This window comes from Adiantum capillus-veneris, chromosome 12 (assembly GCF_014529385.1).
Source record: "Adiantum capillus-veneris isolate H3 chromosome 12, ASM1452938v2, whole genome shotgun sequence".
NCBI lineage: Eukaryota > Viridiplantae > Streptophyta > Polypodiopsida > Polypodiales > Pteridaceae > Adiantum > Adiantum capillus-veneris.
Window position 1 is genome coordinate 26,123,423 of NC_140942.1, and position 72,089 is coordinate 26,195,511.

At 43.5% G+C, this 72,089-nt stretch overlaps 2 protein-coding genes and 1 pseudogene across 2 annotated transcripts; all 3 read right to left on the minus strand.

The window, feature by feature from the left end:
- Window positions 1-18,827: 18,827 nt before the first annotated feature.
- LOC147445476 (uncharacterized) lies at window positions 18,828-21,669 on the minus strand. The gene is made up of 3 exons (XM_086526043.1): window positions 21,184-21,669; window positions 20,302-20,381; window positions 18,828-19,596 (listed from the first exon to the last, which is right to left on the minus strand). The coding sequence occupies exons 1-3, from the start codon at window positions 21,667-21,669 to the stop codon at window positions 19,569-19,571; spliced, it is 594 nt and encodes a 197-aa protein (XP_086382169.1). The 3' UTR covers window positions 18,828-19,568.
- Window positions 21,670-33,549: 11,880 nt separating this feature from the next.
- Window positions 33,550-37,508, minus strand: LOC147445477 (uncharacterized). Its single transcript, XM_086524990.1, has 4 exons — window positions 36,815-37,508; window positions 36,182-36,337; window positions 35,320-35,985; window positions 33,550-34,898 (listed from the first exon to the last, which is right to left on the minus strand). The coding sequence occupies exons 1-4, from the start codon at window positions 37,193-37,195 to the stop codon at window positions 33,840-33,842; spliced, it is 2,262 nt and encodes a 753-aa protein (XP_086381116.1). The 5' UTR covers window positions 37,196-37,508; the 3' UTR covers window positions 33,550-33,839.
- Window positions 37,509-64,971: 27,463 nt separating this feature from the next.
- Window positions 64,972-65,321, minus strand: LOC147445478 (putative NADH dehydrogenase [ubiquinone] 1 alpha subcomplex subunit 5, mitochondrial pseudogene; annotated as a pseudogene).
- Window positions 65,322-72,089: the final 6,768 nt, after the last annotated feature.

Below are 72,089 nucleotides of genomic sequence, written 5' to 3' on the forward strand. Positions count from 1 at the left end.
ATTGTACATCATAGATCAAGTAGGGTTTATTGTAGTAATGATTTCTCACTTCATAAGATTTGTTGATAGCACTACAGTAGAGTCTCTCAATCAATAGGCAGAGGTAACTTTATGTTCTACGTCATAGACAATTTAGGGTTTATATAGTGATGAGTTTTCAACTCATACACTTTAGTGCAATCACTATAGTATAATCACTCAACCAGTAGGCTATGGATACTGAGTTGGGAAGCACCTTATTTTGTTGTTTTGACTCTACTCTATATCATTGAGATTAAAAACTCAAACCGTTCAATGCATAGTATGGCACATGGAAAGGTTGCGGGGCTATGGAGGATGCCATTGAGTGAAAGCCATGGCATGATGGGTGCAGAAAGGAAGAAGGAATGAGCAAGGAGAAGCAACGTGTTGTATTATATTGTAAAAAACCTTCACAATGTATATAAAGAGAGTAAACTTGCCATGCAATCTTCACTAAATTGGTGGTCTATAGTTGCATGCATTAAGGGCACGGGTGCCAATGGGCTTGGAAACCCAACAGCAACTGCATGACCAACTTCAAGATGGTCAAATTCGAAGTCCTTGCAAAGACAACTCGCAAACTCTCTTGGGTCGCTTTCAAGGCTGCAAAACTCATTGACTTGGGTCCTAATGGATTGGATTATGAGAGGTATGAATGTCATTGGCAAATTCAAGTCTTTCACAGTTTGCCTCGCAAAGGCAGTAATCTCCACATCGGACTGATTAGCGTTCCAAGTGAAAGTGTCCTTAAAGTGTTGCCCTTTGACCTCCACGTCGATCGCTCAGAATGAGGTTCAGACATTCAAAATTCAATGTTGGACTTGAGGGCACTAGCTCTGTGAGCACCCCATTTCATGTCAAACTTCATCTCTCTCTCTCTCTAAAACTCGCAATCTACAATTCTCATGGGCTGCTCTATATTGTAATTGATGAGATAACTCGCAATGTACAATTCTCATGGGTTGCTCTATATTCAATATCAATTTTCATAGAGAGAGAGAGAGAGAGAGAGTAACATTTAATGGCCTAATAACTTGTGTGTAGCGGAAATGAGCATGAACATAGTGGGCATTTCATTAGAATAGATTCCTAATGAGAATTACAAGAGTGCTTGGGTGGAGAGAGCAACAAAAAGCATAACACCTAGTTAGATAGCATCGACAATACTTTCAAAAGAGAGAGAAGTTAAGCTAATGACAACAGTTGAGGACCAGATTTGCATGGAGCCGGTCCCCCCTCCAAAAGGCTTTGTATTATGGTTTCTCCCATCAAGAGAGACATTGTACAATACAATTCTTTGTGTTCCTTCAAGACTAGCTAGTGCAATGAAGATGAAAGCTTCATGCACTAAGCAAAACACTTAGCAAACACAACTTGAATTATCCCCGTTCTCAGACCCAAGACCTCACACACCTTCGAAGATGGTGAGAGCTAGCAGGGTATGAGAGTAGATTGAGAGGAAGAAGGAGTATCTTACGAGAAATATGTACATCTCCTCACATAATCACTCATATTAGCATAGCTTTAGCTTAGTAATTAGGTTGGTAGAGGAGATGAGCATGCATTGAAGCTTGGCTCTTGGTTGGATTTGCATCCATAAGCCAAGAGTGTGTCGATGTAGGCTTCTATCTCACAAGCTTGGAGTAGGTGATGAGCCCTCCATTAGAGCTTGGGAAGAGATAGTCTTCTCTTTCTTCACACATGAGATTGTGTGAGTGTGTGTGTGATAATGCCTTGCAAAAATCAGCCCCCTCTCTCTCTTGGGCGAGCCCTCTTGCTATTTGCTCTTGCTGAGCCCTCATTGGCTCTCCCCAAGTCAAGCCAATGACTATTAAGCAGCATAAGTGATAGCCTTCCAACATGTGTCCCCCTTTCCCCTTTTGTGAGAGCTTGAGGTAATTAAATAATTAAACTAAACTCTCATTGGACCCCTTTGCCTCCTGGCCAATAGGAATCAGGCAAGCCATTGGGCTCCTGAATGCTCATTGGACCCCTTGTGAGACTGCCCAATAGTCTTCTAGGAGACTTAATTCTCATTGTTTTATTTTATTTAATGTTTTTAAATTAATTAAACTAGATTTACTCTAGCTTAGTTCTCATTGGTCCACTTCAAGGGTCATCCAATAGAAACTGGGCACACCTTGTGGGAATCTGGCCTAGGGAGCTGACATGTGTCCCTCATTCCCTTTGTGTAAAGGGGCTTGTGTGTGTGTGTGTGTGGCTTTCTCTCTCATCCCCTAGAATAAGGGCTCGCCCCCTCCCATGTAGGGATATGTGTTGACTTTGGAGAGCACACAAAGCATCCCATTCTCCCTAAGCTTTAACCCTTTGGACACAACCTTTGAATTTTGGAACCTTAGCATTTTGCAGATGGCTCTTTTGCAGATGGCGCCCCCTTTGGATCCCTATTTTCCCTCCTTTGGATCCCTACTGTGGCCGGTCTGCTAGCTTAACCAATATTCTAGCCTTTTCTCCCCTGGCACTTCCCCACATTAAATGATCACTTTAATATGAGAAAATCATTTAGGAGAATTAGATATTGATTATTATGAGAGAGAGAGAGAGAGAGAGAGAGAGAGAGAGACCTATGTTTAGAAGCTGCCTGTACACAATTGTTCATGAGGATGCAAAGGTTGGCCTTGAGATGTGCGAAAGTCAATACTGAGGCCACCATGTTCAGAAGCGGCTTCGACAAGAGTGGCATGCCTTCTCGAGGGTGAGATCCTTTAATATAGTGCATGTGCAAGGCTTTCAAGGCATTGTGCAAGCTTTTGAAGGCATCGATGTGTTGTTTATTTATGTTTCATGTGGTGGCTTGTGGGTTCATAGACATCAAAAAGGGCCTTTGGCTCACCAAGTAAAAAAGGTTTTTAAGCATGCCCTTCGAGCCGAGTCGTGCCAAGGGGTAGTAGGGGCAGCACAGAGAGAGAGAGAGAGAGAGAGAGAGAGAGAGAGAGAGAGAGAGAGAGAGAGAGAGAGAGAGAGAGAGAGAGAGAGAGAGAGAGAGAGAGAGAGAGGGAGGTGGTCGCACTCCTTGGGAGAGAAGGCAAGGTTGCATGATATTTGCTAAAAACTCTTCAACGTGATTTGCGCTTCAGCTCCACGATTTAAGCTGCATTGGTTCTCAGCTGTGAAATAGCATATTCCTTCAAAAAACCAAGGGGATAGTGGACTGATAGGACAGCTACGAGAAGGTAGGAAGATGGCTATTTTTGGGGTATTCCATGGTGGCCCAACCTCGTCACTATATGGCACGGCTCCAGCTAGGGGTGATCTATGGTGGGAAAGAGAAGCGGAAATTGCAATGCAATCTCAGCCATCCATCGACTCGATGAACTCAGGGTGAACTCGGAGAAAAAATGGAACCCCGAGTTCACTCCTAGTTTACCTGCTAGTTCACCCCTACTTCACCCGCCTCACGGACTGTCGATCGAAACCCGAGATGTCTCGGTTGCCACACGAATGCCCTACCACCACGCTAGCGCACGTCGCTGCCCATGTTGGCATGACACATGATCACACCCTTAGTTCACCCTCAGTTCACCCACCCCTAGTTCACTGCATGATCCAATGACTGAGATTAAAGCCGCCTCGCCCCCCCAAATTTCCACCCTAGATCCCCTCTGAGCCAGAGCCGTGCCATATAGGGTAAAGACATGCCCCTTTAATGAGACATACACACCCCCAGCCATCAAACAAGTGTGTGTGTGTGTGTAGATGGACAAGACATGCATCCGTGGCATCAGTTGATTCGTGAGAATCTGAGTTCAACACCCATCTTCAACTGTCCATCTTTGAGGTAAAATAGGTCTCAAATCACTTTTTGCATCGAAATTCGTGAGTTCGTGTCACAAAACCTGCACACTGCAACGCAAGGCCTCTCGTTGATTTTCCCAAGAAGAGGACGCTTTTGTGCACCTTATACATTTCAAGCTTTGTATATTTTTATTGAATTCGTCCATGGGAATATGCATGATTGAGAATAAACCACCTGCAAGTTTTGTCGAACAAGAATAGTGTAGTGGTAAGGCTTTGTCTGTTTATTAAAATCGAGATATAAAAATAAAACGTAAATGAATTTTACCTTGGGGTGGGAATGGTACGGTAGGTAGGTAAAGTATGCTGGTAGTGTTTGTATATACTGTATTAACAAATGGAAGAAATGTGTATACTTACTTTGTACCACTACATTCTGATACTTCGGGAGCCCATTGAACTTCTTCTCGGCCATTTCCTTGCCACATCAAGTGCTCCATTGCTATCTGTCGTTGGTAACCTTGACATCTGCGGTTTTAGGTTTTTTTTTTCCACATTGAGTGTGCATTTCAACCCAGTGGAGCCACTGGTAGCCCACGTTGAGTTGGATTCAAAGGTGTATTAAATTAATCTTGATGGTGTTTTATTACAAAGAATTACCGTGGCAACAGTCTTCATTTGAGTTGGTAGAGTGGCATTGAGTCTTTGTATTGTGTGTACATTACACGGCATTGATATATTTTTTTGTTGGCCTACCCTCTACAAAAATGCTGAGAAGTACATTTCATAATGTGTCACCTGATAGAAAGCGAAATACAACGATCAGTAAGTTTCTGGATTGTCATGTTCTTTTCTTATTCTTACTCGACTTTGCAAAAACTGTGCAAAGGGTCTTTTTTTTTAACTTTTCGACAACGCCTTCAAGCTGCAACAAAAAATTATCTCAAACGGTAGGCACTTTTTTTGACACGGAGAATGACCCTTGGTAAGGACAATGTCCATCAATTTTAAACTTTGTAGAGTGTTACCTTTGAGATTACTCTGTCTTTTGTTCATGGAAACCTTGCCCCCCCTTTGGATCCCTATTTTCCCTCCTTTGGATCCCTACTGTGGCCGATCTGCTAGCTTCACCAATATTCTAGCCTTTTCTCCCCTGGCACTTCCCCACATTAAATGAACAGTTTAATATGAGAAAATCATTTAGGAGAACTAGATATTGATTATTATGACATTAACTCTCTCTTGAAATCGTAGTCGTCCTCGACTATGGTGTAGAGAAGATAAAGCATATTCATGAGTCCTTTTCTTAGCGGGTAGAGGATCCCTATGTTACCCTACGACATCATTCCACAATGGATGACTAGTCCATTTGGCGCTTGAGAGCCTGAGGCTGCCGCAAGCATGTCTGCACATTAGTCCTATCAGTCTTCCATAATAGAGTGACAAGCTCTACTTGGTGTTTGGGAGACGTCGTCTCCGCAAACATGATCTAAGCATGCATACTACTTCATTTTTGTGCACAATAAAGAAAAAGAAAGTCTTATAAGACAAAAACTTTGTTCATTTTTAACATTTTGTATATTTGCTTACTCATTGGGAAGCATTGTAGTAAGCATTGACAAGGTTTAGGTTATCCTTTAATTGTATGCCTTGCATCCATCTAGCATCTTCAAAAGGATAATTCTTAAAATTAATAAGATATCATCCGATAGTCTTACCGCCTCTTAGCACCTTGTCTTCATGTCGGAGAATGGACTCGGGCTGCAGCACCTCCTCTTGGTCCTCGATCTCTGGCGGGTCTTCAATAGTTGGTTCTTGAGGTGGCTCTCCTTTGTAAGGCTTTAATAGGCTCACATGGAAAGCATTGTGTATGAGCCAATGATTGGGCAACTTGAGTTGATAGGCCATCTCATTGATTGGCCTAAGAATCTGAAAGGGACCATAGTACCTTTTTGCTAGTTTAGCAAAGTACTTTTGGTGGCCCGTAGAATTCTTGCCCGTCGTGTGCCTTGATCGAGCCTTGGGAAACTTTAACAAGACCCAATCGTTTTCTTTAAAGGCTTGGGCTCTTCTGTGCTTGTCAGCAGCAGCCTTTTGCCTTTGCTGTGAGATAGAGATAGCATCCTTAATCTTTTGAAAAGATTCTTGTAGGTCTCAGCTATACTCATCTGTAGCGAAGATCTTCCCATGTACCTTAAGTAGCAAGGGACTTTTTGATCTTCCCTCAATTACCTCAAAAGGTGCTTTTCCCGTGGAAGTATGTACATTGTTATTGTAAGCATACTCCACTAAGGGTAAGTACTTCTCCCATTGGGATCTTTGATCTACTTCCGTTACATAGGCTTTTAGTAGATCGAGAATGGTTAGGTTAGCTATTTCACTTTGGCCATCCGTTTGTGGATGATAGGCCGAAGAGAAGTTTAGCCTTGTCCCTAAATTCTCAAAGAGACCCTTCCAGAAATTACTGGTCATTCTAGGATCTCTATCCAACACTATGGACATTGGCAAGCCATGGTACTTGAAAATTTGTGAAATGAAGAGGGTTGCCATTTGATGGGCTTTGATAGTCTTTTTGACAGGTATAAAATGAGCTTGTTTACTGAACCTGTCTACTATCGTCCATATTCCCGTATTCCCATGGATAGACTTAGGCAATCCAAAGATAAAATCCATGGATATGCTCTCCCATGGTGAATTAGGGATTGGCAAGGGTTGAAGCAATCCAAGTTGCTTCCCTCTATCAAATTTTGTCTTTTGGCATACCACACATTTGGAAACATAATCTTGTATGTTCACTTTCATGGTAGGCCAATAGAAATATGTTTCAATTCCCTTTAAGGTAGACTGAATCCCTCTATGCCCCGCATTAGGTGGAACATGAGATTCATACATTACTTTCTCACGTAGTGAGTTAGTAACGCATAGTCTATTGCCATAGAGAAGATAACCATCTTGTAAGGTAAATGGTTCTTCTTTCTTCCCTAATGCAAGGGCTGAAATCACATCTCTAAAATCGGGATCAATAGCGTACTCATCTATCATTGAAGATAGATCATTGTGAGTTGCTATGGAAACCGCATTCACTCTCGGCCGTCTTGAGAGTGCATCAGCTACTTGATTATGCTTGCCAGCAATGTGAGCAATATGAAAATGAAATTGCGAAAGGAAATTTGCCCACCTCATTTGTTTGTCGGAGAGCTTGGTCTGCATCATTAAGTACTTAAGACTTTGGTGATCCGTTCGCAGAATGAAAGGAGTCCCCAATAAATAGTGCTTCCATGAGTCTAAGGCATGTAGAACTGCAAGGAGTTCCTTTTCATATATGCCTAGAGCTTGCTCAACAGGGTCGAGCCTTCGACTCTCATAGCCTACGGCGTGCCCTTCTTGGAGAAAAACAGCTCCAAGGCAATCACCACATTGGACCTCAAATGGTTTTGAGAGATCCGGTAGTGTAAGCACAGGTTGAGAGATAAGCTTTTCGAAACCATTGTTCTCCTTAGCAGACCATGTATACCTAACGCTTTTTTTTGTTAGGTCATGTAATGGTCCCGCAATTTGTGAGAACTTTTCTATGAATCGTCTATAGTATGCACACATACCTATAAAGCTTCTTAGTTCATGAATATTCCTTGGTTTAGGCCATCCTTTTATTACCTCTAACTTAGATGGATCCATTTGGATGCCATCTTGAGAGATAATATGACCTAAATACTGAATCTCTTGCAAGAAAAATTCACTTTTCTTTCGATTAACATAAAGTTTATTCTCTCTTAAAACTTGAAATATTACCTGGAGGTGTTGCTTGTGTTCCTCCAATGAATTAGAGTAGATGATAATATCATCAAAGAACACTCCAGTGAAGGTTCGATGAGGCCTGAACAGCTTCTCCATGAAGCGGTTGAATATGGTTGGTGTATTGGTCAAGCCAAAAGGCATGACAATGTATTCGTAAAGACAAAATGTGGTACGAAATGCGGTCTTTACAATGTCTTGATCAACTATCCTTATTTGATGATAGCCACTTTTTAGGTCAATCCTACTGAAGTAGGTCGATCCTTGTAGCTTATCAAATAGGTCTTCTACCCGTGGAACGGGAAACCTATTCTTGATAGTGATCCTATTTAGTGCTCTATAGTCGACACACATACGATATGTGCCATCTTTCTTTTGCATTAATAGCACAGGTGAGAAAAATGGAGATGAGCTTGGCCTAACCATACCCTTCTCAACTAACTCATGCACTTGCCGCATAATCTCCTCTTGTTGAGCTTGAAAAACTCTATAAGGAGGTTTGTTAGGTGGTGAACTTCCTGGAAGAAGTTCGATTGCATGGTCATCATTACCTCGTTTAGGAGGTAGCTCACAAGGGATGTCGTCAATAAAAACATCTTGAAACCCTTTGAGAAAATTGGATAACTCTAATTCCTTTTGGTTGCTTTTATTTTCTTTTGCTAAAGTATTAGGTTCATTTTGAGAGTCTTTAACAAAAATCATGTACACGAAAATAGAGCTCTTTATTGACTTGTTGAAAGCTGGTGTATGTACAATGGGGATAGTGTTACCCATTTCCTTAGCATCTATATACATGTCTTTTTCCCTAAACTTAAAGGAGATTCTCCTTTCAGGAAATTTAACATCGGCAGCCAGGCGGTCAAACCATGGTGCCCCTAGGATTACATCCTCATGCTTGAGAGGAGAGATAAAGAAGTCCTCTTTGTCCACATAGCCTTGGACATGAAGCCTCAATTTCCCGATTAAGGGAGTGACTGAAGCTTCTTGCCCCTTGAAGACACTGTCTGCGGGTAGGACATCTTCCATCTCGTAAGATTGTATGCCTAGCTTGGTGGACAACTCTATAGATATAAAATTGTGAGTAGAACCAGGGTGAAAGAGAATAAAAGCATCATCTTCTCTTACCTTTCCCCAAGCATGGCATAGAGGAGATCCTTTGTGGTGAGTTTGGTGAGTCTCCTCCTCTTGGATTTCAACCAAGGAAGCTCTAGGAGGATCTTGGCGGTTGTTCTTTTGGGGACAAGCGCGGTACACATGCCCTTGTTCGCCGCACTTGAAACACCGGTTATCCTTACGATAACGCTCAAGCTCTTCAGGAGAGAGTTTATTCTTGCCTTTGTAAACTCCCTTCTCTTTAGCTTTGTTGGAGTTGCCCTTAGGAGACTTTTGGACATTGTCCTTCCCCTTAGGCTCATTGGAACCCTTGTTTTCCTGGGGCTTATTATTTCTTTTAGCCCCCGTTTGGAAATTGATTCTAGAGGCCACCATAGTATGGTGTATTACCGCCGATATGGTACGTGGCCTTTGGGAGTTGACATACTCCGCCATTTCTTCGGTTAAGCCCGCACAAAATTGTTGCTTTTTCTCTCCAAAATCCAACTTTTTGAAGACAATTGCTTTGAGTTGTAGGTCCCAAAACTTGTCTACATATTTGTGGATGGATTCATTGGGGGAGAGCTTTAAGCTTCACCATTTGGTGAGTACTTTGTCTTTTGCATCGGTGGCCAAAAATTGCTTAATGGAAGCTCTTAAAGCTTTCCATGTTTGTGGAGCTTCACCGTTGGCTCGTAGGCTAGACCACCATTGTCTGGCGGACTTTTGAAAGTGCATAGCTACATGGCGTAGCTTAGAGGACTCCGTGAAGCCCTCATCTCCAAACGCCGCATCGAATTGCTGGATAAAGGCCAAGACTTTGTCCGTAGCACCAAAGGTGCCATCATAAGTAAGGAAAGAGATGCTCTTCCCTCCCTCTTTGAATTTCTTCAGCTTGGACGACCTCTTCCATGCGGCATAGGATTTCCTATGGCCTCTTCTTTTTTATGGTTCAAAGGTTGCACCATCACTTTCTTCAGAAGGTGAAGAATTTGAAGAAGGTGGAGAAGAGGGTGACCTCTTTCTCGCCTTTTTCTTGTCTTGATCTTTGTCGTCTTCACCATCACTTTCATAAGAGGAAGAGGATGAAGAAGATGGAGAAGAGGGTGTCCTCTTTCTAGCCTTTTTCTTCTCTTGCTTTTTATCATCCCTCTTTGAATTGTGGTGAGGAGAAGAATACGATGGTCTTCTCCGCTTTGGTGGTGATGGAGAGCGTTTAGCCCGCCGTCTTCGTGGATCCATCTCCGTCGAGGTGGCGGGAGACTCGCTTCTTTCTTGTTCCTTCGGTGGAGGCTCTTGAGTTCTCCTTTGGGAAGGAGATGCATCATCAAGAAGTAAATTCTTGAGCCCTTCATATGGATTCTCTTCTTCTTCCCGAATCGGAGAGAGACCTCTTTTGGTAGTCTCACAAGGAGGCTTCTTAGGTGTTTTCTCGTCATGGTGATGAGCTTGGAGAATCCTGTGAGCACGGAGCTGCCGTTGCACTTCCCTTTGGAGAGATGGATTGCCCATGGCTTGTTGAATCCTAGAAACAAGATAGTTAACAAGCATTGAAGCATCATTAGTAGCTTGCTCATGATCAAAATCAAAGTTATCAACATTAATTTCACTCTATTTACTATTGTCAGCCATTCTAACAACTTTTAGGTGTAAACTTTTTAGGTGTACTTTGGCACTTCAAGCCCTAGTTGCTACTCCTCTTTACCCCTTTAGAAAAAGCACTCAAGCTACTGTACCCGCGGCTCGAATACCATTAATTGCAAGGAATAGAAGAGAGGGTCTTTCGACACCAAAACAACACCGGCTCCTGTCAAGCTTCTAATAGCTCAATAGTGGTTAAGCCGTAGGCAAGCCCCGTAGGAGTCCACTATTAAGACCATAGCTCTCGACGGTGATGCCCCGTTAACTGCACAAAGGCAGGCGCACTGCAAGGCTGAAAAATCCCTATTCTATTTACTCACAGGCAATTAATAATACCAACCATTTGTAGTTAGCTTGAGGACCTCCCTTCTTGAGCAAGAAAAGAGAAACCTTGTGCTCTGATACCAATGTAACATTTAATGGCCTAATAACTTGTGTGTAGCGAAAATGAGCATGAACATAGTGGGCATTTCATTAGAATAGATTCCTAATGAGAATTACAAGAGTGCTTGCGTGGAGAGAGCAACAAAAATCATAACACCTAGTTAGATAGCATCAACAATACTTTCAAAAGAGAGAGAAATTAAGCTAATGGCAACAGTTGAGGACCGGATTTGCATGGAGCCGGTCCCCCCTCCAAAAGGCTTTGTATTATGGTTTCTCCCATCAAGAGAGACATTGTACAATACAATTCTTTGTGTTCCTTCAAGACTAGCTAGTGCAATGAAGATGAAAGCTTCATGCACTAAGCAAAACACTTAGCAAACACAACTTGAATTATCCCCGTTCTCAGACCCAAGACCTCACACACCTTCGAAGATGGTGAGAGCTAGCAGGGTATGAGAGTAGATTGAGAGGAAGAAGGAGTATCTTACGAGAAATATGTACATCTCCTCACATAATCACTCATATTAGCATAGCTTTAGCTTTGTAATTAGCTTTGTAATTAGCTTTGTAATTAGCTTAGCATGCATTGAAGCGTGGCTCTTGGTTGGATTTGCATCCACAAGCGAAGAGTGTGTCGATCTAGGCTTCTATCTCACAAGCTTGGAGTAGGTGATGAGCCCTCCATTAGAGCTTGGGAAGAGATAGTCTTCTCTTTCTTCACACATGAGATTGTGTGAGTGTGTGTGTGATAATGCCTTGCAAAAATCAGCCCCCTCTCTCTCTTGGGCGAGCCCTCTTGCTATTTGCTCTTGCTGAGCCCTCATTGGCTCTCCCCAAGTCAAGCCAATGACTATTAAGCAGCATAAGTGATAGCCTTCTAACATGTGTCCCCCTTTCCCCTTTTGTGAGAGCTTTAGGTAATTAAATAATTAAACTAAACTCTCATTGGACCCCTTTGCCTCCTGGCCAATAGGAATCAGGCAAGCCATTGGGCTCCTGAATGCTCATTGGACCCCTTGTGAGACTGCCCAATAGTCTTCTAGGAGACTTAATTCTCATTGTTTTATTTTATTAAATGTTTTAAAATTAATTAAACTAGATTTACTCTAGCTTAATTCTCATTGGTCCACTTCAAGGCTCATCCAATAGAAACTGGGCACACCTTGTGGGCATCTGGCCTAGGGAGCTGACATGTGTCCCTCATTCCCTTTGTGTAAAGGGAGCATGTGTGTGTGTGTGTGTGTGTGTGTGTGTGTGTGTGTGTGTGTGTGTGTGTGTGTGTGTGTGTGTGTGTGTGTGTGTGTGTGTGTGTGTGTGTGTGTGTGTGTGTGTGTGTGTGTGTGTGTGCCTTTCTCTCTCATCCCCTAGAAGAAGAGCTCGCCCCCTCCCATGTAGGGATATGTGTTGACTTTGGAGAGCACACAAAGCATCCAATTCTCCCTAAGCTTTAACCCTTTGGACACAACCTTTGAATTTTGGAACCTTAGCATTTTGGAAGTCTTAATGGGCTGAACCTTAGGGTCTTTTTAGCCCATTGTTTCACATGGCTCTTTTGCAGATGGCCCACTCTTTGGATCCCTATTTTCTCTCCTTTGGATCCCTACTATGGCCGGTCTGCTAGCTTAACCAATATTCTAGCCTTTTCTCCCTTGGCACTTCCCCACATTAAATGATCAGTTTAATATGAGAAAATCATTTAGGAGAATTAGATGTTGATTATTATGAGAGAGAGAGAGAGAGAGAGAGAGAGAGACCTATGTTTAGAAGCTGCATGTACACAATTGTTCATGAGGATGCAAAGGTTGGCCTTGAGATGTGCGAAAGTCAATACAGAGGCCACCATGTTCAGAAGCGGCTTCGACAAGAGTGGCATGCCTTCTCGAGGGCGCGATCCTTTAATATAGCGCACGTGCAAGGCTTTCAAGGCATTGTGCAAGCTTTTGAAGGCATCGATGTGTTGTTTATTTATGTTCCATGTGGTGGCTTGTGGGTTCATAGACATCAAAAAGGGCCTTTGGCTCACCAAGTAAAAAAGGTTTTTAAGCATGCCCTTAGAGCCAACTCGTGCCAAGGGGTAGTAGGGGCAGCACAGAGAGAGAGAGAGAGAGAGAGAGAGAGAGAGAGAGAGAGAGAGAGAGAGAGAGAGAGAGAGAGAGAGAGAGAGAGAGGTGGTGGCACTCCTTGGGAGAGAAGGCAAGGTTGCATGATATTTGCTAAAAAATCTTCAACGTGATTTGCTCTTCAGCTCCACGATTTAAGTTGCATTGGTTCTCAGCTGTGGAATAGCATATTCCTTCAAAAAATCAAGGGGATAGTGGACTGATAGGACAGCTACAAGAAGGTAGGAAGATGGCTATTTTTGGGGTATTCCATGGTGGCCCAACCTCGTCACTATATGGCATGGCTCCAGCTAGGGGCGATCTATGGTGGGAAAGAGAAGCGGAAATTGCAATGCAATCTCAGCCATCCATCGACTCGATGAACTAAGGGTGAACTCGGAGAAAAAATGGCACCCCGAGTTCACTCCTAGTTTACTTGCTAGTTCACCCCTAGTTCACCCGCCTCGCGGACTGTCGATCGAAACCCGAGATGTCTCGGTTGCCACACGAATGCCCTACCACCACGCTAGTGCACGTCGCTGCCCATGTTGGCATGACAAATGATCACACCCTTAGTTCACCCTCAGTTCACCCACCCCTAGTTCACTGCATGATCCAATGACTGAGATTAAAGCCGCCTCGCCCCCCCGAAATTTGCACCCTAGATCCCCTCTGAGCCAGAGCCGTGCCATATAGGGTAAAGACATGCCCCTTTAATGAGACATACACACCCCCAGCCATCAAACAAGTGTGTGTGTGTGTGTAGATGGACAAGACATGCATCCGTGGCATCAGTTGATTCGTGAGAATCTGAGTTCAACACCCATCTTCAACTGTCCATCTTTGAGGTCAAATAGGTCTCAAATCACTTTTTGCATCGAAATTCGTGAGTTCGTGTCACAAAACCTGCACACTGCAACGCAAGGCCTCTCGTTGATTTTCCCAAGAAGAGGACGCTTTTGTGCACCTTATACATTTCAAGCTTTGTATATTTTTATTGAATTCGTCCATGGGAATATGCATGATTGAGAATAAACCACCTGCAAGTTTTGTCGAACAAGAATAGTGTAGTGGTAAGGCTTTGTCTGTTTATTAAAATCGAGATATAAAAATAAAACGTAAATGAATTTTACCTTGGGGTGGGAATGGTACGGTAGGTAGGTAAAGTATGCTGGTAGTGTTTGTATATACTGTATTAACAAATGGAAGAAATGTGTATACTTACTTTGTACCACTACATTCTGATACTTCGGGAGCCCATTGAACTTCTTCTCGGCCATTTCCTTGCCACATCAAGTGCTCCATTGCTATCTGTCGTTGGTAACCTTGACATCTGCGGTTTTAGGTTTTTTTTTTCCACATTGAGTGTGCATTTCAACCCAGTGGAGCCACTGGTAGCCCACGTTGAGTTGGATTCAAAGGTGTATTAAATGAATCTTGATGGTGTTTTATTACAAAGAATTACCGTGGCAACAGTCTTCATTTGAGTTGGTAGAGTGGCATTGAGTCTTTGTATTGTGTGTACATTACACGGCATTGATATAGTTTTTTGTTGGCCTACCCTCTACAAAAATGCTGAGAAGTACATTTCATAATGTGTCACCTGATAGAAAGCGAAATACAACGATCAGGAAGTTTTTGGATTGTCATGTTCTTTTCTTATTCTTACTCGACTTTGCAAAAACTGTGCAGAGGGTCTTTTTTTTTAACTTTTCGACAACGCCTTCAAGCTGCAACAAAAAATTATCTCAAACGGTAGGCACTTTTTTTGACACGGAGAATGACCCTTGGTAAGGACAATGTCCATCAATTTTAAACTTTGTAGAGTGTTACCTTTGAGATTACTCTATCTTTTGTTCATGGAAACTTTGTCTATTACGTTCAGTATTCTATGGTGAATTTAAGTCGTGTATGTGTGGAGGATGAAATCGATTTTTTTGCAGTAGTTTCTAAGAAGGTGATTATTTAAGTAGTAATTACATACTTGCCTTGCAGATTTTGAAAAAAATCATAAGAACATTATTGTTGCTTGCATCATCTAGAACATTTAAGTCATGTTGTTCAGGAGGTTTATTTAATTTCTTCGGCATTATATATTTGTAAAATTAAATGGACTTATATTATCCTAAAATAAGATATGCTAGCAACTGTGATGTTGTTAGACAAGAATATAAGATGTGTAGTAAATTTTTTTACTTTGTTTAAACAAAGAACAAATATTATTTAAATTGAAGTAAACTTTGAGAAGTAATGTTTTGTTGTGTATATTATTGCAGATTTGTTGGACTAATATATGTTGGGCTTTATTATTTTTTTGCATTTTAATATTAATCTGATTTTTTGAATAGTTTTCTTTCTTGAAATTGGTATTTATTTTTTTCCCTCTCAGTCAATGTTAAGAAACGTATTTTTTTGTATTGATAAGAATACAACATCATGATCTGACCAATATATAGGGTAGTTGTTTGTTTCGAGTGTTTTTTGTGTTTTTTTAATCCATATGTGATCAAGTAAACTTATGCTATAGTTGTTGATCATTTGTTTATGATTTGTAATTTATTTTTTTTCATAAGTTGTTGTAAGTTCGTTTGTGATAAGATGGTTTGAGCATGTCGATATTAAAATCACCAAAAACAAATATTTGTATATTATGACGAGGTTCAAGTAAAATTGTCTCAAGAATATCAAGAAATGGCTGTATATTTGTATTTGGGAATCGATAAACTGCTATTACTTGTAAACTTTTTGTTTCACCAATTGTAAATTTTGCTTCAATGATGTCATACAATTAGATGTGTATATGCTTTTTGAAACGAGTGTTGTTCATGAATCATACATTATCGTTGTATTATGTGAAGTTCGAATTGAAATAAAGTTAAACTTTGTGTTCCAGTCTGACTAATCAAGGCTTGTTGTGTTCATTTCTTGGAAACGAATTATATTGCTTGATTGTAGTAAAGGATGTTTACATGTCATCATAGTACTTAGAAAATGATTTAGTATTTAGAGTTTTTATTATGATATTGTTTTCGTTCGAAATGTTCAATTATGGAATTATTGTATGCCACTTTGCTTTTATGGAAATTCTATGGTTTTCGTTTTCAACATCTTTATTTAAAATAAGATTTTCTTTACATAAGGAGTCCAATAAGTATAGGTTTTCCAATGTTCGAACACGTGATAAAGCTATGTAACTTAATCCATGCTTGTTATATTTTTTTTGGAGAAAATGCCGTTGTTTGTAACGAAAGTCCTTGAGAACGGAATACTATTCGAGCAAGCTTGTTGGACTGGAAATTGCATTCTATATATTTGTTTATTAGTACTTGTCCCTAATTGGAATTCTTTTGTTGTTGGAATTATAGGTGTCCATGTAGAATCTATAGTAGAGTCATATAATAATTTATATTTTGCATGTGTGTTCTTGCCTACTTCTTTATTGAAAAATTGAATCCACATGACATTTTTTTAATTGTAAGTTGTAATGATTCTGAAATACTTGTTAACATTGTTATTATGTTTTTGGGTTTCTTGTTATGTGAAGAATAATTGGGGTATATGGAGCTCGTAGAGGTTTTTTTCTAAAGCATAAACTATTCAAAATTTGGATATCAATTTCTGTTTGTTGATTAATTCTGATTTTGTTTAATATGTTTATGAAAGTTGTGTCATTTTGTCGCATAACTTGTGTTAGTTCGTATTGCATAAATTGAGTTTTCCATATATTTGGTACAAGTGGATGAAGATCTGAGAATATCTATTTATCTCTTACAGGAGGGAGCTGATATAAATCGCCAAAGCAAAATATATGTAATCCTCCAAATGGTAGGTGGTAAATATGTTTGATTGTTAGAGACCTTTGCAAACACTATGATGGCAATTATAATGGTTGGGGTTGTGGAGATCAATGAATAAGGTACTTGTTGAAAGCACGAGCACTCAAAGAAGGTAGAAATTGGTTCTCACATGATGCTCGAGTTGAGAACACCATCCTCTATGGACTTCATTGAGTGCAGATAGTGAACAAGGTGGCACTCTAGACACTTTAACATTGTGGTAGTGGGTTAAAAATATTTCAAGCCTACTTAGTTTTGATTACAATCCTTACACAATCCTTTTGATTTTAGAAGCAATATTCTAGGAGTAATACTTGGCTCAATCATGATAATGTTATTTATCAAGGAGTGTGTTCCTCCATTGGGCTACACAAGGTTTAAACTACATATGTTTTTCACCAGGCTGCTCATTCAATTGCATTTAAGGAATTCTACAAGTACTTTGGTATGATCCAATCGTATACATATATTCTATCCAAGTGAGTTGGATATATGAAGCGGGATAAGACATTACACTTGTAATTAAAATGTTAAAGCTGAAGCATTGTTTATAGTGCACTCAAAAACTGGAAACATGGTGGAGACATTAATGTTCCTTGGGTAAGAATTTTCACTCTTGTTTTCTAGGACAAAAATAGGGAGGGAGTAACATTAGGAGAAAGGTCCTACCCAAGAGAAGGTGGCAGTTAATTTAACACTAGTCTTGTAATGGGCCACAAATGTGGCTGGAACTATTAAAGTGACTCATGCCTAAATTCTAGTATCTTAAGCATAACTTTTGCATATGACATAAAAACTTCTTGAGCATCTTGTTAGGAGTGTCTAAGACTTTGAGAGTAGTAATTGAGTTATACTACTTAAAATTTAAAAAAATCCTTTTTAAAAAGGATCTTTTTGCATAAAATTATAATTTATTACTTAACTTGGGCAAGAATAAATATTGTCAATCTTTATATGAGATACATAGAAGTTTGATAAGCTCATTACATACCTATTGAGGGATTTTTCAAAGAAGTTTTGAGTCTATTAAATTTTTTTATTGGAGTACCATTGAGTCAATTTAATAAAATTATACGCATTTTACCAATCAATACTTAGAGATGGCCATGCAAAGACAACTTCAAACCTTTATTTATGCTTTAAACATTTTTTATCAATTCATACTATATGTTGGGCGTATTTCTCTAAGAGGCTTTTTTGTTTAGACATCTAAATAGTTGTAATTATTTTTTTACAAAAGTCTCTTAAAGCCACAAAACTGGCTATTTTTAATATGGGACTAGTGTTAAGGGATAAGCTAAGCCTCTATCTAGGATGGACGGGTGGTGCTCTAGCCTATGGGCTTAGGGTTGAGGGCTCAAGGGAGCTAAAAACGATCCAAAACAGAGAATTACAGTCTAAGTCAAGCCCAAGGATCACTTTATGCCACCAACAATGAAAGCAAGCTATGCATTGATTACCTCAATATCATGTCTTTACTCCACAACGGAGGTGGACACTTTACCCATGGATGGAGTCAACATGGTCAGAGACCTTTCAGATTTAGTCATTGACATGTAAGAAAATAAGACTTTTCAAGTGTAAGCTAGAAAACATAAGCATTTTCTAGAAGAGGCTTCTTCACTCTTTGTGAGATGCAATCATTGCTACCAAAATCATTTTCACAAAGTATGAGGGAGTTGCAAATTTTTCAAGTGTAGATAAGACATGGTGTTAGAAGATTGTCCAAAAAGCTCCATTGACTCAACCGATACAATGAGTTTTGAAAGTCTTGGAGGAAAATGAGGGTGGAAAGAAAAATGTTATTCTTCTTCACTACTTCTTGCTCTAGAAGACTAGCATTTTGAGAATGAGAAAGAGACAACATCAAATTGAAAGTACAAAGTTGAGCTTTACAAGAAGCAATGGAGAGAAGAGAAGCTCAAATATAGGAAGAATGCCATTTCTAGAGGGTATAAAATAAAACACGAACCAAATTGAAAACTTTCACTTTCGGACTTTTGATTGTAATGAAGAACTTTCAACTTGATCCCACAAAGATGGAGCCATTGAATTTGCTACATATTAGCCTAGCAATGAAATCCCTAGGAGCTGACAACTAAGACACAGAACATCCAAGAATGACCATGTACATGTCACAGTAGCAAATGTTCAAAAAATCAATGTGATAGAATTTGTTCTGTTATACGAAATAAATAAAAAATGAATGCAAACTTACCGAGCACCAATGGCACATGGATTTTGAAATTTTGATGTTGCTCGTGAAAATGCAAAGAATTGGTGGGCGATGTTTCGAAGTACATGGATGGCATGCCACGACCATGCTAAGACAGTGTAAAGAATCAGTATACAAGTAAAATGACCTTTTTCACTATTAAAGGTCCCCTTCATGGACTCCCTTCATCGCCTTTCATCAAACCATTTTCTTCTTTGGACTTTAGCATTTTCCTTCTCTTGGCCAGTAGGAATGTGATCACAATAACCTACAGAAAGCCAACAATGGATATGAAGGCAATGCCAAGAATCTCACCACGGTTGTACCTTCGCAACTGCAGAGAGTGAGAAAGCCGATTTTGGAGATCAGACTTGGACTTGGGGGGCTTCAACTTTGACTTGGAGTTATCCTTGTTGCCTTTTTTGCCTTCTGTGATAGGATGATGGAAGAATGATGAAAACGGCGATCTAGGAGAAGGGGATGGGGGAGGGGGGGCTACATTAGAGGGAGCGAAGGGAGGAGGAGGAGGCGGTGGAGGGGGAGGTGGTGGCGGTGGTGGAGGCGGCGGCGAATATAGAGGAGGTGGAGGTGGTGGTGGCAGCGGAGGTGGGGATGAATAGATATCATCACAATATACAAGCTTCAAATGCACAAAAAGGATGTAGGAATACAAGAACGATCTTGCCACCGATCCCCATCCATTTGCATATCCATATCTGCTACTCCCATTCATCTCTCAGGGTACCCAATGCAGCCCCTGCATGAGTATCATCAAATAGTCTAAAAGGTGAGCAAGTGCATATTGAAGAATGCTAAGAAGAGATCTACAGTCATTGTGTATCACATTACAGGCATTAATGTCTTTTAACTACTCCTACGTGTTAGATAGACAAGAACCCAAGCCGTACATGGGACAACATACATGGATGTCAAAATGCTAAGTGCCTGAATGTGATATAACGTAGTCGGTCGAGTCTATGAATCCCGCCAGAACAAGGATACACCAGCAAGCAACATGTACACATATGAACATGAAGTCATGTACTCCTACACTGACCTAAACTATTTAAAATTGCTCTGAACTAAAAGCACTTCTAAAACACCCAATTTTGACAATTCACAGTGGACCAACTAGAGGCCCTTGGGGCACATAGATTTGCAAAAAAGTAGCCACCTGCTAGCTCTTCATGAGCTTACTCTAAAATATGCAAATACTCATTCTCTGCAACTATCCATGTATGTATTAAGTTGATCTATCCCATACATTGTAAGACCATGTCTGCCTGTCTTAATGCACATACCTAAATGGGATAATGCCCATACTTGTATGCGATAACACATATAGCCTAAGGCTCTTACCTGTATGCGATGACACATTTTGTCTATTCATGGATGGGTACACAGCTTCTGTGTATGCACCGACGTTTGTTTCTAGCTAGCAAAAGAAAGGACGGATACGAACCTCTTGAAGGCGAAGCCAAGATAGAGTGACTCAGGAGGACAACTGGTTGAAGCCAGCAAATTGAATCCTTCAGGCTTCAGCTAGCAAATCGAATCGTGCGATGTGATTTGGAGCTACAAATCAAAGATCCATCACAGCATAGCAAGGTATGAGAATACGACAGGTTTGTTAGACCTCTCGAAAGCGGCTGCTGACCTCAAAACGAGAACAGAAACACGCAGTCCAACTGCCCACAGAGTCGCTCATAATGCAGGTCTGACCCCATCGTTCCACCGCGCCTAAACAAAATCTTGAGAGAAAGAGAGTGCATATGTCTGTAGAGAGACTTCGAGTCCGGCAATGAAAAGCCACACAACACGGAGAGAGAGAGAGAGAGAGAGAGAGAGAGAGAGAGAGTTGTCTAGTCAAAGGAGCCCATAAATGGTAGCACATGTTGTAGCGCTCAAAAGGAAGGAGAGAGAAGAATGGCATCCTAGCCTAAGGAAGCGAAAAGGCTATGGTAACCTAGCCTGTCATGTCCATCCTTCCCATCACCCCCTCTTCAAACTGGGGGTGGTGTTACGGGACCTTGAAGAGCGGCCCGTAAATGGAACTTAGGGGCCGCGCGCGTTCGCCGATCCTTCACCTGAAAACAAGTTAGCCGACTTCACAACAAGTTGAGCAAGTATTTCAAAGGGACGCGCGAGACAAGATTTGTAGAAACAAGCCCGTGACGGGCGTTTTGTATTGATTCAAAAAGTTGATTACAAAAGGGACGGAGGCCTCTCCAGCGCCTCTGAAGACTGGGTTAACCTAACTCCAACCTAGAATGGGTAAATGGTTTTATGGACGTGAGGACTGCCACCCCGGCTCCGGTTGAACAACCGGCCCCCTCTTAGCTACCCCGACAGGATGCGCACGGTTCACCAAGAGTGGAGTACTACTCCCATATAAGTCCTTTAATTCGGGGCGCTCAGGCAAACCACCCAAGCCCCATGGTCTTGAGGTAGAAATCCCTCTCAAGGAGTCACCGTCGGTCCCTTCCAGGAGCCGCGGTTCCAAAATCTGATCAAAATGCCGAAACGGCCCCGCGGTTGCGTCCCGGGCTGTTTTGGACCACGGGACCCCCGGGGACCCGGCCACGGCCCAAGCGGGGCTCTTACTTGCATAGAGTCTTTCGGGGGCTCCCGGAGTCATGTTTTGTCCACAGGAGCGACGGGTCCACGAGTCGTCATATCGGCCCGCGGGGAGCATGGCCGCGGAGAGGGGCAATTCACCAAACGGGGCCTCGGTCCCCCTCAAGTGCCGTCCACTGTGAGAAGTTAGGTTAGCGGGAGTTAGGTTAGAAATGGGAACGTGGACCGCCGGGCCGCATGAGGGACAGCCCATGTGGGGGCGCTAGGGGCAAGGAGGGACCGCCTGCGCGCGTGGAAAAAGTTCCCTCTCACGAGGATCCCAACATTCTCCCCCCCCTCAAGGAACTTGACGTCCTCGTCAAGATTGTAAAGCATTTGACCACATAGTGCATACATCGCATAATTGTCGCATAACGCATCTTTATTCTGCTGAAAAACTGAGCATAACTGTGCTGACAAACTACTGCATCCTATACTACTGTTGTACATGGTTGTGGTCTTCTATGCCCTAGGCATGTGTTTGAGGTCCGGAATCCTGTAGTACCGAAGCAACAACTACTTATCCATTGCAATGACTCTATCTTCTGGCACCCAAGTGCAATCTGACATTGGCCGCCCTCTCCACTTGACATAGAACTCTAGGTTGTTGCGCCTGAAACGGTGTTTGATGATAATTTCTGGCTCAAAGGGGTTTACTCCTTTGTCTAGTAGAGGTACATGGCGGCCGTATTTCCCATCAACCTGAAATCGTTTGAGTAGGCTGATGTGAAAAACATTGTGGATCTTGACGTTGGAAGGTAGCTCCAGCTTGTAGGAGACGTTGTTGAAATCTTGCAGTACCCGGTATGGACCATAGAAGCGGTGGTTGAATTTGGGTGTTAAGTTTTCGGGAAGGTTGATGTTCTGGGCACTCACCAGCACCAAGTTACCCTTCTGAAAGAACTCTGTTCGTGCTTTTTCGTTATGTCTGGCTACATACTTATCTTTGTACTTCATCAAGTGCTTTCTGGCTACATCCAAACGTTTCTGCCAAGCCATCAAAAACTGCTCAGCATCCTGATCTTCTGCATGCATAGTGCCCGAAGCAAGTGCCATGGGCGTAATCACCTCTTTTCCTGTAGCTAGTTCAAATGGGGTGTATCCTGTCCCCGAGTGCACACTGCTATTGTAGTGAAACTCAAGGACTTCCAGAAAGTCTGCCCAATCCTTTTGATCTGCTTGGACATAGCAACGGATGTAATCTTCGATGCCTTGATTGATTCGCTCGGTCTGCCCATCTGTTTGGGGGTGATAGGCTGAAGAAAACCTGAGCTGTGTGCCTAGGAGCTTGAATAACTCCCGCCACATGTCGCTTAAGAATCGCCCATCGCGATCCGAAACAATGGCCAGTGGAAGTCCGTGATTCTTGAAGACATGCTTGAAGAAAAGCCGCGCCGTCTGGTAGGCTGTAAGGGGCGGCTTTGCGGGAATGAAGTGCGCCTGCTTTGAAAAGTAGTCCACGATCACGAAGATGGTAGTGAATCCGTGGCTTTCGGGTAAGTCGACAATGAAGTCCATGCTTATCACATCCCAGGGGCGAGATGGTGTAGGCATAGACATCAAAAGCCCTGCCGGCTTTATTCGCTGTGCCTTGACTAGCTGGCATGTTGGGCAAGTTCTTACATATTCCACCACATCTTCCTGCATCTTTGGCCAAAAAAAGTGACGGCTTAACCTGTCAAAGGATCTCTTTTGCCCACCGTGTCCTGCAACTTTGCAGTCGTGGGTTTCCCAGAGCAGTTTTGCCTTGAGTGTAGGATCATCTGGTACATACACGCGGTTATGAGCATACCATAGCCCATCCCGCAAGTCGAACAGCCCCACGGAAGTCTTGCCTTGTCACCAACTCTGCATCATCTGTAATATTGCGGGGTATGTCTTACTGGCCTCGCGAATCTGATCCAGTACTTCATCACTGCTTATTATGCTAACTGCATTAACCACGGGCATGCGACTGAGAGCATCTGGCATTGCATTCTGCTTGCCCGGCTTGTGGATGATTTCTATGTCATATTCTGCTAGTTGATCTTGCCACCGACTCTGTTTGTGAGAGAGCTTAGGTTGGGTCTGGAAATACTTCAGGGAAACATTATCTGTGTATACTGTGTGCTTGTCCAATACGTAGTGACGCCATTGGTCAAGACAGTATACCACTGCATACATCTCCTGCTCGTGTGTAGCCCATCTCTTCTGTGGGTCTGTAAACTTCTTCGAAATGTAGGCTACTGGTCTTTCAGCTTGCATTAGTACCCCTCCCAGTGCGATGCGTGAGGCATCGGTGTGAATTTCGAATGGCTTGTCGAATTCTGGGAGCTTAAGTACCGGTAGGGAACACATTACTTGTTTGATGTGCTCAAAAGCTCGTTGGGCTTCATCTGTCCACTTGAACGCTAGCAAACCCTTGGTGGTGTCTGTTATGGGGGCCATGATCTTCGAAAAATCTTTGATGGACTTTCGGCAATACTGAGTGAAACCCACGAACTCGCGTACCTGTGTAACTGTTCGGGGGGCAGGCCAGTTCACCACGGCCTCAATCTTTTTAGGATCCACGCGAATTCCATCTGCAGTGACCAAGAAGCCCAAGAATTCCACTTCCTATACTGCGAAGACGCACTTTTCCAGTTTTGCGTACCACTTGCATTCTCTGAGTCTGCGGAGCACCTGGCGCACATGCTCTACGTGCTCTTCAAAAGTTTTGCTGTAGATTAGCAGGTCATCCAGGTACACAATGAGGAATTCATCCAGCATGTCGCTGAAATCTGTATCCATTCCAGCTGAGAAGGTAGCTACTCCATTGGTGAGGCCAAAGGGAAGCACTAGCCATTCGTGAGCTCCATACCGTGACCTGAAAGCTGTCTTGTGCACATCTTCATCCACGATCCGAATCTGGTGGTATCCTGATCGCAGACGACCTTAGTGAAGTATTTTGCCCCTGCCAACCTGTCTGTTAGATCATCCATGTGCGGCAGAGGGTACCTGTTCCGGATGGTTATTTTATTCAGGGCTCTGTAGTCGACGCAGAGCCTGGATGAGCCATCCTTCTTTGTGACAAAAAGCACCGGGGCCCCGTAAGGGGACTTGCTGGGCCTGATAAAACCTGCTTCAAGTAGTTCTCCTAGTTGCTTCTTCAGTTCTTGTAGTTGTGTGGCATCCATTCGATAGGGTGGACGGGCTGGCGGCGAATGGCTAGGCACTAGATCGATCTTGTGGTCCACTGCTCGCTTAGGTGGGAGCCCAGCTGGAAGCTGCGGCGGTACCACGTCCTTGAATTCTTCAATCACCTTGATGATGCGACTATCCCCGATAGTGCACTCTTCGTCTGAATCTGCTAGTGTTACTTTCATCACACAGCAGTGAACCTGGGCCCCTTGTTTGAGAGCCTTCTCTGCTTGCTTTGGTGAGATCCACATTGAGTCTGGGACTAGGTCATCCCAGCTAACTCGAGTCTTCCCTTTTTCCGTTTTCGTCGGCGTCGGTGTCTTAGTTTAAGCTGCGTTCACCTGCCCTCGGGCTTGAGGTGGCACGTAAGGTTGTGGCTTAGGCGGAGCTTTTTCTTGAGTAGTCTTGCGGGCAGGAGGCGTGTCCATAGGTCGGATGATCGGGACAATCACCCCCTTACCATTCATGTCCAGCATCAGTTGATTCATGCCCTTGGCATACAACCCCATCACGTAGGAGTCATACCAGGCCAAGCCAAACATCATGTCGTAGGAATCCATGGGTACGACGATGAAGTCCACTTTGGCTCGCCATTCACCTACTTGGACCGCCACGTCGTAAGCCATCGCGGTGTTCGAGTCTTCGCCTTGTACGAAGCCCACTGAGATGCTTCGTCCTCCTCCGGGCTTGCAGGTCTTTACTCCCAAGCGTTTGGCACATGATGGTGAGATGAATTTGTGACTCGCTCCCGAGTCGAGCATTGCCAATTGTGACTGCCCGTTGATCACCGTCTTGACATACATATTTGGGATCGGTTTGATACGAGCTGCCAGGCAGTGTAGAGAAGCTTTGATGGCTCCTACACGGACCGTCCCTTCGGTAGACTCTTTGTTTCCACTTTCAGACTCTTGCTCCGTGATCTCAGTGATCTGCACTTGTGAAGATCCTGTCCTGTCAGCGTTGGTCTCATTGGCCCAAGCGGAGTGAGCTCGAGACTGAGAGCTAGCTTTGTGACAATCATTATCCCAGTGAGGACCCCCACAGTTACGGCATGGGCGGGAAGGATTCGCCCTCCAAGGCAGCGTCCGTTGAGGGGCCCCTCCAGACTGGTTCACCGAGAAGTTCCTACTACTCGACGAGCCGCTGTAGCTGCTTGGCGCATTATTGCGAAAGTTCCCGTACAGTCGGGGCTGGTTTGACAAGCTGCCTGCGGGCTCACTCCTTTGAGGCCCAGCTGAAGACTGATTTTTGTTCGAGTTGGAAGGGGTATTCCCACTTCCCCCAGACTTTGCGTTGGTGGCCCCCTTTCGGCGCAAGTCGGAGTCCACTAGCCTTTCTGCCATGGCCAACGCTGCCATGTAGTCGACCGGATTCTGCTTTTCGATCTCCCTACGGGCCCAGTCTTTGAGCCCATAGAGGAAACCATGGAGTCTCACTCTCTCCCAAGTCATCTGTTCCACTTTCAGCATGGACTGCCTGTATTTGGACACATACTCCTGCAGCTTGCTTTCGCCTTGGGTGATGGCCCTCCATTCGTCTAAGTGTCTGAAGTCTTCATTCTTCGGAACGAAGTAGTCCCGCATCTCAGCCTTGAGGCGGGTCCATGACATGTAGGGGTTTTTCCTCTCTTCTAGGAGGAACCAACTATAAGCGTCCTCTGCTAAGAAATGAGACACCACGGATGTCCATAAGTGTTCTTCCATTTTGCTTGTGCGGTAGAAACTCTCTGTGTCGCGGATCCATTTCTCCAGTATCATTGAGTCCCGTTGGCCCGAGTAGGGAGTGGGTTTGATAGGCTTGAAACTCCCCATCCCATCACTCCCACTCGAGGGAGCTCCCGACGTGCTTGCCGGCCCTTTTCCTTTGTCTGCTGTGGCATTCTGAGCATTCAGCAGACTTACCTGTACGAGCTGTTGAACCAGCACGGCTTGAGACTCTAGTATAGCCTCCCACCTTTCCATTCTGTCATTGCGGGGAGGGTCGTTCCTCTCCCCAATGACAGAATGGAAAGGTGGGAGGCTATACTAGAGTCTCATAAATGGTAGCACATGTTGTAGCGCTCAAAAGGAAGGAGAGAGAAGAATGGCATCCTAGCCTACGAAGCGAAAAGGCTATGGTAACCTAGCCTGTCATGTCCATCCTTCCCATCACCCCCTCTTCAAACTGGGGGTGGTACCTCCCCCTTTTCATGAAAACGCATGGAGATCTTCTAATCCCCTGCCACATAGATCCCTGCTCAATCAGTATATCGGCCCTGCATTCCAAGAGTGTCCTTCAAGTTTGTTCACCCAACATCTATTCCAAAACCTCCCCCAGGGCCTAGCCGAACAGGTGCAAGAAGCTTGGAAGAAAGGAAATGACCTCCCACCGCGGCATCAAGCCCGAATACGGTCCCTTCTTTTGATGTCCCCCATTGGGCATCCCCAGACGGTACCCCGGGCGTTCACCATGGAAACTGCGAAGGAGTGGCTGACGTCGACGATGGAGCTACTACTCGAGGTAAACCCTTAGTCATCCTCCCTGCAGCACAAGTTAGAAAAGTTGAAAAGGACCTAGAAAACAGGGCCCTCATCGGCCTTGTGGCGGGACCACGGCCACCGGTGGAAGTGCTCCGAGCATGGGTTCGGAATCAATGGGGAAACCGGGGCTGCGAGGTGGAAGCCATTCAAGCCCTTCCCAAAAACCACTATCTCTTCATGTTCAAAACACAGGAGATGGCTTTTGAAATTCTAAGTTCGGGACATTGGATGCTCCGGTCCTCACCCATCTGCTTGTTCAAATGGTCTCGCAGCTTCAGCCCTGAGAAATCGTCCCTTGAAAACTACCCTGTGTGGGTAGAACTACCTAACCTACCTCTCCATTTTCAGCATCACCTCCGTCAAATCGGGGGAAGATTAGGTAAAGTCCTGGGGGGCAAGCCCCAAAGGGACTTCAACCCCTCATGGCACCCACAGATGCTCATAGAGTTGGACCTCTCAAAACCCCTTCCCGACTCTAGGACAATAGCAACTGACGAAGGAGACTGCTGGGAACAACCCATCGTTTACAAATACCTGCCAAATGCTTGCTTCAGTTGTGGGGGAACAGGACATTTTGTTAGGAACTGCCCGGCTAAATCCACCCCTACGACAGCCCCTAGTCAACCTCCCCCTCCCCACAAGGAAGGGGCCAAGCACAAGCCCCCCCAGAAACCTGAAGTAACTAAAGCCCCTCCTGCTCCCCTGTCTAGGGACTCCAGAGGAGGCACGAATAAATCAAGGAACCACAACCGGTTTGCTCTGCTAGCCGATATTCCTGACTGGGTGGAGTCAGACATCCCCGAATCAGAGTTGGACACCGAGGTGGAGGATATAGGGGCCACTCCAAAGGAGCAAGGCAAAGACGCCCCAGAGGAAGACAGCCAAATGCAAATTGAGGTAAGAAACAAGGTGCTGGACCTTAACCAAACCACCCAAGCCATCTTGCAGGCAGGTGACCCCTCCACTGTGCCTATGGAAACCCAGAAGCTCAACAAAAGGACACACGACTCAGTAGCAAAGACGCCTACTAGGACCCTGCAAAACAAGGGGGAAAAAAGGACCAACAGATGAAGCTCATATCTTGGAATGTCAAGGGGATCACTGACCCCAACAAAACAAAGAAGCTTAACAAATGGCTCAAAGACCAAACTTGGGACATCTGCGCTCTTCAGGAAATAAAAGCTGAAGGAGAAGATCTCCTTAGAAGACTCAAGGAGATACACCCTGAGGTGAGATGGTACTCGTCTTCCCATAACAGTGGCTCTGGAGGGACTGCCATTGGAATCAAGAACCAGCTAGCCGACGGGATTGCAGCTAGTCGAAGCCACCAGTATTGGTGCTCGGTCCAACTTCCACCCCCATTCAACTGCGAGCTGGTCTCTGTCTATGCTGGAGGCACCTCAGCCAACAGGGCACAGATCTGGGAAGAAATATCTGCAATTCCAGGGCCGATTATCCTCCTAGGTGACTTCAACATGGTCGAGGCCAGGGAGGATAGATTTCTTAGGAAAGGGCAAACCCTCCAAGGTAACGAGAAAACAAAATGGGAAGCATGCAAAGGGAAACACGACCTTTGGGACTCTGGCACTGAGGGCTGCTTCACCTGGCAGAACTACAGCAAGGGTGAGCTTGCAAGGAAGGCTAGATTGGACAGGTGCTACTTCTCCCTCTCAACTGCCAATAGGTTCAACAGAGTCAAGTCCACGCCCTCATTCACCACATGTGCCTCTGACCACTACCCACTGGTGATCACATGTGATGACAAGTCCTCCAAAATGAGGAACAGCTGGTTCCACACAGATCCCCATCTGTTTGCTCTCACCAAAGTCCGGGCAAAAATGACAGAAATCTGGACCAGGGCCTTCACCAACAAAGACTCCCCGGCTAAGAACTGGAACAAGGCCGTGAAAGATACCCAACACTTTCTCATTGCCACCAGAAAAGAAGCCACGCAAGCTAGAAGGGTAAGGGCAGAGGAAATGTATGCAGAACTGGGTCAGTTGGAAAATTCTCAAACCACGACGTCTCTCACTCAAAACAGAATCTCCTCCCTCAGAAATCAATTAAGAGCTGAGGAGGACAAGGCCTTGCAACATACCAAGCTCTTCTTCAAGGAATGGTGGGCAGGCAAAGCAGATAGACCCTCAAAAGAAATGTTCAGAAGCCTCAGGAAAAAAAACACTAGAGACACGGTTCCCATGCTCAGCAGTGACCAGGGGAAAGCCATTAATGAAGCACAGAACGTGGACTTCGTCAGGGGCCACTTTGAGAAACTTTTTAGCCCAAAGGAAGTCCTCACCGAGGAAGTCACCAGAAGCAGGGAAACCATCTGGAAGTTCAGAAGGAAGGTCATCCCGCAGGAAGACCTGGCACTCCTCGACTCCCCTCTGAGCTTAGCTGACCTCAACATGGCCATTGAAGGACTAAAGCCAAACAAGACCCCTGGTCTTGATGGACTACCTGCTGAATTCTTTCAATGCTTCCAAAAACTTCTCACCCCATTTCTCCTGAGAGTCTGGGAAGAATCGGTGAAGTTCCAAGCCCTGCCCAACCTCCTAAACACAGGGGTGATCAAGTTGCTCCACAAAAGAGGGTCGAAGGAAGACCTCAACAATTGGAGGCCTCTGACCATGTTAACCACTGGCTACAAGATATTCGCCAAGGCCATTGCCAACAGATTAACCACTCATCTCTCCAAATGGATTAATGAAGAATAGAAGGGATTTATAAAAGGGAGGAGGATCCTAGAGGCTGTCATTTCGATGTGGGAAGGAGTTGAGCATGCTGAAGAATCCAACCAAGATTTTGTCTTCATCAAAGTCGACTACGACAAGGCCTATGACAGACTGGAGTGGTCCTTTATCCTGGATAGCTTGAGTCACATGGGATTTGGGACCAACCTAGTAAGCTTTGTCAGAACCCTGTTCGGGAATGCCCATGCCAAGGTGGCCATCAATGGTCTTCTTTCTAAGGTTTTCAGCCTCAACAGGTCAGTCAGACAAGGCTGCCCTCTGGCTCCACTCCTATTTGCTGTTGCAGGGGATGGGTTGAACTGTCTAGTCAAAGGCTGGATGTCGGACAACCTGATCAAGGGGGTCACCCTCCCCAATTCTCAAGAGCAGCAATGCCTTTCTCAATTTGCAGATGACACTAACGGATTGGTAATAAATGAGGACGTGTTCCTCAAGAACTTCTGGAATGCCATCTCCATCTTCTCCCTTGCTTCAGGCTCCAAAGTTAACCATGCAAAAACTGAAGTCAGAGCATTTCTCTCCCCCATTCTAAGCTGGATGGCCAAACAGGGATGTAAAGTCATCCCAGAAGGACAAATCTTCAGGCTGCTGGGCATCCCATTTGGGTTTGGGGTCTCTATGAAACAAAGATGGGACTGGGTTCTGGAAAAGTTCAGAGGGAAACTGAACAGGTGGCAAGGATTTCAAAGTAACCTTGCTGGAAGAGTGTTGGTAATCAACCACTTCATCACGGCCTATCTTCTCTACTTCCTCAGCTGTTGGAGACCCCCTGATTCCCAACTCAAGGAAATCAGCAAGATATGCACGAACTTCTTGTGGGCAGGGGACCCCTTAAAAAAGGGGGGAGCAAAAGTCAAGTGGGAAATCTGCATACTACCCAAGAAGTTGCGTGGATTGGGAGTCAGAAACATATGTGCTTGGGCTGACAAATTAGCTATCAGAACCGTTATCAGAGCTGTAGAATAACCAGAAGCCGAATGGGCCTGCCTTCTTTTCAGGCACCTCAATAGGTTCCACATAAAAGGGCAAAAACTCTGGTGCCACCTCCCGTGGATCACAGTGTTCTTTGGAACACAAGAAATCACCCCAGCTGGGTCTACTCTCCTCACTTCTTTGTGGCAAGCTTGGGAGAGGAAGGCCTAGACTGGGCTTTAGCCAGGAGCACATAAAGGATCAGAGCATCAGAAAGGAGGAATCGATCTGGTGGACCAGAGACGCTATCCCTAATATCACCATCCATCAGGCCAGAACAGCCAGGAGAATCCACCTCAAAGGCTTTAGAGTGTGGGAGGATCTGTGGTGCAACACCAATCACTCCTGGCTCACCAATGAGCAACTTATATCGACAGGCCTTCTCCAACCTTGGGAAATCCAATTGCTGGAAACCAGAATCCAACAGTTCCCGAGAAGCTTCCAATGGATCTTTGAAGCTGATGTCACCCCCTCAGCTAAGTGCATTCGATGGACTGGAGGGATTACTCTAAACAACCCCCCTGACTTTATCTATGAGCCTGTCCCTCCTCTCCACATCACCCTCAACAGGAAGTGGGGAGTGCAACTCGACAGAAAGCAATGGCTCTTCAAGTTTCAGTCGATATGGAACAAAAGTATTCAACCCAAACACGCCGCCCTCGTGTGGCTCATCCTCCACAAAGCCGTGTGGACTGGAGCCAGAAGTCTACAAGCACATCAGGGAGATGGGATATGTAAATGGTGTAAGCGGACGGTGGAAGACATTCCCCACCTCTTTCTGAACTGCCACTTCAACCCCCCCATTCTTGCCCCGCTAGTCAACACCCTGGGGTACCAGATGGATTGGAAACAACTGCTCATACGAGACTCTGTGGGCGTGCTGTTCGACTTCTGGAATAGATTTAGAGCTGAAATTTTGTGGATAATTTGGAAGCTTAGAAACTCTTTCATCTTTGTACCTAACTTTAAGCTCCCCAATGTGAAATCATTGTATGCCGGGTGCTCTGTGCAGGATGCCAACTTAAAGATCGAGCAAATGAGGATTTATCGGCAGAGAGTTGCCATCCTGAGAGACTCCATTGACTGGTACACAAGAAGCAACGGCAACTTGCAGAGCCTGCTGAACGACAACAACACTCTGGGCACCATCCACAATTGGGTTCAAGAAATGAGAGACGAAGTGGCTGAGATGGCGGTCAAATATGAAGAAGCGGTAACCTTCGCCAACAGGTTGCAGGACGAGATCGACTGGCTGTAAATGAAATTTGGCCACCCTTTTTTGTAAAGTTTCTTTGGTACCAAATGACAAAAGTATCGGTAGCTACCCCTTCCCTGTTTTCCAAGGGAACTTCCCCGCTGTATACTCCCTATTTACCCACTCCTTGGGTAAACAGATGTAACATTTTGTCTCTCTAATTAATGCAAAAGCGTATTTGGTAAAAAAAAAAGGAGGGAGAGAGAGAGAGAGAGAGAGAGAGAGAGAGAGAGAGAGAGAGAGAGAGCACGCACTTCAGAAGTGAAGCAGGAGCCTAGTACTGACAGAAAAACACCTTTACTACTGAAGCTAACGCGCTCCTACTAGACGAACAAAAAATAGCAATTCTCTTCATGCCGTCCACCTCGAAAAACAAGCCCTTCATGCCAAATTTTGATTGGTCAAAGCCGCTATGGTTGTGGGGACAAATTTACTCCCCTTAGACCCTGCCTTCTCGGCAGTGCCAATAAAGTTGTTACATCAATATAATTCAATATAATTCACTCACAATTGTGAGTTCTGCAAAAAGAAAAAAAAAAGTTGTTACATCATCCTCTTAAGCTTGGGCGTGTAGACGTGGAAGGCGATCATTGGCTGAAATTCTTTTGCTGCGCAAAATAGGGAACGGACGCGAGCATGGCAGTCGCTTCCCGCACAAAACTTACGGAGATTAGAGTGCATTTTGTCACTGTGCGCCCGCGACGCGCCCGTCCAGTCTAAGGTTCGCTGCCGGAATGAGCGGCGCGCCGGCGGACAATCGTGACAAAGTGATGACTTTTTGTACTGCGAAGGAGTACGGTCCAGTGGCCTCGTCTTTATGGGGCCCACGCACGTCACGGCAGCCAACTGTCCAGGCATTCGGTTTCGCCTCCCGCAGCTGCTGTTGATATATGCACGTAGTTCGTTGGTTGCTGACCTCCTTATATATATATATTATGGTCATGGTCATTGTCATCCTCTGATCCTCATGACCTGTGAGCGGAGAATTTTCCAACGTCATGCATACACTGCCACTTCCATTGTAACTTTATATATATATAATATATATATATATAGGCCTAATCCATACCCATTCTCAATATCATAATCTCATACAGATGAATCTCTCTCTCTCTCTCTCACTCTCTCACACACACACACACACACACACACACACACACACACACACAATATGTGTATCTCTGATTCCCTAGACGTCTATGAAGATGACATACATGCATCTGTTGAATGTTCAGCAATGAACAGCGGCTAATTTAGCTCTAGAGTACATGTACACGTACATACCCACTGATGTACTGAGAGAAGAGAAATTTTAGAGTAGGATCATTCCCAAGACAGCTCGTAGATAGAGAGAGAGAGAGAGAGAGAGAGAGAGAGAGAGAGAGCGCTATGTTTGCATCATACATCCACTCCCTGGCACTAACTTGGTGCATTAATTAGTTGGCATGTGTCAAATTACACAATCTTTGCATCAATAATTTTTACACTATGGTTACACATGAGCCCAATTGTGGCATGGGATCAGTTTTTAATATAGTTGATAGGTTAAGCATGCGGATGATTTTGTTGACGGCTTTAGAAGCTTGAGTAAAGCTCCATCTTCAAAATGTTGGAAACATTCAATCGTTATACAGCATAACATTGTATGTTAAAGAAGGCATCTTGCTACCTAGTAGACATTAAGGCCGATCGACCTGTGTGAAAACTTCCCATTTGGCATGATAGATTATAATAAGCTCTCATTGCAAATTGGCATACTCTGATGATCCAAAGTGGTGAAATGAAACTCGATTTGTAGGCGTTGATGAAGCGCATTTTCGCCCAACTTCAGTCCCTTCTTAAGGTCTGTCTGAAGCTCCCTTATTGGTAGAGCAGCAAAGAAACCTTTCACAAACTCTTTGCAAGCATCCTTAGCCTTGTATTCTACAGGGGGATTTATGTTCTCAGTTTTAGGGGGCTGCACCTTATCTTCATCACTTGCCTCTTTTGTATTATCATATTGAGCTTGAGGGGACTGGTTTTCCTCTGATTTGGTAGGGGAGACCTCCTTCTTGTCTTTAACAGGCTCCTTTGAAACGTCCGTTTTTGGCACATGGTAGAGGCTCGTCTTGCTATCAAAGCGAAGAACGTATGCCTGATTACATCCCTCATAAAGCCTCTCCCCCAGTGTGTCAATAATGTAGTAAGCTTCTTTGCATACCTTCAATAGGAAAAAATGATCATTCCAACTCACAATGTAGAGCTGAAATCCCTCATTGGGCTGCAAGCCTACACTCTGCTGATCTATTGCTGCCCAAATCTCTTCAAAAGACTTCACGCCTTGCAAGAAATTGTTGTAGGTGTCATCTAGCCTCTCAGGTTGGAAAAAGCCAATGAAGGAACGCTCATGATCCACTGCTAGTGGTCGTATTCTTGCGTTTATGACAGTCTCAAGGTCAAAGTGGCCATCCACAAACTTGCTTCTATAGGCCTCAACATCAAATAGCTTCCGCCACTCTGCAGATCCTTCTCGGATGAGGGTGTCATATTCGGCCTTGATGGGCATACAATTTGGGTTCTTGTGTAGCCAATCAGCGATCACTGCAACAAGGGCCGTGCACGCACTCTCGCCGGCTGCTCTTTCGCTCCTCTGATCAATAGAGGCAAAAAATACAGATGTAGAGAGCTTCATGTTACCATCCCTACTCACCAAATCTTTCTGTTCCCAGCTTCCTATAGTGAAAAGCTCCTCTCCAAAGTCCAAGCATTCAGATATCGCTGAAGAAAGCATTGCTTTCTCCTCATTCTGACAAACACAAAAAAAATAATTTCCATTTATAAGAGCTTTTGAACAAATTCCTAAGAATTCTCACATTGTGACCTACCATAACATCATGGGCTTCTATTAGCAAGGCACTGCATACCTAGTTAGGTGCGGTTGGGGGCAGGGGATCGCCGGCCTAGTGGGTAGGCCGATGGTCCCCAAGCGCACTAGCTAGGTATGTGGTGCCTCCCGAGTGGAAGCTCGTGATGTTAAGCAATACATGCAAACAATGAGAAAGAGCCCATTTTCCTACATAAGAAAATGTCAAAACCTTCTTGTGATAAATTAGGTTAAGTTAGCAAAGATTTTGTGCATTTTTTACATTAGACTAGCCTTGGCTTTGCATTATTCAAGGTACCTCATCCATCAAAACAAATATAATCGATCCAGGCATATTACGTACCGGAGAACAACATGGCTCTATGGGGCAGCCTGACAAGCGCCTATCGCGATCAATGTCATCACCACCATCCTCTCCATATGCCTTGTTCAACAACGGCTCTCCACGTGCTGACGTCCGCGATCGGAAATTCAGCTTTCTCCTTTTCCAGGAGAGGAGACTCCGCATTGTGGTACTTTGATCCGAATCTGATGTAGATGTCTCGCTTGCGCCAGCGTCACTAGAGGCTTTGCTGCTTGTTGATAGTGAAACATTCTCTTCGACATGTCTATTATCTGTCAATTGAGGAAGTGCCCCTTCAACAAAGAGATTGACACCTGCAAGGGGCCCATGATAGCTTTGTAAGATCATCTTGTCTTCTCCAACTGAGACTTTATCCTCCTCGCAATCATCAAGTGAGTCGGAGTCATAAAGATCACCGATGTCACTTGAGCTTTCTTCGCTTGTGGCAGAGAGTTTACCATTGCACATTATGTTATCTATTTCCCCTGATGTCTTCTTCCAATTGAGAGAAACTGATCTCTTCATGTCCTTGACTTTCTTCTCATACATGACGCGTATTTGGTGGTCACATAATAAAGGCCCACTAAGGCAATGTAGAGAAGGTGGGCTGAACCTTTCCATGCTAGGACTCTCTTGTAATCTAACCTCCACAAAATTAATGCTGACCTGTAAGAATAAACAGGAATTAGATGTCAATTAATCACAAAAGATCACCAAATTTCTTATCCATAATTTCAAGCCGAGTTTATGACGCAACTTGATGTAATGTCATTGACATACATATTGCAGACAAAGCACTAGATTTTCACTCAAGAAGTTTAAGCATCCATTTGGTCTCAAAGATGAATGCAAGAATTTTTACCACAAGGGTTGCCACATGCTTTTGCATTGATACTGCTTCCGGAGGCACAACCGGTAGCCTCTTTGTATGCTTCATTATATCTTGGTTTGAAGGTGCCAAATCTCCAAGGTTCATTAATGCCCTGCCGAGAGTCGTTGCCTTTGACTTCTCTCCTACCTGTAGAGAAAAGAACTCTTAAGAGTAGTCTCTTTCTATTGAATTGGGCATGACCTTGTTGGGTTTTGGAAAGGCTTAAAATGAGGGGAGGGAATCATTTTTTTTCCACAGTTTTAGAAAAGGCGACAAAAATCAAGTCGAAAGAGCTACCGCTAATTTGCAAGTAATATCAATCGATTATTTCTATCGATACCCTGTTTAGAGAGAGAACAGCTCTCCATTGTTGATAAAATGGAAAAAAAAAATGTAATCATCTAAGAAGGACAGATGTTTTCATCTGCAAAAAGCTTAAAACAAATCACAGCAAGCACTGCCAACTTGGATAGACTTGGTATTTATCAAATATAAGCTGATGTTCATAAGCAGTAGGTTTTTCATTATGTGAAATTTCAAACAATTAGCAACTGACATATATCCATTAATGCACCTGACAGGCCAACCATTCAGGCAAACCGGACAATATCACAAAGAACGGACCTGGATGATGACGAAGTGGACATCAAAGGGCAAGAAGCCTGTATCTTTAGTGAGCGTCAACGCGCAAAGATGTTCGAAATCCTCTTGAAAATTAATGCTATGTCCACGCTCGAAAGCTTTTTCGCTCGTCCGCGCCCGCTTTTGGCTCCCCCTGAGACGGTGGCCGATGCCTGTGGTGGGCCCTTTCCATTTCACCTTGATCATCACAGCATTGGGAGTGATGGTAGGCACAGTGCTGTCGATAGGTTGGCTTTCCTTTTGTTCAGAATTAATTGTATCCTGGTTGTTGATGCTCTCCAAGCTATGAACCCTCAGGCTCACCATGAATTTTCTGGTAGAATTGGGAGGCCAAGGCCTCCATCTCATGATCTTCACAACCATCGTGTGTGTGTGTTGGGGGTGGGGTGTCACTGAAGAGAAGCTAGGGCAGTATGACGTTGTGACTTGTTGAATGTTCAACAAAAGAGAGAGAGAGAGAGAGAGAGAGAGAGAGAGATTGTAGGATGTAGCCTTGTACTCTCAGAGAGTGAGAGTCATCATGACGAAGGTTATTCTAGCTAGTAGCTTCCATTATCGTCTGCTTCTTGCCTTGCCTCTGTGTGTGCATCCGTAGAGCATGCAATTCATTGGACAATATGGGAGTAGCAGGGAGCAAGACGTAGTAGTACTAGTGCTTGTGCGGCCTGCTATGCCAGCAAGGGGAAGCTGGCTTTTGGGGTTGGGCGGAATTTTTCTCCTGGGTGCAGGCCCACACCAGCATTGGGTCCCCCGCGCATGAAAAAGGGCTCTTAGACTTTTCTGTAATAAGGGAGTAGGCTGCGAAAGTGAGAGGGCAGCGCGCTCATGTGCAGGGCCTCAAATTTCCATTGCAGAGAGAGAGAGAGAGAGAGAGAGGTAAAAACGACAAAGTTGTTACTATTCAGATCCTGTGAGAGAGGAGAGATTCGATGATGTTAACCCGAAAAGGCCAGTTTTGAATTAGTTGAATGCTAAGTAGTAACTTGTAAGTACCTGCTGACGGCAGATCCGGTCCGGCCGGCCGTTCGACCGGCCACCGCGAGCATTCTTTTGATCACCCACCACCGCCCTAAGGCGTTCTCGAAAGAATATTTTTCTAAAGAGACGGAAACATTGGTTTTGCCCGTTAAGTTTAAAAATTATAAGTGAACTATGGAAAACTTTGCGGTTTTTCCAAACATCTAGTTTTTGTTTCACAGGTGAAAACCAAAACCTAGCTGGTGCATTGTAATATAAGTTTTCTCTTTTGGATCGATCCGGTCGGCCTTAAACCATATTGAGCCACCTAGCCGAACGGAAGTGATCGATGCATTTCGCAAGAGTGAGGTTGTCCACATTGAAGACAAGAGTGTAACTACTCATAATGTGACAAATCATAGAATTTAGAACTGGAAACTAGATAAATTATTGGTGGCTAGAAAGAGATCTTCAAAATGGGGATTGTCATAGGGGCCTTTTTGACAAGTTGAGTATGAGAGAGAGAGAGAGAGAGAAGTTGTGGAAGTTGGCACCCCATGTGAACGCAAGCCAAAGCAGTTCACATGGACAACCCGTCCTTTTAGCATGAGCAAAACACACAATCTCTTTCACTCTAACATAAACACCTAACCATAATCACTATTACCCTAACCCTAACCCTAATCGTAATCCTCTCTCTCTCTCTCACTCTCAAAATCACTATTACCATAACCCTAACCCTACTCTCTCTCTCTCTCTCTCTCTCACTCTCTCACAAGAGTGATGCCTTAACCACCCACTCACAATTCATACACATTATTCAACTGCACAAATTTGACTTTCCATTGAGAGCATAAGAAGGTCCCATCATCTCCCATCTTACATTAGCACGACCTAGACATGTACCATCATTGTAGTCAAATGCATACATGTACCTTATATTATGGGTCAAGATTAGAACATTTTGCGCACTTATATGGAAAACTTTCAATTCACTAATCCTAAAGGGGAATTGGTCTCGTGACTAAATGGCACAGGGTCTTGAATCAAGACCCCGCCATGGGATCAACGGCGGGGACGACAGACAAGGGGAATCTCGAAGCGATCAGATGGTGGGAAAAAAAAATCGACGGCAAGTCACCCCAAGGTTTCGACTTAGATGGACACTATGACAGTCGAACGCGTGTTTATTTCACTAAAATGGATGCGTGTTCACGTGTATTTATGCTTGTTTGAGTTTACACCTCAGATGTCCGAGTTTACAAAATATGTACGAGTTTACTTTTTAAACATCCAACGATCGGACGTGCCTCTGCTTTTGTGCATGGATCCCATGGCGGGGTCTTCATTCAAGACCCCGTGCCATTTAGTCTTGAGGGGAAATTGGCTTATGTCATCAATTTTTAAAGAGACTACGTAGGTTTTCTCGCCATATGAAAATACATAAATAATGAGAAATATCCAAAATTAGATTAGTGAATCTCTATATTTGTAGTTGGGATTATACTTAACCTAGATCACCTAGATCTATTTTAACATTAATATTTGGTGTCTATTAAACAAGAGGCATGGGAGTCGAACCGGTTGATTTTTGAGAGGCACCCTTTCCCTTCAAGTTTCACAAACTTTATATATTTTTCGGTCGCTTAGTGTTTTTTTTGGCGGGACAACTCACATTTCTATCGTTTAAAACATAAAAAGTACCCAAATGTGGGTGAAAAGCCTATAAAAAATCAACCCTGCATGGAACCACCCAATTCTGGCCATTACCTAATCAACTGGAACCATGCGAGTGCATGGGAGTGTGCATTGTCTTTGAAACATGGTCCCATCACTTACACACAAACAAGTACATGAGCCGTTTCCAAAGGCACAATTGTCCATATCCTTAACCTCCCAAATACCCTATTTCTATAATTTCTAAGTTGAGAGGTGATCTCAAGGAACTTGTTTGGTATCTTGTGTTTGGCTTAATCTTAACAAGGTCCATTCACAAAGACGGCATTGCATAGAGGGAGGCTAATTAAAAAGCAATCCTTGAACTTCTCTCCCTTTGTGTTTATTAAGCAGGTTGTTGCTTTATTCTAGGGCACACTATTGTAAATAGCACTATTCTCCTACCGGGTCTACTTTCAAGATCTATTGATTAATTAGCCACCAAGATACTGGGTCTACTTTCAAGTTCTATTGATTAATTAGCCACCAAGATTCTGTGCGAATCTTGCAAATCTAAAAGGAAATGGCCTTGGGGCCGCGTTCAAGTGCATGATTCGCTCTCCAGCCTACACACCTTCGGTCGGAGATCAAGCCCTTGTCATCATCATCTCAATAACGTCTCCATTCTCTTGTCGCAATTGCACCCTTCGATGCTTGCTTGCTTTGCCACCAATGCAGACCTGCTCTGCACCTCGTCCAGCACTGCCTACAAGAAGAAAATGGCTCTCTTTTTCTGCGCATGCCTGCTGCCTTGCCTGCAGTGAGTGATTGAGACTAGCTTTTGCTCCTACATATGAGAGAGAGAGAGAGAGAGAGAGAGAGAGAGAGAGAGGAGCCTATCTTTGCCTGGACACATCCACCATTGCAGCCCTGCGCTGCAACCTCAGCTCGCCACCGTCCTTAGCTGACGACATACGCTCCCTCAAGTCGTTGCCTTGCTCAAGTCCGGACTGCAATGCGAGAGAGAGAGAGAGAGAGAGAGAGAGAGAGAGAGAGAGAGAGAGAGAGAGAGAGAGAGAGAGACCCCGACCGACTCTTCTTGTGTGTGTGCTCCCCCCCTTCCATCAATGCGCATCTCTGCCCTCAGACAACATCTCCCTTTCTCTCTGTCCGCCCGGGCATCTCCTTGTCCGCCTTCATATTGAGTTCTCTCACGTCAGTCAAACCTGCAATCAGTCGGACCGTCTCCATTACCTGCTCCACTGCATCGCCCCCAAACCAAAGCTCCCGTGCTTGCCTACCATGCTGGACTGTCGTAGTCTGGTCCATTGCGTTGCAAGAGATGTATCATCAAGCGTTGCAAGGCAAGATTGTGTGGTCCAGCGAGGGGAAAGCAGTCCTAATGGAGATGCCAGGTGTGTGGGACAGCGCAAGCTTTGGTCAGATTGCGAGGGCAAAGAGAGAGAGAGAGAGAGAGAGAGAGAGAGAGAGAGAGAGAGAGAGAGAGAGAGAGAGAGAGAGAGAGAGAACGTGTTCAGCACAAATGCGTGCCAGCTTAATATCATTCCGTTTTAATCTCCAAAATCTCCTTTCGAGAAATTCAAGGAAAGCAAGCAACTGTCTCCTGTGTATGTTCCACCTGTCACCTCCCCCCTTCCTTTTCCCTTCCCAAAACACCATCGGATCTCCATTTATTCCCCCTATTAAACCCCTTATGCAAAATTGGCCGCGCCTACTAGCACTTTCCTCATGATTGGTTCTTCAACATTATATATTTTTTCTATTGAAGAAGCTTCATAACGACAACTTTTGTAAAGACTTTCTTCTGTACAAGATTGCTAGTCTCTCATGACATGTAGGCTTAGAAAGATGATTTCTCTTATTAAAGAGTGATTAGCAAGCTTGTGCAAGATGGACATGTGCACTGTTATCGGAAAACACAACGCAAAGGTGATTATGTATGCTTGGAAATGCTGCTTAAAAAACCCTTTCCCTGGCCATGTTTTCTAAGGGTAAATTAATCAGACAACCAAGATTTATGCCAAAATCTAGGGTATTCACCAGGATTCACAACTATAATGCCCAATTTTTTACCTCGAAAATCAAGGTTCCACCAACTTACGGTTGGGATTTTTGGAAATATATTTTTGCTCAAATAATTGATTAGCAAGCTTATACAAATGTACACGTGCACTAATATTGATAATTTAGATAAACACTAATGCATAAATTGGTTATGTAAGATATTCTAAATCACCTAGACTATGGAAATACTTGCATGCACTCAAGAAGCACTTGAGTCTTTACTTACAACGGCATGGCCATTGACATTGATATAACATACTAAATATATACAGGTTGGTAACTACTCCTAGAGAAAAAATTTATACAGTAAGATAGCCCCTTTTGACGGTTTTCTAATAGGATATTCACAATTAAATTGTACTTTTTTTTAGTTCCTCGAATATTTATATGGAGTTTTCCTTACAGGTATTCTCCCCACCACTAAAGCAACCACACTCTCTGGCATTAGCTGGAAGGGAAGAGATACTATCCTTATTAGATCCTAACCCTTAGGATCATCGCCTTAGTAACCATTGTAGGCTACCCGGTAGGGCATGTCTCCTTGCATTAGTCATCCCTCCAAGAAGAGTTTTCATCCTCTTTGAAACAAGAGTGGAAAACCAAGCATGGTCTTACACTGGTATCAGAGCTCAAGAAATCCATGGAGGAGGGGTAGAAGCATGGAGGGTTTCTGCATGAAGCATACATGGACTCTCTCTCTCTCTCTCTCTCTCTCTCTCTCTCTCTCTCTCTCTCTCTCTCTCTCTCTCTCTCTCTCTCTCTCTCTCTCTCTCTCTCTCTCTCTGATTTCCTCAGAGCCGAGAAGCCATTTGAGAATGCTCTCTAACGCATATATTGTCTTCGAGTTGATATACACAAAACTAGACACGCTAGTGCTTGTTGGGTGCATGCGAGGCTACTGGGAAGTTTTTGTTTCAGGGTCATCGTCAGCAGAGGCTTGCAAAGTGCACTACGGGCAAAAACCTCTCGCTCTGTGCTATCGTTTGTGGTCTGCCATCACCTAGCTTTCCTTTGTTTCAAGACCATCCCATTGTAAGCAAGACCATCTCATGTGCGAGCTACAAGATTCGAACCCGGGTGCCTAGCTTAAGGAGCCAAAGCCTTCCCAATCAACTTATGCCCATGCAAAGCTGGATGATCCCATCCCATGCAAGGCATGGTGATAGTCATGGAGAACCATCAAGCATGCAAGTGGGAAGACGAAGTTGTGAAAAAAGTTTTCATGACATGGGCAAGTGGCTAGCATGGAGGGACTAGATGGGGCCATGGGGATTTGTCACGAGAAAGATGACCAAAAACCCTTATATCTTTGAAAGTCGACCAAGATTGCATGCATAGATCGGTTTCTACAAAATATATGATGGTGGCGGATAAAGTTTTGCATTGAAATTAGCTTGTACAAGGGTTCAAGCATGGGCAAAGTACTACTTCTTGGAGAATTTGAAGTGCTCAAATCAAAGCTGTACAAGAAAAATTAAAAGATCTGCAACAATTGGGGCTTTTTCGAGACGAGAAGTGTCAAAGTAGAGTTTCAAATTCTACATTTGATTATATTTTACAAGTTGAATGGGCATGGATATCTATCAATGCCATTAGCACCCAAAGTTGAGCTACAAGGTTGGAGCTTATTATGAGCTGTATCATGCAAAGGCAAACAATATCACCATACATTCTAATAAACCTTCAGTGATATCCGGTGTAGCCTACAAAGGTCTGCACTCCTTTGGCATTAAATGGCCTAGGCATGTGTAAGATGGTTATAACTTTTTCTGGGTTGGGGGCAAGTCCTTTAGCATAGACAATATGGCCCAACAGAGTGCCTTGGGTGACCATGAAATGACACTTATTAGGGTTAAGTTTTAGATTTACCTCTCTACAGCAAGAAAAAATGAGGGCCAATTTCTCCATAAGCTCTTGGAAACATTCCACTGGACTTGCACAGCCTTGGCCCAAGAAGTAAGAGAATTCGTCCATAAAAATCTGCAAAAACTTGTTAAGGAAGGGCTCAAACACAATGTAGGTAGTTCAACTCCAGGAAGCCGATGCATTCTTTAATCCAAAGGGCATGTGCTTGAAGACGAAGACTCCTCATGGAGTAATAAAAGTTGTTTTGATCATGTCATCTCCTAGAATGACCATTTGATTGTAACCACTAAAACACTCCATAAAAGTGAGAAGAGCATGGACATCTACATCTTCTAATACTCTCTCAAAGAAGGGGGTAGGAAATCCATATAGGATAGTGACCTTATTGAGTTCTCTAAAGTCAAGCAAACCTTGATCTTGTTTTATTTCTTCTTCGGGGAAATAACCATCGAGGAGAGCCATTGTGTGTGTTCAATGGGCTCAATAACACATGCAGCCAACATCTTATCAATTTCCTTCTTGACTGCTACAGCGTATGTAGGGTTGAGCTTGTATGTATGGCCTCGCACAAGCTTGGCATTTTCCTGTAGGGGTATGGAGTGAGCTCCAAAGCCAGGTCGAGTCTTATGAGGTCCTTGTATGACCAAGCAAAAACATCCTTCCAACTGGTAATGAATGAAACCATCAAATTTAGTAACTGGGATTGATCCTAGAGCCATGTTGCTAGCAACTTTGGGTTGTATTCTTCTTCAGTACCTAGGTTGACTTCTTTGATTGGATCTTGATAGTCTAGTGAGTTCCATTCTTCAGTTACATCCTAGAAGCTTTAGTTAATGCTTCCACATCATGATCAGGAGTCATCCTTGAGAGGAGGTTCATTGAGAGGCAAGTCATCTCTACGTTTTTGGGAGCTGGTCTGCTGACTCTCTGGTGGAGTGCAATTGGTCCTAGCCTTTCCCTTGGACTTAGAAGAATTATATGTGTCAGGTCCATGCTTTGAATCCTCTTCTTGTTGCACCTATAGAGGAGACTTCTTATCGCACCTATGATGAGTGATGGGCTCTCTTAGACTAAGAGACTCTACTTCTTTTTTGAGGCTTATGTCTCCTTCAATTCTTGTGAGGACTACAAAATAGTGAGGGTTGGATGCCGCCTCTAACCATTCTAGGAGATCACTTTCTTCACTCGGGACTATGGTCAAGACCCCTTCCTCTTGTGGGGTCTCTTCTGTAGCTTTAGCTTCTGCCTTTTGGCCATCATCTTGTGAAAATTGAGGGAAGACCTTCTATTGGATGGGTCGGCTCCGCTTTCCACTTGCATCTGTCTATGCCATGTGCTTGGTGTGGTGATCCACACGGTATCATTACCCCAATCATGAAGTGCACGGGTATATCATAGCCAAGGCCTACCAATAAGCCGAGGGAAGCTGCCGTCTACCTTTGGTAGTTGGACCACCACAAAATCTAGCCAAAAGTGAAGTCTTCTACCACCATTGGTACTTGTTCCACCACTCCAATTGGGTGGACTTTGCATTGGTCAGCCAAAGTGATTGTAAAAGTGGCGCTCTTGGTGGTTACCAAGCCAAGCTATCGCATGGTAAACTCTAGCATGGGTTTAATACATGATCCGACATCCGTGATGACACCTGTAAATTGTTGGCCATAAATGGACATTGTGAGGTGAGGACTTTTATAGTTAGTGAGTGGGACTGGTGGGTAGGAAATCATGTATGGTTCTTCAGAGGAAAGGATTGGCAAGTGCCTTGGGAAGGTCACCCCTAAAGGTAGGGTCTATTTGGAGAAGTTTGTACAATGAGACACTTTTGTTGGTGGTCTTCAAAATCTCCTCATTTTCCAATGATGTTCACCTGTGTAGCCTTCCTTGGGGCAAAGCTTGGGATTCCATGTCCTGTAGGGTGGCTTTGATGAAGGTCTGATCCAATGCCAATGGCATAACTATATCTTGTAGCTCGGGAGTTGTTTCTTCTTCTTCCACTATTTGGACACCTTGGGGGCTCTCGTCGGCAAAGGCGTTTCTATGGGCAAGGAGAGGTTCTTGGCTATTCTTTGATCTCTTGTGATTACTCTAATAGGCAGTCTCTCGTGTAATGATCTTTGGCATCTCGACAATGTCTGCATGGTGGAGCTCCTTCTCGTAGGGAACATCTAGTTTGGTAATGACCGTATTCACCACACCTATAGCGCATCACCGATTAGTTTTCTAGCCAAGGGTTGGTGGGGCATGGAGGCCGAGGTGCCGTTGGAGCAGAAACTTGGTATGGGCTAGGGGTGGTATAAAATCTCTATATCAAAGAACCACCATGAAGTGCACGTATGTAGTGTGTGTGTGTGGAGAGAAAGAAGGAGGAGAGAGAGAGAGAGAGAGAGAGAGAGAGAGGGGGGGGGGGGGGGGGGAGAGAGAGAGAGAGAACACGATGTGTGGGGTGGAAAAGAGTGGAAAATAGCATCACTCACTCCTTATTCTTTTATGTAAAAAGAACAAGTGAGTAAGTTAGTAGAGTCAGCCGGCAGCCAGACACTGGATGTCTGACCTCGGGCAAAGGTACAACACCTTTACCCCAACAACCTCACATGTAAAGGAAAATTCACCAAAAGTGGGTGCTACTAGCTAAACTACTAGTATGCACAAGAAACTAGGTGAGAGACTCTCTCAAACTACACCCATTGGCTTGCTCTCTTGATCTACATGCAACCCTATCTGCTCTAGTGGTAGGCAAGCGGGCATACCCAATCTAGAGCCTGCATGTAAATCTCGTAGACAACTCTGTATAATCTGCAAAGCTCCAATATGCATCATGCTAGTGTCAGTCACCGTATGACTGACAATCCCTATTGAAAATTCTCCCACTATAGCTGCTAAGTTGGGCCTTGATACTAGTAGGTCGTACATGAGATGCCCAAACATTAAAAAAATCTACGCAAACCTAGTTGTCCTAGGATCATCTGCGCTATGTGAAATCCTTGCACCATCAGGACTAGAGACAAAAGGATGTGACGAATAAGGGGTGCTCAACACTGTGACTATCCCTGCATCCATCGTACCATGCTCTACCTATCTTGACATAACCATGTCAACCTCTAGCATGAGAATATCAAAGAACTTCATGTTTATCATCTTTGCCTATGTCTCTAGGGAGAAGACCGGCTCTACCTCTATTTGCACGGACTTTGACAACACTTGTTGTGACTCATTGGAGCACTGATGGTCTACCTCTGTCTCTATAGAGTCTATTGGAATGTCCTGCACATCTAAATTCTTTGTCTTCTAAGCATAATGGAGCTCACTAGAAAAGGAGACACGTCTCATCTCTCGCCCATCACATATCATCAACAAAATTGAGACCATGACATCTCGAACCTCAAATACATGTATAGGATATACCAAGCCACTACGGGCTCCTCTGGCAATCACTAATGTATTGCAATTCATCTAGAAGGACTGCTCTCTAAGCAATGTCTGACACCCATAATCTGCTAATCATCTCATTGAGATCAAGCTACGTCTCAGCTGAGGAACACAACGCGCATGTCGTAGCGTATATGATGCACCATTGGGCAATGACAAGCAAACATTTTCTGCACCTGCAATGCATGTCAAACATTGGACCATCAGCCAAGTGCACACAACCAAAGTTCCCAGTAGAGAAGGTGCTAAACCAGTCATGATGTGGTGTCATGGAAAACTGCATTCTAGTCTAGCAACCAGTAGGAAGGTGTCTCACCTCTTGAAGACATGTAAGGAGGAGGAAAGGCTACAGGCAAATGTGATATCACCGTCATTGGCATATGAAGCCACTACTCGAGCATGTCTCAAAACCTCATCTGCACCATGCCTAGATCATCTTGTTGTCTCATGCGTCTCAAACAATGGCGTTTAATGTGCCTTTTGTGAACACCTCATGAACACAATTCCAACAACACATATATTGGCAACTATGAGACCGTCATCTCTCACGAGTCATCATTGTAGACTCTAAATTGTCATACATATTTGGAATTATAAGTGAATGTCAAGAAACTATGGTGATAAATCTTGGGAGAAAACTGGCCAAGTCTCCCCTATAAACTGAGAAAAAATCTCAACCATAGACCATGCCAAACTGGCAACAAAGTGGGAGATCACTCGGCCACTACACAATCATGAAACCCATGATCAAATACATCAAAATCGGTGCTCATATATGAATAAAATCAACTCCACAATTTGCAAACTATAGGCATACATTCTAGGACAAACAGCTCAGCGAGCGTAAAGTGCATAATCATATGCACAAGTAGTGAGCAAACATGGTCACAACGCATCCCACAAGATAACTACCTGCAAACATTAAGGCCACAAATCAAATTTGGTAAGATTTGGATCATTGAAGTGAAAATTATGGCCAAATTTGGAAAGTCAGTCTGCAGATACAAAACTATTGACTAATTGAACAGGGATTATCCAAACTTGATGAAACTTGGCTAGGGGGCTTAAGTTGAGTTGCTTAACCATTGTGCTCTCTAGTGGTGGGGTGCTTTGGATGCAGTATGCATCCAAACTCACAAGGTAGCTCAAACAAGTAGAGAGTGCAAAAACATGAAAATAGAACTGAACAATGAATAAGAACTAAAACAATAGACCAGACAACCACAAGCCCTCCAAGGCAACACCCTGTACATAACAAAATGACCATACAAGACTAGTCTGGCTGTAGCCAACTCTGCCAAGTCCATGACTACACAACAAGGTACAATGGGGATGTAGAGGCAGCTATGCAATGGAGGGGGTGGTGGGTGAAAAGGTAAAGACACAATTGAAAAACAAAATGTAGCTAGACTACAAGGCTCACAGCCCCCGACTGCAGACAACCAAGGTGAAGTGCTCCGAGGCTAGTGCCCAAGACTACAAGGTGAGTGCTCTAGATGGTGACACACACAATAGTAAGGCTATGGAAAGAGTATGGAAAAAACTCTGGCTAGACTCTCTATACTATCTCCACATCATGTTGTATATATCCACATGCCAAGGCCATCGCACATCCACCACATATCTACTGCTATAGGAAATATTTGGCCAAGGCAACTCCTGGAAACTGAGGACATCTTCTATTGGTGGCCTAATCATGTCACTAGTGAGTTTGGCCACTAGTCGCCTAGTTGGACATTGGACATCCCTAGCCCAACCATTGCCCAACTACTAAAAAAGTGATGTATGGTAGCTCGTGAATGCTCTACAAAGGGTGGCCATAGGCTAGCCACACTTTGGATAATGAATCCTACCTCTCTAGACAAGGTGGCTTGAGTCCCACCTTGGTATATCCACATTTGAGTGGGCGATTCAGGCGCTCCAAGAGATCCAAGGTGCCCGGACCAAGGATGGTCCAGCTTGAAGATGATGTCCTCTGGAGCATGTCCACCAAGGTGGCCATTCTCCACCCCTTTCAAGTTTCCCTCATTCGCGCTCTCGCCTACTTTGCCCTCTCCTCCTTTTGTCAATCATTTTGATGTTGCCATCGTCTCCACATAGAAGTTACCAGGAATCGAAGGGACATGTATCATTTGTATATAGAGATCCCACGAGAATATGAGCCACTCATCAAGAAAAACAAGCAACACACCATTTTTGAAGTTTCAAAGGAGAATTTTAGGACACAAGGCAAGAAAATTTTGGATCTTTGGGTCAATGGTAGAATGCATCCTAAGCATCCCATCACAAATCATCTCCACCTTTCAAGGACATAACTTCATTGGAGAACTATGTGGGAGATGACCATAATGGTCTGTACAGCTATACCATGCACATGGCTGGACGAAATGATATTTTAGCTTGAGAGAGACATTGCATACAAAGAAAAAAAAATTGAGCAAAAATATAGAGCATTGTGCTCAACAACTCAAAGGCAACAATGACATCATCATGAAGCTTATGCATAAGCTTAGAGAAAAAGGAATTGTGTTGGTTCCACAACAAAGAGAAAGAAGACTACGGTACATCGGGAAACTGAAGGTCGTCTTTGAGGGAATGAAGAAAAGATTTTGGGCCATCAAGTTAGTTCATATAATTCCATAGGCTCTTTGTGTTGTATCTTACTCTTGACTTGCTTGCCTAGATCATTGATTCAGCCCGGGAAGGATGTTGAGTGCAACACACCCACTTTGTCTGCTCCATACATCCTCATATTGAATTGCAAAAATGTTGTTGGGTTGTTGGACGACAAGCACTATGGCAAGATCATTGCCAAACAGCTTAACAATATTTTGAAAGAGAATCAACTTCCTACATAGGCTGTTCAACCCATTTTGGATGAAGCTGATATTTCAAATAAAGAATATTCTGAGTGAAAGCATGTTAACTTGTCATGCTTTTCATGTCCCGGACAATGCTAACTAGCACAATTTTGACATATGCTAACTAGTACAATAACTTGAGCTACATCTCCAAGATCTATGACATATAATATTTCAATAGAAAACACTTGAAACAAGGAATCCAAATGTACAACCTCCGACAAATTTTGATATTATTTGTAAAAAAATTACCGGACGCCCAACTTTTCGAAGATGTGCTAACTTGAAACTGCTAACTAGCACAAAAAGCGCGACAGGTTAACATGCTTTCACCCTTCTACAATTTTCAGGTATGTAATGTTATGTGCTTTATAGGTGTTATGTGCTTTTTGCATGGACCACTCGGCTTGCACCTACAAAGCAAAGGGCGATCTTGGCTTTAGACACAGTTTTCTCAAAAATATGGGCCTTCATGGAGGGCATGTAAAGATAGAGAAGGATGAGAAGAGGTCTAAGAATGGTCAGGACATTCCAAAAAAGCTCTCTATTGGCGGTGTGAAATCTTGGCTCTTCATGTCAATGCCGACAAGTGGTAGAAAACGTAAAAGCCAAAGTGCACAAGATAGGCAAGCATTGAGATAAAATAGGTGGAAAAATTTACACAATATAGTGGTTGACCATGTAGACAACAGTGCAGCAAGGACTTGCAAGGCAATGTATGGAAAATCTTGGATGCAATATTCAAATTCTATCAACTCAATACATGGAGCGATGCTGACAATACACATTTTGAAGAGGCTTTAGAGACCTCCACAAGTCTTTTATATCTGCGTGGACAAATCAGTACATCACTCATTACATGGTATAGTGAGTAGTTTGTTGATATTAAGGAAACATGTTTTTGTATGAAATTTGTGCTGGTCCTCTATGCAACACATTATATGCAGCCACATGCCTTGGTTCGCTAGGCACTATGGTAGCTTGGCTGTCTGGTCTACACAAGGCATGGAGAAAACTTACTATCAAGATCGTATTTGTTATTTCAGTCACGCTCGCCATGGAGGTGGTGCAGACAAAGCCAAATAGCTTGGAGGAACTACATGAATGGACTTATCACTAACTTATGCATAGGTCACACCCCAAGGAACAAGTCAGAGAGAGTCAGATTGTCCATGCAATGAGATTGGAAAGAAAACAACAAAGGAAGGAAATATGGGAGGCATTGTCTGTTGCAATACGACATGCAAAGTGGTAGCTACAAAAAGAACGCATGGGAAAGATTTGGACAGCTCCATCACAAGTTGTCTAAGAGCTCTTAAAGATAGAAAGTCCTTACAAGAACTCTTTATATCATCCAATGACAATGTAATCTCACTTTTCAGCATTGTTATTAATTGTACAACAAACAAGAAAAATGATGTAATTTTTTTCGTTGCATTAGAAATATACATTGAAGCTTGTTCAGTCCTCTTTGTTGGGAAATGTTACAAAGTATTCTGGCCTTTTGGCCTTGTGTGAGTGATCTTTGTCCTCTTGCCTTCATCTCTTGATAGAAAAAACATGGTTAGTTTCTGTCATAGGTGGCACATTTAGGTTGGGTGCTATTGTCTCAGTCTCTATTTTAGCATGGGGGGTTTCTTCTGTAGGAGCCAAGACTTGCACTTTTCACGAAATAGAGTGTGCTTGTCATACTCCAATAACTAGCCCGCGTCTGTGATTCCACATGCTAGACCATATGTTGCTTGTGTCAAAAAATAGTGACTCCGCAAGCCATACACTCGTGGGCCTTGACCGAACATTGTTAATGTTGCTTGCTTCTCTAGAAGCATAATCTTGTATCTATTCCTTCTTGTGAGGGTGCCTCGTAGATATCTTGATAGGGTCTTCAAGGTTGTAAGATCTCTGACCCCGAGCTAAAGAGCACCCTTGTATCACAAAATAACCTTACTGCAAAAAGTTACTATTTTTGGCAATTTTCCTAAATTTGTCGGTGCCATGATGTTTAGAATCTTATAGAGATTTCAAAAATGAAATAAAATAGTATTTTGTGAAAAATTTCCAAAAATAGTAACTTTTTGGTCACCCGACCCGTCTAGTTTTGACCGTCTCGACAAACTTCACCCATACCTCAAATTTGAAAAAATGCATTTTCGGACGCCAGGGGCTGCTAAATATGGAAGGTACCCGGGATTATGCACCTTAGCTCCAGCTTAGTACAGCAAGTTTCAGCATTAAAATCTGACTTGAATTGCCCGTCTTAGGTTAAAATTAAATTTTCCTAAAGTTTGTGTGGGGAGCACCGTGGCTCAGGGGCTGTGTGGGAACAAGTCCCAGGCCACTGGGAGCTTGCTTTAGCAGTTAGAGGGCGCCCTCACACCCTTAGGAACTTGTGGGAGGCTTGCCATGCTTGAGAGAGAGTGTGAGAGTTAGTTAGTCTAAGTTAACTGGACACCTTGCAGGGTATGCACTCAATTTCCCATGCAAGACTCAGTTGCTCACTCAGATGCATATAGCAGAAGAAATCGACCTGCATGAGGATGAGCACTATATAAGGACATGCTCACACACAAACACAAGCACTCATATGCTCACACACACACACACACACACACTCTCCTACACACACATACATTGGGGAGGTGCTGCCGACACACACAACTTTTAGAGGAAGATCAAAGGACGGAAGTGTTGCCAAATTCTCGCCTCAAGAACTCCATTGGATCAGCAAACCAAGTAAAATTCAGTCCAACCTACGGTAATCAAAGTTAATTTTCATCCTTATGCTGCAATTCTCTCTATCATTCTCTTAATTCCGCTTGTATTAAACATAATCCTAGCTAATCTACTCTCTAATTCATTATATGATTAGCCTATTGCCTAATCTTAATCTCAATTATTGATTATGCAAGTAATTAAACTCTCCTAATCATAAATTAATGCATGATTAGCAGAAAGGATTTAACCACTAGCCATCACAGTGATGGAATTAAACCAACATCTAGCAATGTGGTTAAACGACCAAATTCAATCTATCATTTCACAATGATCAATTAGCTAAGTTTAAATTCAAATTACATATGATTAAGGTGTAATTAGAGAAATTAATTCCCTATGGTTATCTCTAGAAAGGGAACTCTCTCACCTATACACATGGTAATTTTACATTGCATTAGTGAAGCAATTATTATGTCTAATTCATCTCTAGTACTCTAATTAAGCAAGAGCTAATTATCTATGCCAAGTAATTAATTTCTAGGGTCAGTTCCCATAAGAACAAGTGAGATGCTATCCTAAATTTGATGTAGCTATGAACGATTGCCATGTCTTGAAGTAAATCTAATCCTCTCACATAAGAGAATTCGCTTGTTGAGACTAATCTTGTCATCTTGGTTGTCATGATATTCTCGAACACTAGTTCTTCTTTTCCCGAATTTATCAATTTAAAGTACTAACCAACAAAGAGAACTCGTTTCGGTGGATCTCACAAGCGTGAGGCTGGCACGAGCAACCCTAACGGGAAGGGGAAAGCTCCCATGGACAAGCAAGCACCGGCCATCTTACGAAGTAACGACGAGGAGATCGTTGAGGTAGGTCAAAATTCAATTCAAGTATTGTTTAATTGAAATTGCATTCGATAAGGTAGGAAGGAAACATATCCCTAAACATGTTGGAAATCCAACGGAGACCACGACATTTAAATTAAGTGTATTTTTTAATTCAAGTAGGAAAGAATGTTTTTGGGATATGTTGTCTGAAGTAGGAAAGATTGTTTGCTAGGGAAAATTTAGCTCGGTCAATTCATTTTCAATTCCAATGTTGATTTTTTCTTGATCCCCCTCTTGGTCACAAGGGCGGCTCGCGAAAATTTCGCAGTAGCAGCTACTAGCTTAGGGCCTCTATCCACAACTTGCGTTCTTTGCGGTGGGATGTCCATGTCGTGCTTTTTACGCGGTGGACATGTTTAGTTGTATGGGCAACTAGGTGACAACGGGTGGAGTTAAAACTTGCTGGGGGATTTCGTGCCTCCAGAACATTGGAATTTTTAATGAAATGAGTTTTAAGTGAATTTTTACTAGAAATATTGTTTTGGTGCCGCTTTGTAAAACTTTTGAAGGGCTGTCCTAACGAACCTTGTGAATCGGAACTTAATCAAAGAACTTATATGTTGAACAACCATTGTGCTAGTAATTAGGACACACAAAAAAGCGTGAGTGTGGGGGTGGAAAGTGGGGGCTTGGCTCGGGTTATGAGAAGGGTGGTCCCGATTGGTCGGGAACTCTCTGTCCCCATAGTACGATATATGACGCTAGAATTGCTCATTGCACCAAAAGAAGTGAAGTCCCAAGTGTACGTGCCTCTGAAAGCAATGGGGAAAAAGGCACTCGAGACTTCTCTCCTTCTGGAAGGTGAGTCTTAGGACCGATAATTGGTTAGACACGCTTTCCCCTGCGTGGTGGAACTAGATCTCATTGCTAGTAGGCTCGACTCAATTCACTTGGTGATGAGAGCTCGTCCTCTAGTTGATCCCTTAAACCACTTTGTTTGCTTCCGCTATAGATCCAGTGGCCACCAGGTTTACCATCAGAACCGTCGTTTGAGATGACGGGGTGGGGACCTCACACCTGGTATCACAGCAGGGTTAGGATAGACTGGGAACTAAAATTCGTATTGTTTGAAAATTTCAGAACTAAGGAAATGTAGGTAGCTAATCCAAACTCCTTGCATTGATGTTGCAGGAAGATCCCGAACTTGAATATCAACAATTTCAAGTCTTTAAGATTATTTATGAGCAAGCACGTCGTTCTCCAAATTATTATTTTCGACGAGACGTGATGGAGATGGTGCTAAAGGTCAATACACCGCACTCTACTCACATTGATAAAGGATGGGAGATTGACTGGACCCCCGAAGGCGGGATTTACTAAATCAACGCTCAGAAATTATAATGCCTGGCTAACGACTTAAAGAAAATCCATTAGGGAGAAGAATTGAGAAGTAGTGCAGTTATACTACTTGTTGCCTACACATTCGGGCATCACTGTTGCTACTTCTGACGGCACCGAGCAAACCCTCAATGAGTGGCTTTGGGACAAGGTCACTGATGTAATTCCAGCAAATAGAGTTAGAAATTGTGGTGTTCCAAGAGAATTATCCAAGAGTACGAACACCCTAATTTACTATCCGCTTAAGGATAAGTATAGGGACTATTTTTCAGGAGAAATAGAAGATTGTAAGAATGTGACAACTGTAGACATGTAGTAGTGTTAGTGTGTATACGCGCTTCACCAGGGGCACTTTTCTCCCACTGGGTTTTTCCCCCTGGACATCCGGTGTGAAAGGACACCTTATCTCTTAGGGTTTCATATAAGCTTTGTAGCTCTGAGTTTACAATTATTATTCCAATACAGAGAGATAGACTACAGAGATCTCGTACACAAGCTCTGTGTCTTCTCCTTCTCCATCTTCTTCCTACTCTGAGTTGCTGTCTTCCTTCTGTTTCCTGTTTCATCATCTTCAACAATTGGTATCAGAGCGAGGTGATTTCCAGAGCCTCTACTTGCGTTTTCGCGTCCGCGCGCGCAATCGCAGTTTTCAGGCAGTTTTCGGAAAATTTGTTCGTGGGAGCATCTTCGACGTTCCGTGAGTATTCTGACCAAGCGACCTGGGGTTTTACCCCCCTTTCGAAGCCGTTCGAGCCCTCAGAATTTCGTTCTGAGCAGCGTAGCAGAAGTTACTTTTCCGAGGCGTTTAGATCAAGAGGGTGTGCTTTCTGACAGATTTTCTTCAGGTAAACAGTTCTTTTGGGAAGCAGCTTGTCTTAGCTTTGTGGTGAGATTTTGTGTAGAGTTTTGCTTGGATTGGAGAGGAGATTTGTGAATCTCTTGGAGGTTCTTTTGCTCTCTTGTGTGCATCTACAATATGGCTCAATCTACGGAGAAAGAGATTTTTGGTGCGTTTACATCCGAAGACAAATTGGATGGTACCAACTATTCTCTTTGGTCTTTTATGGCCAAAAATGTTTTGGTTGGTAAAGGATTGTGGGATTATGTATCTGGAGATGAAGTTCGTCCAGGTAGCATTGCACCTGCCACGCCTGGTCGTGGTGCAGCTGTTGGTGCAGGACCCTCACAAGTCACTCCAGAGCAAAAGAGATGGGATACTAAAGATGCACAGGCTATGGCTGTGATTGCCTTAACCATAAAGAGGACAATCACACCACATATCAGATCTTGCAGAACTTCTGAGGATGCTTGGAACACTCTGCAAGCTATGTTTGGAGGAAGAAACGCTGCCAGAATAGAGTTTTTGAAGAAACAACTTGACAAAATACAGATGGACGAAGGTGACGATATTGTCGAGCATCTTACAAAAATCAGGGATCTTAAAGAGCAATTGCTTAGCATTGATGAAGTGATTCTAGAGAAGGACTTGGTTTCCAAAACACTCAATTCACTACCACCATCTTATTTGACTTTTCAGACTTCTTTGACTCTGTCTTTGCGAGCTAATCCTGACCCTCTTCATTTTGAAGAGTTAGTGGCATTGCTATTGCAGGAGGATCAATCACGTAAGAACAAGTCTTTACAGGTGGATGGTATGGATCATGCTCTTGTTGTACAGAACAAAAACAGGGGTAAAGAGAGTGCTCATCACTCCAAGTCTAGTGCAGGACAATCTTCAGAGAAGTCTAAAGGTGATTCCGACAAGTCCAAGAAGAAAGGTAAATGTCACTACTGCAAGAAACCTGGTCACTACATTAGTGAGTGTAAAAAGCGAATTGCTAAAGAAAAGAAGAAAGAGTCAAGTTTGGTTGTTTCAGCTTCTGGTGATTCTTCTACAGCTAAAGAAGAGTCTGCAAACTTTGTGCAGGATTCTTATGCTTTTGTAGTATGTTCAAATTTTTCTGCTTACAGTGTTGACAAGACACAAATGATTTGGTACTTTGATAGTGGTGCATCCAGGCATATTACTTCAAGGAAGGATTTGTTTTGTTCATTGGATGCAGCTCCAGCAGGAAAGAAGGTGACATGTGCAAATAATGCTTCTTATCCAATCAAAGGCGTTGGTAAGATTTTGATTACCATTTCAGATGGTTCAGATTTATGCTTGCCAGATGTCTTATATGTTCCAGGAATCAAGAAGAATTTGTTGTCTGTATCCTCTCTTGCAAAAAATGGTCTTCGGGTCATTTTTGAGGATGACAGATGTGTTGTACGAGATCGAGAGAATGGTTATTCTCTTATCACTACAGGTACGCTGGACAATGGACTATTTGTGCTAGATCATTATGAAAAGCAAATTCAGGTATGTATTGCAGAAACAAAGACTCAGGCCATGCAGGATGCTGAGTTGTGGCATGCTAGATTTGGGCATGTTGGTTATGGCAGTTTGATGACTTTACAACGTCATAATATGGTGCATGATTTGTCTTTATTGGAGATGCCACCAAGACATGTATGTGAAGGTTGCGTTCTTGGAAAGATGCACAGATTTGCATTTTCGCAGGATGGTTCAGTTAGAGCGACACGAAAGTTGCAGCTTGTACACAGTGATGTATGTGGTCCTATGAGGACGCCATCTATAGGAAACAGCCTTTATTTTGTGACCTTCATTGATGACTTTTCCAGGTTTTGTTGGGTGTATCCACTCAAAGCAAAGTCAGATGTGTTTGCAGTTTTTCAACATTATGTCGCCATGGTTGAAAATGAAACAGGTTGCAAAGTACAGACTCTTCGTACCGATCGAGGAGGTGAATACATGTCAGGTGCATTTAAGGATTTTTTGGGAAAGAAAGGCATTAAACACCAATGCACTATGCCATACACACCACAACAGAATGGTGTTGCAGAAAGGAAGAACAGGTCTTTAATGGAGACAGCTAGATGTATGCTCAAGGCTAAGAGTTTGCCTCATAAGCTATGGATGGAGGCAATTGCTTGTGCAGCACATGTTTTGAACAGGTGTCCTACTCGTGCCTTGAAGACCATTACTGCATATGAAGCTTGGTATGACAAAAAACCTTCAGTCAGTTATCTTCGTGTTTTTGGTTGTCTTGCTTATGCTCACATCCCTCAGCAGTTACGTGGGAAGCTTGATGATAAGGCAATCAAATGTATATTTGTGGGGTACAGTAGTGGAAGTAAAGGTTATAGACTTTACAATCCTGCTACAAACAAGATTTTTGAAAGTCGTGATGTAATTTTTGCAGAAACTACTGCTCAACCTATGGTTGCTTTTGATGTACCTCATATGCAGACACATGATGTATTTGAAGGTTTGCTTCCTTCTTTTGTGGAGAATCAAGAATCACAACAGGTTGATAATCTTGATCAATCTTTTGATCAGCATGTGACACCTCATGATGTAGAGGAAATTGTGCGTGAAGAGCAAGAAGTTCTCAGGGAAGAAAGAACCTTGCCTAAATGGGTTCAGAAAACTTTGCAGGATAGCAAGTTGGATGCACCGTTGCCACGAAAAACACGTGCTGGTACTACTTTTGGCAGAGAGCAAGTAGATTTGGCTTGCTTTAGCACTCTTTGTGATGCAGATGAGCCTGATTCATTTGAACAAGCTTTAGAGTGTGTTCAGTGGAAAGATGCTATGCAGCAAGAAATTGATTCTATTCATAAGAATCATACATGGGATCTAGTGGACTTGCCTACAGGTAAAAAGCCTATTGATACAAAGTGGGTTTTTAAGGTAAAAAGGAAACAAGATGGTACTGTTGACAGGTACAAAGCAAGGCTTGTGGCAAAAGGCTATGCGCAACAGAAAGGCATAGATTATGATGAAACCTTTGCTCCTACTTCTCGTGCGTCCACAGTTAGATCACTAGTTGCAATTGCTGCTCATCATGGTTGGAAAGTGCATCAGTTGGATATCAAAACTGCTTTTTTGAATGGTGATTTGCAGGAAGAAGTTTATGTAAGTCAACCAAGTGGTTTTGTTGTAAAAGGTCAAGAGCAAAAGGTATGTAGATTGCGTAAAGCTTTGTATGGTCTCAAACAGGCTCCAAGAGCATGGTATGAGAAGATACATACTTATTTGATTGGCCAGGGATTTCAGAATAGTCCAACAGAAAGTACTTTGTATGTCAAAAAGAGAGATGGAGTTCTCATTATGCTAACACTTTATGTGGATGATATGCTTCTTACAGGCAATACTGCAGATGAAATTGAAGCGTTTAAAGATGCTTTGAGAAAAACCTTTGAGATGTCTGATCTTGGTTTGCTACTTTATTACTTGGGTATTCAGTTTGTGCAATCAGAAGATGACATATACATGTTGCAGGCAAAATATTTGCATAAAATTTTGGACAAGTTTGGTATGCAAAATTGTAAGCCAATCTCTACACCCGTAGAAACTGGATCAAAGTTGAGCATGCACGATGCTGGAGAACCTTTTGATGTACATACTTATACAGCAGCGGTTGGTTGCTTGATATATTTGGCAGGCAACACTCGTCCAGACATTCAATTTGGGGTTTCACAAGCAAGCAGATTTATGCACAGCCCAGGTATGCATCATTGGCAGGCTGTGAAGCGCATACTTCGTTACCTTTCAGTTACCCCTAATCTTGCCATGTTCTTTCCAAGGGGGGATATGTATGGAAAGCACAGTTCTATGCAGCTTCTTGGTTACAGCGATTCAGATTGGGCTGGTGATTTTGACACACGACATTCCACAAGTGGCAATTGTTTTTTCTTGGGAAATGCATGTATATCTTGGCTAAGCAAGAAGCAACCCACAGTGGCTACATCAACTTGTGAAGCTGAGTACAGGGCAGCTTTCACGGCAACAGTTGATTGTGTATGGATACGCAGGTTATTGGCAGATCTTTGTGAGTGTCAGCAGGCACCCACTACCATTTTCACTGACAGTCAGAGTGCTATGGCAGTTGCAAGGAATCCAGTATTTCATGCAAGAACAAAGCACATAGAGGTTCACTACCACTATGTCAGGGAAAGGCTACATGCAGGGGAGATCACACTAACTTACTGTCCTACACAGGATAACATTGCAGATCTATTTACGAAGGCATTATCACGAGAAAAGTTTGAAGCTTTCCGAAAAGCTTTGGGCTTACTCTCATACACATGATGATCTGCTACCTTGTACGGATTCACACTATCACTACAAGGGGGATTTGTAGACATGTAGTAGTGTTAGTGTGTATACGCGCTTCACCAGGGGCACTTTTCTCCCACTGGGTTTTTCCCCCTGGACATCCGGTGTGAAAGGACACCTTATCTCTTAGGGTTTCATATAAGCTTTGTAGCTCTGAGTTTACAATTATTATTCCAATACAGAGAGATAGACTACAGAGATCTCGTACACAAGCTCTGTGTCTTCTCCTTCTCCATCTTCTTCCTACTCTGAGTTGCTGTCTTCCTTCTGTTTCCTGTTTCATCATCTTCAACAACAACACATAAACATCATCTGTATTATTATATCCCAGGAAAGCCTGCCAGAACTATCATATAGATATCCCAGAATGCTATGTAATAAATTGATCAAAAGCCTCAAAAGGTTACGATTGTAATAAAATTTCTATCAATCAAAGAGGAGTTTTTGTCTCTGAGTTTTTTGTCTCTCGATGATTTGAAACTTGGGTTTTATTAAAGTCTCATGTTTATTTAAATCTTGAACTCTCACAATCGTATCAAATTTAGTGTAAACCGTGTAGGCACCACCTGTCACTCTCTATTCGACAGCACAAGAAAAGAAGCTCCTCCTTAAGCAAGCCCAACCTCCGACCTTTAAGGGTGAGGGAGCTAATGTGGAGAGAGATGCAGAAGTGTGGATGGAAGCGATGGATGACTATTTCGAGGCTGCAGGGACTCAACCCAAGAACCAGACCATGCTCGCAATGTTCCGCCTCTCTGGCGATGCCAAGATTTGGTGGAAACAACATTGCAGAGATCTGAACATCAAGGGATCTTCCTAGTCGTGGGAATACATCAAGGCTGCAGTGATGGGACGTTACTTACCACCCGCTTATAAAACCTTGAAGATGAACGAGTTCTTTTCCCTTCGTCAGTCGACTTCTTCAGTCGAGGAGTATTACTCAAAGTTTGTTACTCTTCGAAGGTATGCTCCTAGAATGAGCCTGGATCAGCAAGTAGCACGGTTCTGCCAAGGGCTCATTGACCCCTTGAACAATCGGCTAGAAGCTCTCATGCCAATAACTCTTCAAGATGCCTTGCTAAGAGCTAAACCATTAGCTATGGAAATTCAGAAGGTCAATCAGAATAGGAGGAATCATTTGGTAAAGAGGGCAAGGACAAATGTTTGGAATAATAGACCAACAAACCAAGCATACGAACAACGGTCGATAGTAGCCATTACCGCAGTTATGGAATTTCCAAATGTACGTTGTTATGAGTGCAACGAATTCGGGCATTACCGATCTAAATGCCCCAAGAAGACTCAAGCAACCAGCGCCAATGTCATACCTCTAAATGTCTATGGGCGAGGACAACCTAATGGAAGAGGAGGACGTGGAAGGGTAAACAGAGGGCGAGGGTGTGGAGCTACCGCCAAAGTGAATGCCGCAGTGGTACAACCAACTGTGGGAGATGAAGCAGAGGAGTGTTACCAAACACCGAGCAAAGTTTTACGAGCAACCTGTAGTCCGAGCGAGACTGTTAATTGGTGAGTCTCCTATATAAAAACATAATGCTTTTATGCTTCCCATCAGCCTATGTAAACATTTTGTTAGTAAGGTCACATAAGACCTCCCTCTAAGTCCCAGCCTTCATGAGGTCTTGCCTTTGGAAGATTGTGAGCTATAATTAGTGCTACACATTCTTAACAAAAAATTGAGATGTTTGTATTTCTAACAAGCTAAACTTGAGAAATCCAAAGGCTAGATTTGGGATTTCCATTTAGAAAACATTCAAATTTTACAAGTGCTAGCTTAAAAGTCATCTAATGCTTTAAATTTAACCTTAAATTGGGAGGTCTACTTTATTTTTAATGGCCTCAATTGAGAAATCCCGGCTGCACTTGAGCTTGCCCTTGAGAAAAGTGCCAAAACTTTATGAGTTTGTGTAAATGTCATAAAATCTAATATCTAACCAACCCAAATGATTTTCTCATATTAAAATGATCACTTAATGTGGGAGAATAAACGGGAACAAGGGTTAAGATGTAGACATGTGCTTATAGATCTATCTCAACACAGGCCAATGGTAAAGGGGCCAAATGAGAGATGGTCTATCAAAAAGCAATGCTAACCAATGGAGCATAAGACCTTAGGGTTAGCTTCATTGAAGACTTTCAATAGTTAGTGTAAAAGGGGTGTAAAAGTCCTTTGACCTTAGGTAAGCTAGGGTTGAGATTGAGGTGGGGAACTCGGCCCAAGCTTGAGGTGGCAACCCGACCCAAGCTTAAGGTGCTTAAGGTGCTTGAGGTGCTTGATGATTGAGATGCTTGAGGTGCTTGTCATGCTTGAGATCCTAGGGTTGCACTTGAGGTGAGAACCCAACCCAAGCTTAAAGTGCTTAAGGGCCAAGCTTGTGGTGGGAAATGGGCCTATGCATGAGGGGCTTGAGGTGTCAAAAGATCAAGATTCAGTCCCTACAAGGAGGGGGTGAGCCCTACAAGAGGGGGGATGAGAGAGAACACCCACACACTCACACAAGGCATGCATGGTCCAAAGAAAGCAAAAGGGACACTTGTCAAGTTCCTCCTCAGTGTTGCCCTCATGGTGTGCCTGAAGCCTATTGGTTGGCCACCCAAGGGGTCCAATGATCATAATTTAGGATATTAAATTAATTGATTTTGCATTTATCAAGTCCTCTCTCTCAAAGGGGAAAGGGGGGCACTTGTCCCAAGGCTACCCTTGTTGCTTGTAATGCCTACTGCTTGTGATTGGCTATGCCTGGAGGGGTCCAATGAGCTTCAATGCATGAGCTACAAGGGGGGGTTGACCCAAGCAAGCTAGGGGGTTTCTTAGGGGGTATACTCACCGACACACACACTCACAAACACTCTCATTGTGTGCTATGCAACTCGTAGGTGTCTACTTTTAGCTTGAACTTTCCTCCAATTTGGAGGTTGATCAAGGGCTCAAGATGCACAACTTGACCATGCGTGTAGAGTAGATAAACAATTTTTGATTTGGATCGAGCTTTCGTTTGATGCCTTCGTCATATTTGCACGAGTAAGTCATCTATAGGCTGATTGCAAGGAGAGGGGACCATCACAATGATTGTGGGGCACCCCCCTTATTTGTTGTGATATACCACCACCTTCCCCATTCTTCTCATTCGTGTCCTTACCTTTTTTCCTACTGATAGGCATACTCTCTCTTGCTAATCTATGTCTCTATCTCTATCACGTGCTCTCTCTTTATGGTACACCCATGCGCTCGACAACGACGACAGTGCACCCCTCAACAATAGTATAGGAGGCAACCTCTCTAGTAATGTCTTGATCCTCCAGACATCTGTTTCTATTGCCTATGCCACCACAAGGGTCATCCGCCCTCCAGTTGACCATGATCAACCCCTGGTCTTCACCATCATCGCCACTCCCATACAGAACCGTTGGCAACCTCTCTAGTAATGTCTTGATCCTCCAAACATCTTTTTCTATTGTTTACGCTACCACAAGGGTCATCCGCCCTCCAACCGACAACTATGTTTCTACACTCAACTCTTTGAGTATCTAGTTTCCTCGGGCTACATTGTTGTGGCACCTTAGGTCACTACTGTTTTGCTCACATTCAACTAATTCATCTTCATATCAAACCCTTTGGCATTTATGTGTGTGTGTGTGTGTGTGTGTGTGTGTGTGTGAGAGAGAGAGAGAGAGAGAAAGAGAGAGATCCCTCTAAATTCAAGGGACATGTGCCTGGTGCCACATAGAACACGTGCATACTTGAGATGGCTCATGAAGAGATTGACCCTACAAAATCTTGCTTCAGGAGGGCTCCCAGCTGGGCCACTGGCTATTGATGCACTATATAGTTGCACGTCCCCACAATTAGCTGTACAATTTCTTGATCTCGGTTGCTGCAGGCAACGAACTCTCGGACGGGAGGTTCTGATAAGCAATGTACTCTTCACTTGCTGTATGGGCAGGCCTCCTGATAAGCTGCCTTTTGGGTTTGTATTTCTCAAAGGAGAAATCCTTAATGGGTGTGGAGGTTAAGGGGAGGCAGCAATTGAAGGAGAGGGTGAGAGGGGGGCCTCCAACAGAGGAGGCAGTTGCAATCTTGATTGGTAATGTCAAGAATGGTGATGGGAGTTGCATGCACATTGTGATGGAAAGCGCTATCAGTGAGACAGGACAAGGGACAAGCTTCGGAGATGATCTTTGCTCTTTTCTCTCATTTTTCCCATTGGAGATATTGCTCTCTATGCTAATTGGGAAAGTGGAGGTAGAAAAGGGAGGTTAATTGTTGGCGGAGGTCTGTAGGGAATTTTAGGCTAAAGAAGAGAGTTGTTGCTGAGGGGTAGCTCAAATTTTTCGGGCGGTCTTGCAGAGGCACTAGCTATAGAGGAAAAAGGGAAGGAGGAATCGATACTAGAGGAGATGGGACGGCTCTCTCCCTCTCTTCTTTCTCTCTCGTGAGCTGTGACACTAATAATAGCGAAAGAAAGAGAGGAGAGGAGTGCTAGGGTGGTAGGAGCTGTAGACTCAATTAGAGAAGATGAAGATGGAGAGCAGGCTTTATAGGCTCGACATGAGGGGCTTCTTTACACTCTCCCGTCCCACTATCGATCCAGTTGATCAAAACGCATTCGGAAGGTTGCGATCGGAAGTCTACAATGAGAGAGAAACGTAGAGAGAGAGAGAGAGAGAGAGAGAGAGAGAGAGAGGGGGGGGGGGAGGAAAGTTGGCAACTTATATGGGCGAGCGATAAGAGGGGGGGGGGGGGGGGGGGGGGGAAGACTAGAGTAAATGATGTTGGTAACTTGGTAGTTATAGTGGCTTATAAATGTAGCTACTGTTTGTGAGATAGACTCGAAGAAATGTCCTGATTCATAGCCGGCTTTGCACCGTTGCTGTCAGAAAGAAGTAATCTCCATCACGTGCTCTCTCTCTCTCTCTCTCTAGCACCGTGCACCGGCGCGCGCACCTTAAGACAATTCAAGGGCAGGTTTTCTCTCTCTCTCTCTCTCTCTCTCTTTTGGAAGCATCAACCAACAACTTACAAGTTACTGAAACGACTGACATGAAAAGGTTCATTGCAACATTTTCGTTTTTGAGCCTGTTTTTTATCCTTTCTTCTTCCTTGGACGGAGGCTCATAGTTTTCATTTGTAAAAATCTGATTCTACACAGAGCAGTGAGACGGAACTGGGGTTTCATCTACCACAATTTCTATTTTGTGACCTTCCATCCTTCCATTTTTTCAGCAACCATAAGCTCATCTTTGGCCATTACAATGAGCTCCTCTACTTGGCCACCCTTGATACGCTCCCCATTCTTCTCCCAATCCTCCTCTTCCTGAGAGACCTGGAGGCGAAATTCTCCACAGCTTTACGGTACTCTGCATAAGAAGGAATGTCCAGCTCCACTGATTCAAGTGTTTCAATGTGCAATTTGATGAGGACCACGGGAGCATTGGCCTGTCGTCTCCTTGACCTTGCCCAGTAGCAGGCCAGCGAACTTCCTGAGGACCATAGCCGCCTAGCGTCCCCCTGTCCTTCGACAAACAGAGACGATCCTTGACAGAGAGGTTCGCTTCTTCTCTCTCTCTCTCTAGCACCGCACGTCGGCGCGTGCACCTTAAGGACCAAGGCAGTTCAAGGGCAAGTTCTCTCTCTCTCTCTTCAACTCTCCTCCTCTTAAGGTCTCTTGGGATAGTTTCCTACGTAGCTTTTCAATCACCCAAGTGTGGTAGATTGGTTATGCCATTTCCCTCTAGAATAAAAGGTCTTGCTGGTCGTTCTTCTTGTACACTTTTCTGGTGTATGAGGAGAGCGGCCAAGCATGCCCTGCCCGACTCCGAAAACAAAAAAGAAAAAATAAAAGGTCTTGAGTTCCACTCTCCTCGTCGATTTGGAAAAATGTGTCTCAGCTTAATATCGTGCCATTTTCAATTTCAAAAATGCCGGTTGAGATTTAGAAAAATAGTGCAAAAACCCAAAAAGATAACCTGCAAGCCTAAATATGGTGCCTATGGCCATCAAGTCCCTAATAGCTTTGCAAGAAAGTGACCCATTTCATCCATAGTTGATTTGACAGAATGGATTGGGTAATAAGTTTGTACTTTGGAACCTCACAAAGAAGCTTATCATAAGTAACCTCATCAAACAAAACCATAATATTATGGACCTTCTCCTTCTGCTTTCCCTTGCTCCATTTCTTCTGCTTCTGCTTGCCCAATGCCGCCTCCTCTCTCTCTCTCTCTCTCTCTCTCTCTCTCTCTCTCTCTCTCTACTGTTGCACGCCGATGTGCATTCTTGAAGGCAATTTAGATGGCAACCAGGTGTTGCGGAAAAAACGTTTCCGAATACAGAAACCGCCATGAGAGCCTCTCTCTCTCTCTCTCTCTCTCTCTCTCTCTCTCTCTCTCTAGCACCACACGTCGAGTGCACCCTTGAAGGCAGTTAGATGGCAGGTAGGTATTGCAATAGAAACACTACTGAATACAAACCATCGGGGATGAGAGTCTCTCTCTCTCTCTCTCTCTCTCTCTCTCTCTCTCTCTCTCTCTCTCTCTCCACACGCCGGCGTGATAGAAACGCTATCGAATACAAATCGTAAAGGAAGGTGAGCTACAACACGGGTGTGTTGGGAAGTTGGCAATGCATGTGGAGGCCGCCAACGTTGAGTGCAAAGAGAGTCAATTTCAGATGAGGTTCCCTATCCTTGCATTCCACTAGTGTTCGGGTAGATCCATCGAGTAAATTTAACATGTATTTTTTGCAATTTAACTCTACTTTTCAAGTGGATTTTCTCCTCCTCTATCATAAGGCTAAGCTGAGGTAGACTTTTCTCAAACACTACATGTTGGGTATGCAAGCCCAAGTTTGTCTAGCTCGTGGGCACTGTCCCCTATAGCATGTAGTTGCAGGAGGACTACCGGCCTTTGTAGACCTCACACAAAAATGCACCTAGCTAAGTTCACAAACGTCTAGCATTTGTGTACAAGGGGTACAAAGGCCGAAAGTCCCCCTACCTCCAATGTCAAACCTAGCTAGCTAAGCAAAGACAAGACAATAGAAGCACATGATGTTGCCATACTTCACAATGTGGGAATAATAGAGGGAGGAATGATGGCTTCTTGTGACAAAATTACTCACCCTATTAGTAAAGGAAACAATCTTGCACCCGTACCAAACCTAATTGTGTCAATCCAATAGAATGTTATGATGTTGAACAAAATAGAAAAACCAAGAGAATGAGGAGCTCTTTTATAAGAGAATTTGTCAAATCCATTTTTTTTTGTTAGTGTGGATCTAGCCTTGTGTTCTAATACTAAATTTTGTCTTTATAGCCATTTTTCATGGGCTCTACATTTTTAACTACACCTAAAATAGGAAAAGCTATTCTTTTTTCTAGGAGCGTTCTACCACTACTCTGAGAAAGGGGTTTCTAGCTCTACACAGTTTGAATCGGTCTAAATTTGAGAAAGAGGTCTCTAGAATGGACACAATTAAAAGTGTTCGTAAAACTCATGCTCGTGAAAATTTGCTAGTATCTTTATAATTGTTTATTTTAATTAGTCCTTATGCTATTATAGTCCATAGCAAAAATTTCTTTCTTACAGCCATCACTAGCTCATTAGACTTGCATATTAGAGGACTTGCAACTCATAGACAGTAGTCCTGAGGTTGCATACATTGTAATAGCACTATATATCTTTCTTTTGACATGTCACGGAATTTCAATTTTGGGCATTGCTAGCTTAGTGTGTACTTATTAGTTACTGTATATATTATATATAAGCTACACCAAAATATTGAAATCACGTGAAAAGATCCCTTGGTTTGTGTGCCAAAAAAATTAAGAGAGCTCCTTGCTTTTTTGTTATTTTAGCTTGCTCTTTTTGCTCGGTGTAGAGATTGCTCGAAAAATCTTGCTCGGAGTTAGGGATCCCTCGGAGAGAGAAACCTTGCATGCTGCAATTGACAACCCCAATGGTTCCGAGCAATACGCAGTCATTCATACGCCAAGATCTCTTAGAGGTGAACAAGTTAACTTCCTTATAGATTGTGGTAGTACTCTTTCATTTCTTTCACCCAGATGCATGAGGAAGCTAAAGTTAGATAAGTATCCAACAAGCAAACTAGTTGTAGAGTTAGCAGACGGCAAGGAAGTAGTATCTCAACACTCTGCAGGTGTAATCGACTTTGATCTAGGGGGACACCCAACCTTTGCCCAATTTCGAACCCTACCCTTAGGATTCGTTGATGGGATACTAGGGATGGACTGGCTAAAGCAAAATCAGGCCCATATCCATTGTGCACAAGGGAACTTTACCTTTACAGATAACTTGGGTAATGAAGTCTTAATCCAGAAGGAAAATGGGAGACCTAGGGCTACTCTAGTTAAGGCCAGCAGACTTTCGAAGGGACTGAGAAAGGGGCATCAAATTTATGCGGTAAATCTCAACAAGGTGGATCAATCAGACACCAAACTTTGACCAAACTGGTTGAGGGAGTATGATGATGTATTCCCTGAAGACCTTACAAATCTTCCACCACATAGAGAGGTAGACCATGAGATTTAGACTATCCCTGGATGTGAACCTATCTCAAAGCGACCTTATAAAATGTCACTTCCAGAGGCCATAGAACTCAAGGAACAACTTAGGCAACTCATTGAACAAGGATTCATTTGGCCCAGTACTTCTCCTTGGGGTGCACCAGTTCTTTTTCAGAAGAAGAAGGATGGGACCTTAAGGCTATGCATAGATTACCGTGGACTGAACCATGTAACTGTAAAAAACAAGTATCCAATTCCAAGGATTGACAAACTCCTGGATAGACTCCGTGGCGCCAAAATGTTTACAAAGATTGATCTAAGGTCAGGATATTACCAAATCAGGATCAAGGAATCAGATATTCCAAAGACAGCTTTCGACACTAGGTATGGACACTACGAATTCACAATAATGTCTTTTGGTCTAACAAATGCTCCTGTAAGCTTCAATCGACTTATGCAGGATATTTTCAGACCTTATCTGGACGATTTTGTCTTGGTTTTCTTTGATGACATTATGATCTATTCTAAGAACGAGGCAGATCATGAAGAACATGTTCGTAAAGTACTTGATCTTCTTCGAAACACCAACTTTACGCTAAAGCGAGCAAGTGTACCTTCTGCTCACCAAAGGTCAATTATCTTGGATTTATCATATCGGCCGAAGGGATTTCAGTGGACCCAGATAAAGTCAAGGATATCGTTGATTGGCCTCAACCATCCACCGTCAGTGAAGTAAGAGGATTTCTTAGGATAACGGGATGGTACAGGATTTTTGTCAAGGACTATGCACGTATTGCTGCACCTTTGACGGAGCTCCTGAAGAAAGGAATGAGGATCGAATGGAAGACTGAGCATCAATCTAGTTTTGCTAAGCTAAAAGAATTCTTGGTCTTAGCTCCTATCTTAAAGCTTACAGATTTCAATAAGGAATTTGGAGTAGCAACCGATGCTAGCAAATTTTCTTTAGGCAGAGTTCTTACTCAAGAAGAAAGACCGGTGATATATACTTCACGAAAGCTGAGGGATCATGAGAAGAATTATCCTACTCACAATTTGGAAATTTTAGCGGTTATACATGCGCTGAAGTTATGGAGACATTTGAAGTGTGAGAACGAGAGCGTGTGTGTGTGTGCAGCAATGGAGAAGAGAGGAGAAGAGGAGACCTTGTGTTTGCAGGGGCTGAAACTCACTCTATATATGTGAGCCCCCTGATTCTATTATATACATAATGAATAAGTATAGTGGGCGGGCACGTGGCCTAACTGGCCACATGGGGCTTTACCCCAACAACCTCCCACGTAAAGGCCAATGTGGCTGTGAGAGAGAAAAGAAAACCGTACAAAACTTGTACAAGGCCATCACAAGTATGACCTCAGCCAACGCCCACTGGCTCACTGAATCTGTGTACATCCAGCTCTAATTGTAGAGGAAGTATAGAGCAATCGACACCATACTTCTCACCAAAGCCGCACACATCCTGCAGGTATCTCACCATACGCTGCAAAGCACCCCTATGCTCAAGGCCAACGTCAGTCCACTGCACGACTAACTGCTCCCACTGCAAATGCACCTTGTCATAAAATCTAATATCTAACCAACCCAAATGATTTTCTCATATTAAATTGATCACTTAATGTGGAAGAATAAACGGGAACAAGTGTTAAGATATAGATATGTGCTTATAGATCTACCTCAACAGGGGGCCAATGGTAAAGGAGCCCAAAAGGGAGATGGTCTATCAAAGAGCAAGGCTAACCAATGGAGCATAAGACCTTAGGGTTAGCTTCATTGAAGACCTCCAATAAATGTGTGTAAAAGTCCTTTGACCTTAGGTAAGCTAGGGCTGAGCTTGAGGTGGGAACCCGGCCCAAGCTCGAGGTGCTTGTCCTGCTTGAGGTGCTTGTCGTGCTTGAGGTGTTTGTCATGCTTGAGGTGCTTGATTAAGATGCTTGAGGTGCTTGACTGGCTCCATGCTTGAGGTGCTTGATTTGTTGCATGATTAAGGTACTTGAGGTGCCTTGAGAAGCTTGCCTGAGATGCTTGTGGGAACACCCCCTAGTTCAAGTGCTTTGTCATGCTTGGTGAGTAAGGTGCTTGATCACCTAAAGTCAAAAGCATTCCTACAAGAGGGGGGGCGAGCCCTTTTCCTAGGGGCTAGAGAGAGAACACCCACTCACACACACAAGGGAAGCCCCAACTTGAAGAGGCAGCAAGGACACATGTCAGGCCCCTACCCATGTTACCTTCATGTGTTGCTTGAAGCCTATTGGCTAAGCTTCAAAGGGATCCAATGATAAATTACATGAATTATCTAATTGTTTTAGCATTTATCTAGCCCTCTCTCTCAAAAAGGAAAGGGGGACACTTGTCTCAAGGCTACCCCTACTGCTTGTAATGCCTCCTGCTCATGATTGGCTAGGCCTGGGAGGGTCCAATAAGCTTCAAGCATGAGCTACAAGGGGGGGTCGACCCAAGCTAGCTAGGGGCTTGCTTGAGGGGTATACTCACCCACACACACTCACAATCACTCTCATTGTGTGCTATGCAAAGTGCAAGAGCTCCCTCTCCAAGCAAGTAGAGGTGGAGAGCCTACACCAACACTCTTGGCTATGGATTGCAAATCCAACCAAGAGCCATGCTTCAATTCTTGAGCTTGTCATCTCCTTCTTCTTCATTACTATGCTATTATGTATGCTAGCAACAAGAGTATGATAAGTGAGGAACTAGTTCTTTCTCCTATGAAATGTTTCTTCTTCCTCTTCCCTACCCTCATTCCCTGCTAGCTCTCTCCACCTTCAAAGGTGTTTGAGGTCTTGGGACTGAGGCTTGGGACAATTAAAGCTTTCTTCAAGTTCATGTTATGCTATGATTGTGATGCATGAAGCTTTCCATCTTCATTGCATCACCTAGGTCACAAGGAACACAAAGAATGTATTGTAACAAGTCTCTCTTAATGGGAGAAATCATAATACAAATGCCTATTGGAGGGGGGACCGGCTCCACATAAATCCGGTCCTCAACTGTTGTCATGTTCTCTAAATTCTCTCTCTTGCAAAAGTATTGTTCATGCCAAGTTAACTAATTGCTATGATTATGTTGCTATCTTCAATTATGTCTACCCGCTATGCTCACAAAGTTATTTTTCGAAAGTATTCTCATTAATTTCCGCTATTCTCAAGTTGAATAGGCTAATTCCATTACATTGGTATCAGAGCATTTGGTTTCTCTTTTCTTGCTTAAGAAGAGAGGTCCTTAAGTAGCCTATAAATGGTTGATGTTGTTAATTATAATAGGGTAAGTGGAACTGGGATCTAATATCGGTTTTGTTAAGCCCACTATGTGGGGGATGGTGCACACCTCGGGAGCTTTGGACTTAATAATGGAGTCTTTTTAGACTTGCCTACGACTTTACCATTATTGAGCCATAAGAAGTCCGAAAGGAGCTAGCCCTTGGCAACTCTGCTATGTTAGACCTACTCCTCTACTCTCTATAATTAACCACTTTGAGCCGTGGGTGTAGATACTTAAGAGCCAATTTTCAAAGGCTAAGAGGAGTGGCAACTAAGGTTTTGAATTGCCAAAGCATACACTAAGTACATACATAAAATTTTGTTAACATGGCTGACAATAATCAAGAGAGTAGAATGAACATTGATAGCTTTGATTTTGCACATGAAGGTGCTAATGATGATGCTCCCATGTTTGTGAATTATCTTGTGACTAGGTTGCAACAAGCTA

Bases quoted from the DNA above. Each gene is read 5' to 3' on its own strand.
- LOC147445476 (XM_086526043.1), bottom strand. From the start codon at position 21,669: ATGGGCTGTCCCTCATGCGGCCCGGCGGTCCACGTTCCCATTTCTAAC. The intron at 20,382-21,183 runs GTAGCTAAGAGG...TCGATTTGCTAG, and splicing joins ACCGTGCGCATCCTGTCGGG to CTGAAGCCTGAAGGATTCAA. The intron at 19,597-20,301 runs GTTCGTATCCGT...ATACTCATGCAG, and splicing joins CTTGGCTTCGCCTTCAAGAG to GGGCTGCATTGGGTACCCTG.
- LOC147445477 (XM_086524990.1), bottom strand. From the start codon at position 37,195: ATGGTTGTGAAGATCATGAGATGGAGGCCTTGGCCTCCCAATTCTACC. The intron at 35,986-36,181 runs GTAAAAATTCTT...TTATTCTTACAG, and splicing joins AGCATGTGGCAACCCTTGTG to GTCAGCATTAATTTTGTGGA. The intron at 34,899-35,319 runs GTACGTAATATG...TGTGTTTGTCAG, and splicing joins TAGAGCCATGTTGTTCTCCG to AATGAGGAGAAAGCAATGCT.